General features: G+C 41.1%; 1 long non-coding RNA gene across 1 annotated transcript; it reads left to right on the forward strand.

The window, feature by feature from the left end:
- Window positions 1-24614: 24614 nt before the first annotated feature.
- On the forward strand, window positions 24615-58432 carry LOC131198959 (uncharacterized). Its single transcript, XR_009155220.1, has 4 exons — window positions 24615-24762; window positions 32482-32606; window positions 43241-43469; window positions 56816-58432. It is a non-coding gene; the product is annotated as an uncharacterized LOC131198959 (long non-coding RNA).
- The last annotated feature ends 13657 nt before the right edge of the window (window positions 58433-72089 follow it).

Below are 72089 nucleotides of genomic sequence, written 5' to 3' on the forward strand. Positions count from 1 at the left end.
GCTGTTTTCTAGACCACAACAATAGTGCTAGATTTTCTTCCTACACTCAGTCTGACTTCCTGACTCCAAACTTGCTGATTATTAAGCTAATGCTTAAAGTTTTGCCATTGACCAGAGCCAGCAAAGGATTGATAATGAGAGAGGAAAAGAGATACGTAATAATTTGGATCATATAGAATTGAGAGTCATAATGAAGTATACTGGGATTTGACTTTGTATATTGTAGGAATCCATCCAATAGTGGCTTATTCATCCAGGCAAAGCCAAATATGCTCAGCAATTTTCTAAATTATTATAAATTATTATTCCTAATTTGATCCCTTTGAGGTATAATGATTTTCCATAATGCTTCTAAACCATAGTGACAGTTAAACTAAACAGAAAATGACTTAATTTTCCAACCTGTAACCTTCCTTTAGAAGGAACACATTGGGCATAGACAATATTGATTAGAGGGGGAAATGGCTAAGAATAAGTTCATCAGAAGACAGATAATTTCTACAATGAAAACTAAGACTTTTACCTCCAAATATTGTTGTGCCATGGAAGAGCAAGGCCCACACAGAATTTCCAAAAAGAAAATATTCCAGAGAAGAAAAAGTGACGTGTCTATGTCAACATTCACCAACTCAGTATTGTATTAAATATTGAAGAAAAGCTGAAGTATTTTACAATCTGGTAGGTGTTTTTGTGATTGTTCTTTTATTTTGCCCTTTAGGATATGAATAATGATAGACTGTATTAAAGATTGATTGATAGAACTTTTTGTTCATTACTTGCATATAGTGAATACATGCATTAAATCTGCATGCTATTTTATATTGTGTTCTAAATGAGATTAGAAATTGGGGTTGAAGGAGTGGTTCTCACCCGGGGGACAATCTTTTTCTAAGCTAAACTCCTAAAATACTTCTGCATAATGAGTGGGAGCTAAAGGTACTGCCTTGAATTCAGCAAATTTCTGCACAGGTATTAAAGTGAATATGTTCCATAATCCTTTCACAATAAATAGGTCAGAAACGTATAATAAAAACTTGAATAATAAATAAATTGCTTCCCAGTTGTTATAATATTGGTACCACCAACTGGTGTCCCTTTATCCAATTAGCTATTTATGTGTGACATGAGGAGAATGGTAATTTTTCTGATTTCTCCTTTCTCCATAGTTAGCCTTCTTCAATCCTTCCCTTAACCCAGAGGTGTCAAACTCAAGGCCTGTGGGCCGGATCTGGCCCATGGACTGCGTAGATCTGGCCTGTGGGGACACCCTGGAAACAGCAAAGGACTGGCCCATGGTGCCTCTGCCAGCAAAAACAGAGCTTGGGGGGAGCTACATGTCGTCCCCCCAAGCTCCATTTTCGTTGGCAGAGGGCTGCAGGAGGCTGTCATGGTTGAAAATGGAGCCTGCGCGGGGGGGGGGGCACACACACACCTCCTGAGCTCTGTTTTCACTGGCAGAGGGCTAGCAAAACCAAGTACTAGCAAAAGTGGCATTTGATCCAAGGAAGGCAAGGAGGCATTGAGAAATGTTTCCCCTTTTGCATTTGAGCATCCAAGAAGGGACAGAAAAGGAGAAAGAGAAAGAGGAAAGAAAAAGAAAAAGAAGGGAAGATGGGAAGAGAGCAAGGAAGGAAAAAGAAGAGGGGAAGAAAGATGAAAGGAGAATGAAGAGGGAAGGATAACGGAAAGGAAGGAAGGAAGGAAGGAAGGAAGGAAGGAAGGAAGGAAGGAAGGAAGGAAGGAAGGAAGGAAGGAAGGAGATTATAACGAGAGGGAGGGAGTCTGAGGGAAGTCCTGCCTTAGCACGCTCACCCTTGCCACACCCACCCGGCCCCTGAGATCAAATACAACCCTGATGGGGCCCTCAATGAAATCGAGTTTGACACTCCTGCCTTTACCCAAACCCAGAGACTCGCCAGGTTTCTGGAACATATTTTTAGGGCGAACCAAAGCGTCAGAATGGGAGACAAATTTCCAAAAATCAATTCCTTCCATTGGAAAACATAGTTCACAGTTTATTGCAAACTAGACTCCAATCAAACCAAAATCCCAGGCTAATCACAACAACTGGTTTTGTTATAGACTTATTAGGCATAAGGCCTATATGTTCAGACCCCTTTACCATGTTTTGAACTCTCAGGACTTGGCATTAGATGACTGTAAAGTGTAACAGTAACAGAGTAGGAAGGGACCTTGGAGGTCATCTAGTCCAACCCCCTGCTCTTGCAGGAGACCTATACTAGAGATTTGAACTGCTGAACTGCTGACCTTTCTGATCGACAAGCTCAGTGTCTTAGCCACTGAGCCACCTAGCCCGGTTGAGCTTGAGAGCAGGGATATCTATAAATGCTTCTTCCCTTGTTCACCCTCATACTGGAATTATTATTCTTTTTTAAATTATTCTTTTCTATTATAAAATTTTCTTGAGTTAAATATAAAATTTCTATATTCACAGTTAACAGTGTACTTTCTGGGTACAATTCCTTTTAAGTACAGATGATAGATTTTATACACACAGTATTTATGACTGTTATTCTCAAATCCTATTCACCATCATCTTCACTTATCCTTATTAAATTTTTTTTGCATTACTTAAACCCTCTGTTCAGTTTTATCTATAATCAATTGATAATGTCAAACATTATAGACATCAGATAGAGATCACATTTATAATCATCCTCCTCCAAGTAATTATAAGGTTTACTTGTCATAATTATTTGATGTTCAAGTAAAATATTCAAGTAATATTTTCGCCATTTCTAATTTCTATCTTTATACTAATTCTTAATAGAACAACTCCTGTATTAAACAGTATTCTATGTATATCCCTCACCTCTTGCCTGTTTTCATATCTCTACTCTTATTGGCTTCTTGGCACTTCCCATAGTCCTCCCTTGGGATCATGCATCTTCCTGTCTCATTCGCGTCTTCATCACCCTGCTGATAGTCTTCACTTTTAATTATTTATTTTATTTGTTTTGCTGGTGAACTATAGTTTGGGAGGGCACAAAATCAAGTTAAAAATAAGTATATTGAACATGGATCACACCTGTCAGTGATGTTTTAAAGGTCTTTTCAAAGCAGTTGAAACAGTGGTGAAGTCCAAATTTTTTACTACCGGTTCTGTGGGTGTGCCTTGGTGGGTGTGGCAGGAGAAGGATATTACAAAAATTCCATTCTCACCCCACTTCAGGGGAAGGATACTGCAAAATCTCCACTCCCACCCCACTGGAGCCAGTCAGAAGTAGTATTTGCCAGTTTTCCAAAATACTCAAAATTTCCACTACTGGTTCTCCGAACTGCTCAAAATTTCTGCTACCGGTTCTCCAGAACTTGTCTGAACATGCTGGATTTCACCCCTGAGTTGAAAGAGAGTAGGATCTTATGTCAGCAGAGAGTTGCTGCAATGAATCTACTCAAGGTCAAGTTGGTTGGACGAATCCTCAGTAGATGAAGCTAAACCTTCTCATGTGACTTCAATCAGCAAGACTGATCCCAATCAACCTCCTGTTTTCTCCTCTCCAGTCTAGAAAAAGGAATCTAGTGCAGCCTTTCCTTGTTGAAAGAAGAAGAAAAAAATTCAGGGATAATAAGCAGGCAAGGAGGTTGTGACTTTCAGCTATCTTATGCAGATCAATTAAATTGCCTCTTTAAAAGGTTAATTGAGCCTGATCACATAGTCCTTAATCAGGATATAACTATTGTTAATTTCTTCTAATTAGTGAGAAGTGAAAGTTAAACAGGAACAATGTTTAATGACTAAGACTTATCTCTATTTCTTTTTTTTTTATCCTATTAAGGTTTCTTAATCCATATAATTAATAGATCAATCCAATTGATCTATCCAATTAAAGTAATTCTGTCTGTCCTCTTGCTTATTCACTAGTGGGAGAAGAAGATAGCATTTTGTTCAAAAAGGAACATTAAAGGGTAAGAAAATTATTATATAGTAAAGGCATCATACTATTTCCCTTCAGAGTAAGTAACATTATGCTAAACATAAAATGGAGTAAAAAATTGTAAATAAGTCATGAACTAAAGAAAAGAAAGGAAATAGAACTATATCTAGTTTACCTTATATCTTTCCATACATTTTTGCAAACCACCATTGGTCTATTGCATCTACACATTGCTTTGAGATACTACCTTTTGTTCTTGAACTTTCTCATCATTTTTTTGATGATCTTAGTTCCATACATTGTAATAGTATAAACATATGCAATATTTTTAATTGTAATAAATAGAGAAATTACATCCAGTATAGTAATAGCAATAGCACTTAGACTTATATACTGCTTTACAGTGCTTTACAGCCCTCTCTAAGCGGTTTACAGAGTCAGCATATTGCCCCCAACAATCTGGGTCTTCATTTTACCCATCTCGGAAGGATGGAAGGCTGAGTCAGCCTTGAGCCTGGTAAGATTTGAACTGCCAAATTGCAGGCTGCCGGCAGGCAGCAGAAGTAACTGCAGTACTGCACTCTAACCACTGCGGCACCATGGCTCATTTCTCTTTCAGCATGGTCTGGCACTGGAGACCCTTCTTTTGTTGAGCTCATGGCAGTTATCACCAGGTTTAGTTGCCATGAAAATGATTCATCACTTACCCTTCTTTACTGCAGAAATTTCTAGATTTATATTTATCTCATACTCTATTTCTATATTAAAATATATGTAACACTATTTTCAACCCACCAAATAAGCTGCAAAGATGGCTAATATTAATTAAAAGAATAAAACATTTAACATGGGAGGTTTTACAAGAACCTCCTGTTCATTTTCCTGTCAAATGTGATTTAACTAGCACTGATTCACAAAGGACAAAATTGGCAGAGTCACCTGAACAAAGGTAAGCTTAATACTTTGGTCTTAAACTGTTCAGAAGGGATCACAGAGACTAGTGGCAGTTTGAACCATGCATGGAAACTCAGTGTACATCAATAAAGACCCAATAATATAAGAGTCATACTTCCAAAGAATAAGCCCAGACAGAATAGGCTGCAATGCTTCAACTGAACTGCAATTATAAATTTGATAAGGCAGCTACTAGTTGTCAGGCACACACGGAAGTAAATGAAGAACATCTGTTATGAGCACCAGCTTAATAGAGACAGGAAGCTAATTTCCCTGAGTCTATACTTCCCTTTCCTGGATAGGTAAAAAAGTAAAGGATGGCACTATCATTGTTTGTTCAGAAAATGGAAGAGAACCTCCTCCTCCGCTTCAACTGCTCTAAAGACTGTCTGAGTTATGACTTCAGTGTTGATGTGATCTCCCAAGGGTGGCAAATTTCCTCATTAGTGAAATGTAGTTCTGTAACAAGTCCAGAGTTGCCAATCTGGGCTTTATCTAGGCAGCAAATGGCCTAGGTTTTCCAGTGCAATTAGACCTTGCATGCAAAATTAAGTTGGCCAGATGTCTTTGTTTTAGCCAGGCAGACCTTCAGATTTGTAGGAAAACCAACACAGGCCTGGATCTGCCAGGTTAGTTCTGGACAGATGGCCTCCCATTTGAAACCCAGTCCTTCCCCACCTTAACACAAGCAAGATGCAGATCAGTCAAAAAAAAAAGGGAAAAAAAGGAAGGTGGCTGCTGATCAGTTTAAAAGACAAAACATCTTCCAAGCTGTGCTTGTAGCCAGAGAATAATGAAAGAAAAACCTTTCCCCCTGAAGGCCCCTTTTCAGTAATAATGGAAATCCTTGGGGGAATCTAATGAGGAAACCTCTTAGAAAGAGATACACTACTCCCATCTCCAGCTGCTGCAGCAGCACAAAACAAGGGAGATGAAGATCTGATTTTTTTTGGACTGAGAAAAATCACAAAATGCAAAAAGCTGCAAATATAAAGAGAACAACTGTTGGCATAAGAAAGCAAACATAATACCAATATTAAAAGGTGCTTTGGATGCTATCCCAAAATAACTGGAGCAGCTCTTGAACACCATTGGCATTGATAAAACCACCATCAGTCAATTGCAAAAGGCAGCTATATTCTGAATAGCTTACATCCAACATTCCATGTTTCAGAAATGCTATAACCCCTTTGATGATTGTGTTGGCAACAACTGATTGTAGGATATATAAAACAGAAATATAAAGAATTTTCATTGGTCAAAAAGACTGCCATCTCTCTCTCTGGCTCTCTCTCTCTCCATTTCTACCAGATCTGATTGTGCTATGCAAGAGGTGGCATTTTTGCTTGTCCTCTTTAGTTATTAGATCATGATTCCTCCTTAAGCAAGAGTCCTTAAGCAAGGACTCAAGGCAGGCTCACCTTAAAACATAAATTAAAATTCATATTAAAATGTAATAATAATATCAGCTATAAATACCATTTGCTTGCAGGCAAGAATTGAAGTGACCAAAAAGTAGACAAAAGTCATTGAAAATGAAGAAGGTAAAATGCTCTTGGACTTTAGAATTCAAACAGATAAGTACCTGCCACATAACACCCCAGACTTAACAATTGTTAATAAGCAGGACAAATAAAAATGCATGGATAGTGACTATCTGGAATCAGGAGAAGAAAAGAGAAAAACACAGGAGAAAAATCATGAAATGCAAAATGCTGCAAATATAAACAGAACAACTCTTTATATTTGCAGCATTTTGATGGCATAAGAAAGCAAACATAATACCAATATTAAAAGCAGTGGTGGGATTCAGCCAGTTCCCACCACTTTGGGAGAACCGGTTGTTAACTTTCTGAGCAGTTTGGTGAACTAGGTGTTGGAAGAAATCATTAGGGCAGAGAACCGGTTGTTAAATTATTTGAATCCCACCATTGATTAAAAGGTACCTTTGATGCTATCCCAAAACAACTGGAGCAGCACTTGAACACCATTGGCATTGATAAAACCACCATCAGTCAATTGCAAAAGGCAGCTATACTTTGAATAGCTTACACCTGCAACAAAATCTTTATCACCATCAAGCAATGTCTGCCTATCCCATGTCCTTGGGAACGATTTGATAGATGGCTAAAAAATGCCAAATCCAGTTCAAACATCTGGCTGACTGTGCAATGAACCATAATAATAACAACTAACAAATGGGATGGCCCTCTTCAGATTTTTTTAAGTGCCAAGAGAGAGCTAGAGGCATTTTCCCCTTTCATGATATTGAACAGAGCTTTGGCAGTCTGCATTCTGAAACCCTGTAAAATCTGCTTGACTAATAGAAGAAAACAAATGTTGCAGAATGTTGTATTCAAAATGATGATTCTCTCTCTTGCATTCTACGGTCTTCAGACATCAGCATCTGTCTCCAGTTTTAGCTCTTGGATTTTACATTCAACAGATCAACCAGACCTCTCTGCCCACATATAGATTAATTAAGCAGTTAGCCTTGTACTCTCAGACTCCTTTTCTCTGTTTCCCATTTTTTTCGTTCCTTTAATTTACAAATATGTGAATGTTCATCAAAGCAAGCCAAAATCTTCTCTAACTCCACTGGACAAATTCGTTAGGATATAGCAAATTTCATCATGGAGCATTTGTCTGGCATAGAGCAATTAAAGAAGATGCCAGAAGAAATGGTATGACCTCACTCTCATTCACCAGCCCAAAAGTGATGAAATGCAAAAAAGATTCTAAGAGTCTTTAGAGTCTTTATGCACTCAAAGTCCTTGCCCTATTTGAATAAGTCTGACAATTTTATTTCACTCTTCTTTGTTTTTATAATATTTGCAAAAATTTTCAATTTTCTTTAGGGAGGCATTGGTAGACCTTCATGACCCATTAAAAAAACACAAAATTGTCATATTTATTTTTATTCTTTAGTAATATGTTCAGTATTTCTCCCAAGAACAATCCCTTTATTATGTATTGTAGATTAAAGGTCCTCTCTGTTTTATTTTGTAGAACCAAAAAGTTTCCAGAGTAGCTTGCAGGACTGCTCCTACCCCGAGGCTTATAATTTGAAAGGGGAGGAGAAGAAGAAAAGTTGATGTATATAAAATATGATTTATATATAAAACTAGATTAGTTTTAATTACAGCTACAATTAGACCAAAACTTGCACCATTATCTTGAATTGATTATATAAATGTTTTAAATAAGTTAGTAAGTAGGTTCATGAACCACTTCTTCAAATCACATTTATTACAACTTGCTAGGATGAACTCAGCTCAGGGAGCATGATGGAAAAGGCTTCACCAGAAACAATGGTTCTACTTCTCTCCTTCTTCTCCTTCTAATTTGCTCTGCAACTCATACTAAAATGGTACACATGCAAATCATGATCCTAACCTTTCAAATGGTCTCACATGTGCAGATTTAAATGCTGATGCCAATGCGAACAGTGCTAGTGTCCCTGTTTACTAGTTGCATTGCAGAAGTAGATTTCTGCTTAAGGATCTCCATCTACTTTAAGATGATACATTTCTTATATAGCGTAACCATGGACTTTCCAGCAACTGGAGTTGTTTTTTCCTCATTCTGGCAATGATAAGGTGATGCAAGGAATCTACCCTTAACCACAGAAATTCATTATTAGCGTTGGGCTAGCCTAATCAGTCTCTCTCAATCCAATCTGGATTGCTGTTATAGGGGGGAAATGAAGGGAAGCCCCCCTAGCACTTGAAGGAGGAATAGGATATGACATGAACAAATAAGATAAGCACTCCCAAGTCACCCAATGCAGCTAATTGAAACTTGCAAAGATCCTGCTTTAAATGGATAATGGAGAAAGTCTTGCAATTACATTATATTCTTGATTATGCTTGTAATGGTTTATAGAGTCTTCTGCAGTTAAAGCTTCTCGAATAGAGAAGAGTTTATATTTCTGAGCCAATTGCATTAGGTTGTATTTTAAGGGGAAAAAACTGAGCATCCAACAGTTGAGCAGAGAGCAAAAAAAAAAAAAATCTAATAACTAAAGCCACCATTGCAGAGATGTAAAACTTGTAATAGTCTGAAAAGTCTTGGTAGTAATGGAGAGCTGCTGCCCTCCTTTTGTTCAGAAAGAGCAGAGAGTTACATGTCCCAAAAAGGCCAGATGAGCAGCACAAAGTTATTAGTCACCCAGGTATTTACAGTGTTTTTCCTACTTCCTTTCTCCCATGGCCTTTGTGGTCAGCAGAACAGAATTCCTGGGAACTCCCACCTAAACACAAGTTTCCTGTTTATGCTCTCGGTATGCTTTTATGTTTTTGCCATCGAAAACTTAGTGGACTTACATTGCCATATAGAACAGTTGAAAACAGAGATTGCAGGTGAGCAAGGAACACTAAATAAACCCAACAATGTTATGCATTTTTCCCCTGGAAAAAAAAAGGAAAAAGGGATATAGGAACAGAAGTCAGATCAATCCAGAAAGCAATAAGCCTTTACTGACAATAAGAATAATTCAAAATGCCATATTTAGGCAAAATGTTTATAAAGCCAACTCAGAGGTCAGACAATACTGTAAGCATGCCAGGTTTTAACTTCATTAGGCAGGATGATAAAGAAATACTAATTTAAAAATATGTTGTTAAAAAAAGCCAGGGAATTTGCATCCTGTTACAGGCTTAAGATGGAGTTTGGGAATAAGCTGCAGAATTACAGTTGGACATTATGATGCTGCCAAGATTTTTTGAAGAGAGAGAGAGAGAGAGAGAGAGACTGGCTGGCTGGCTGGCTGACTGACTTTGGTCTAGCAGTGAAGGCATCAGGCTAGAAACCATGAGTTATGCTACCATCCTAGGCATGAAAGCCAACTGGGTGACTGGGTCAGCCATTCTCTCTCAGTCCACAACATCAGACTTGGGCAACCAGCTAGTCATTCCTTTCCTGTTGCAACCAGTGGATAATACTGGGGAGGAAATGAACCCTGCACTTATAGGAAAATGCTAGGCAGAACAAAAATGGAACAGTCTCTATTATTAAATTAAACACTAATATTTCTAGGGTGAATGAACATAAAATTAGAGGAAAAATTAGGCAGTCCCTGTGTTAACAATGATTAAAGCATAGTCCCATGTCATACTTTTTTTTTTTTTACATTTATATCCCGCCCTTCTCCGAAGACTCAGGGCGGCTTACATTGTGTAACTTTGTGATTAACTTCATGCTAAGACATAATTAATTTGTCAGTCAGCAGGCCCATCTCTTTTATAGAGCCCAATCAGCTTGATTAATTGGCTGAGTCACATTTCTTTCTTTCAAGTAAATGGCTTGGCTTCTTTTGCTCTTCCTTTTGTAAATTGGCCATATGTTTCTGGATCCTGGGACCTTGCCTAGTTTAGTCTCTAGGTCAGCTAACCCAGCCTGTACCTGGGCCTCCTCAGATTGCTTTCCTCCAGCTGAGGCTCAGTCTGGTCAAGCATTTCAACTTCTGAATATCACCCCTTCCAAGGGAATCACACTGCCCTCCTCAATTCCATTTAAGGAAATGTTAAAACTTACCTCTTTCATGCAATGTTTATGAACTAGAATTAATTATGTGTGTATAGTGTATACACAAAAATACATACGCAGACAAACATTTTTACATATATTCAAGATTATAGCACATGTTTTGGGTCCATTATGTTTGCTTGGATGTTATGTTGATTTCAGTGATTCTAAATCAGGTTTAGCATGGATGTTTTGGTTATATCTCTTATAAATTGTCAGTACTTAATTGCAGTGGCATAGAAATTTAAAATTAAAATTTTTACCAGAGGCTGTGGAATTGTTTATAGGCTTCCTTTGACTTTATTCAATATTGGTTGAATTGAAATCTAACACATCTAGTGATTATTAGGTCGGGAAACATCAATTTACATGATAAAAGCAATTCAGCAGGTAAAGCTTTTCCCGAATCTGTGTAGACCATGACAGTAAAAATTGCTGAATTTTTGCTGACGTCAACTTAAAAGGCTTAAGCGCTTCTCTAAGGAAAAAATAGTGGTGGACTTCACTGAAACTTTTACCACATTTTCTTTCAAGTATGACAAGTAAACCACAACTGGTTATTGTGGACAAAACAGGAAATCACAGACAACTGGATGATGCTATATTTCTAGATAATTTTGTTTTCCAAGACTTTGTACTTATTTTTATAAACTATGTTCATGTGTGTATTTTATTTTTGAAAATGTACATTAGGGATAACTTTGATCCAGATATTTTGATGTATAATTTTCACACTTTGTTGCCATGGCCATATTAAATAGTCCAATGGGAGTTGTCCAAATATCTGGAGGAAACCCATTTCTGGAGTAAGAATGTCAGTCTGTTTTGAATTTCTACTTTCACATAGTTATTAAAAACCACAGGAATCCTGGGAAGGGACAAAGAGGGGGAAAAAAGGAGGGGATCCATTAAACTTGAGGTTCATATTTGCAGCCAGAATACCATCCATAATGAGCCACGGTGGGGCAGTGGTTAGAGTGCAGTACTGCAGGCTACTTCTGCTGCCTGCCGGCTGTCTGGAATTTGGCAGTTCAAATCTCACCAGGCTCAAGGTTGACTCAGCCTTCCAACCTTCTGAGATGGGTAAAATGAGGACCCAAATTGTTGGGGGCAACATACTTACTCTGTAAACCACTTAGAGAGCACTGTAAAGCACTGTAAGGTGGTATATAAGTCTAAGCGCTATTGCTATATTTTTTTCTGAAAATGAAGGATCAATATTGCCTTTGATTTCCTGGCTTTACTTCATTTCCTAGGTTTATTTTAAGTTAAGCTCTTAACATTATTTAAATATATTTCTGTGCATTTAATTATTTCATAAATTGTGTCACTTTCACTTGGCAGTTTTGATATCAAATTTAGTTCAGCAGTTGTTAATCAAAAAAGGAATAATTGTGCTTTTCACGAGCTCTGAATATTAGAAGATGTGACAGTGACCAGAGAATGGCATTCATTCATATACTCAGATTTTTATCCATCTGACTCTATATATATACCAAGTAGATACCTAAGGAAAATATGAAGAAAGGACACTGCCTTAGCAATGTGTTGAATTCCTGTAGATACATGTAGTACTTCCTAGCACTTCAGCCTTCTTATAATCCTAATCATGGCTAGTTGTTTTAAAGGCAACCTGGGTGCTCCCCCAGCCAAGATAACCAAGGACAGCTAAAATAATCTGTGTGGTTCTGAAATGCATAGAAATACCATTTCAAGAGAAAGCCTTGTAAAAACGAGGTGTGAATTTAAGAGCTTTCTTAGTTAGTCATTGAATTTTGTTCAAATCTGTAGTGAGTTTGGAAGTTCTCTTAAGGCAAAATATTTTAGCATGATTGACAGAGCCAAAAGCTTTTCAATACCTATCAAGATAATATCAAAGTACACTAATAGCAAAGATCAAATGCTAGTTTCTTCTTTGAGCTGTGGAGGAGAAATCAAAATATGTTCAATAAAAACTGTGGCATGTTAAAAGCTAACACAATAATTAGGTTATAAGGGCTTATGATTATCAACTATGTTTTGTTAGAGGTACAGTAAATTACATCCCCTAACTGAACAATTGTGGGGGGAAATGATAGTATCAAAGGGAAATGAAATACAGAAGACACAGACAATGATGAATACATTATTAAAGTTACAATTCACTTCAATAAAGCCACTGCTGAATAATAGCGCAGAACTTGAACTGAATGTATAAAGCATTGCCCTATAACAGAAACATACAAATTATGAGACATCCTTTATTGCACATAACTCCAGTTTTTACCAGGTACACATCACAACATTAAGGCTACTCTAAGCTGCAAAACTATCCATGAATACCCTGTTTCCCCCAAAATAAGACATCCCCTGATAATAAGCCCAATCGGGCTTTTGAGCACATGGCAATAAGGCCAAGCACATGTTTTAGGGTTCAAAAAAATATAAGACAGGGTCTTATTTTCAGGGAAACATGGTATTATATGACAACAGAGAAATAGATTTTGTATCTCTTTATGTTGCCCAGATATTTCCAGTCAAGTTAAGTAGTCTTACACAAAACTTATGTTGATCAAACAAGAGGAAGTATTCCCATCTTGTGAGTGGCTGAAAAATAATTTTGCTAAAAATTTCAGTTGGGTGATAATTTGCCAACTCAGCAATTTCCATGGGACTTTTCTGCCTCAGTGGTGACAAGACAACAAAGAAACCAGCTTGACTTTCCCAATATTGAGAAGTAAGCAGGAAAACTTTGTCATGTAATCTATAATATGCAAATCTCTTCCTCTATGTGACTTTTCGGTATCATGAATCTATGAGTCCAATTCATGTCTAAATCATAAGTTTGGACAGCTATGAGAAGAAACAAAAAAGAAGCTAGGATTAATTGGTAGTGATTAACATTCACAGAGTTCAGGGTGTCAAACTGGCAGCCCATGGGCTGGATGAGTCACGTGCAGGCCATGCCCCCCCAAGCTCCATGAATGGGGGAAATGTTGCAAAAGTCACATGATGGCAACGTGACATGGCAAGTTTGACACCCGTGACATAGTGTCAGCGCTGCAAGATAATCCAGACCAAAAAGCACATCCAGGAATACTTGTTCTATTTTTGTAAGATTACATTAATTGTTGTTGTTGTTAGTTGCAAAGTTGTGTCTGACCCATTGGGACCCCATGGACAACGCTCCTCCAGGCCTTCCTGTCCTCTATCATCCTCTGGCCATTTAAGCTCACGCCAACTGCTTCAGTGACTCCATCCAGCCACCTCATTCTCTGTCGTCCCCTTCTTCTTTTGTCCTCAATCTTTCCCAGCATTAGGCTCTTCTCCAATAAGTCCTTCCTTCTCATTAGGTGGCCAAAGTATTTCAATTTCATCTTCAGGATCTGGCCTTTTAAAGAGAAGTCACGGTTGATTTCCCCTATGACTGACTTGTTTGTTCGCCTTGCAGTCCAAGGGACTCGCAGGAGTCTTCTCCAGCACCAGAGTTCAAAGGCCTCAATTCTTTGACGCTCAGCCTTCCTTATGGTCCAACTTTCACAGCCATACATTGCAACTGGGAAAACCATAGCCTTGACTATACGCACTTTTGTTGGCAGGGTGATGTCTCTGCTTTTTAGTAAGCTATCTAGATTTGCCATAAAGTAAAGATGAAGAGGGAAGACAATTACATAATTCTATTAATGTAATCCTGGGCTCCAAGATTACATTAATAGAATCGTGCAATTGTCTTCCCTTTTCATTTTTATAGTCCAAGAAACTAGGGACGGTCCCTTCTGAAATGTTTGTCATGCTCCCAATCAATCTGCACACTCAGCTGCCTCTTATCTGAGTCTGCCTCTTATCTTAGTCTGTGGGTCTTCCTCCTGCCTCCCAAAGTCATTCCCCTATATCCATGATGGTGAACCTATGGCATGCATGCCATAGCTGGCACACAGAGCCCTCTCTGTGGGCAGGCGAGCCATCACCCAGCTCAGCTCCACTGTGACTTCACTCACATGCACCTGCCACAGAGGGGGTGCACGCATGCACAAGGGTGCCCCCACACCTGCTAGGCCGAAACAGGGGGAGGGGGGGTCGTAGTGCATGTAGAGAGGCGGGGGAGCATAGAGGGGTCATGTGCACGTGTGTATGCACAGGGAGGAGGGGGGTCATGCACGCATACACAGGGCCCCCCCCATGCATTGCATTATGGGTTCCGGCCTATGCACGCTTGTGGCACACAATGAGAAAAAGGTTAGCTGTCACTGCCATATACCATGACACATAGATGTTTTATTTTAGTTGCTTTAATGCAGTTACAGTATTTGTCTCCCCTCCAGAGAGGTTAATGCCCTTTGTCTATAACAAAGGCATTCCTTGGAGAGAAAACCAGTGGATAATAAAAGTACTACTACAGAGTAAATAGAGATAGGCATTCCCATTTGACTTTTTAATCACATGCAAATAAAAGGGTTTATATGATGAAATATATATGACTAAGTTTCAAGAAATTTTATCATTGGCTGGTCACTGCATTCCCCAATCACAGTTAAGTACATATCACAGTTTTTAAAAAGTAATCTAGAACTCTATTGCCTAGTATTAATTTATCTCATGGCTAAGAACATTGTAAAATATTTATTCAAAAATAGGTGTGTTTATAAAGAATGTTAATTAAGAACTTTACTTTTACACCTTTTGTCTGTCCTGTTCAGTGAAGCTGGAGTGCTACTAATTAATGGGTGAATTGTTTTTCTTCAACTTCAACTCCTTTTCCACATGTACACATGTGGATTTTTGTAAGACAATATTACTGTTTTTACTTTAATAAATGTAATGTAATTATGTAATGTAATTACAATTAATGTACAAAAAAAAGTTCTTACTTCCTATGTAACTTTGTAGGTAAAGAGTCAATATTTGGAGTATAGGGGCAAAAATCTAGATTCTGGTAGCACCTTTTCTAACTAACCACTTTTATCATTTTAAAAAAATATTATTTTCATTAGCTTATGGCCATTTCAATAAAATCTGTTAATCAGCACAGATGCTACCAGACTCCTGATTTCTTGCCTCAATTTCTACCAAAATGAAATTTAATGGCTAAGTTAACAAGGTTATTCAGTTATTCCACTACCATCGCTCAACAGGAATAATATAATGAGATAGACTCACGAATATCTGATTTGTTGAAGTGTATATTACAGATACAATATTCCTAAAAAGTTTTTTTTTTTTAATTTTCCAAAATGGATGTTCATTAGCTTGAAAAATCAGATTGGCTTCTTCTTCAGAGATTAAACATTCTTGAGAGTATTACAGGTATTGCTATTTCTGTGCAAAATCTAGCTATTGAATGGAATAAACTGAAATAGAGACTTTCTCTGTTGTGGCCCCCACCCTATGGAATATTCTTCCCCAGGAAGTGAGATGGTCACCTGTAGTACGGCTGGTTAGTCCCTTGAAACCCTTCCTTGACTTCTTAACTAATTTTAGTCCTTTTCCTCTGATTCTTTTTTAACTTTTATAAATGCTGTTTTATATTTTATAAACATTCATTGTTCACTGCCCAAAGTCTCTCTTTGAGGGATATGGGTGTATAGAAATGTGAAAATTAAATAAATAAATAAACAAACAATAATCAAATCAATCATTAAAGCACAAAGACTCGGAACCGCATGTTTCATGATATAGAATAAGGGTGTCAAACTGCCGGCCTGCGGGCTGGAGGTGTCACATACAGGCCACGCCTACCCCGGCTCCAGGAAGGGAAAAACATCATGAAATATCATGTGACAACAACGTGACGCCGCGAGTTGACACCCATGATATAGAAGGTCTGTTTCCTAGTCTAGATCCCTCAATTTCTGGGGGTATGGGATGGGGAGGAATTAATGTTTAAAAATTACCAGGAACTCATTCCCCCCACAAGATTCCTCCCCATCCCATACCCCCAGAAATTGAGGGATCTAGACTGCCTGGAATTTGGCAGTTTGAATCTCACCAGGCTCAAGTTTGACTCAGCCTTTCATCCTTCCGAGGTGGGTAAAATGAGAACCCAGATTGTTCGGGGCAATATGCTGACTCTGTAAACCGCTTAGAGAGGGCTGTAAAGCACTGTAAAGTGGTATATAGCAATAACAATAACACTTAGATGTATATACCGCTTCATAGGGCTTCACAGCCCTCTCTAAGCAGTTTACAGAGTCAATATATTGCCCCCAACAATCTGGGTCCTCATTTTACCCACCTCGGAAGGATGGAAGGCTGAGTCAACCTTGAGCCGGTGAGATTTGATCTGCTGAACGCAACTAGCAGTCAGCTGAAGTAGTCTGCAGTACTGCACTCTAACCACTGTGCCACCTCGGCTCTTATATAAGTCTAAGTGCTATTGCTAAGTGCTATCCTATCAGTAGGTCATGCTCTGCATATTTGCTTTTCGTCTGACAAGATGGTCTGCCACCACACCAAACCTCCAAAGGCCCTTTCAATTTAACCCAGTCTCAGCGAAGGTATCTTGTTCCGCGTTACCAGTCCACCATCTGGTGCTAAGCTCTCCTGGACTCTGTCTCATGGGCCGTAGATCGCTTCCAGCCTGGCAGCTGGGCCCCGAAATGCCACCAGTCAGCTATGCAGGCAAAAATGCCGCTGTTGCTTCCCTCACTACTATATCCACTGCAGCCAGAGTTGATGCTGTCTCAGCTGGGCACCCTGTCACTGCCCGGGTCACCGGCATACCATCACATCCTCCGTGGTCTCCAATTCCCCCTCTCCCCAGGTATGGCAAGGTAGTCAGGTCTCAACACCCAGCTCTAGAAAAGGTCTTCAAATGCAGCTTTACTAGATTGGTCCAGATCTCAATTGTGTTGGAGATCTGCAAATGACATGGGGAATCACAGACTGGATTTCAAATTGTGGAGGACAACATGCAAATGGGGCAGTTGGTGGTATGACAGAGATCATTACTACAGTCTACAATAAAGTCCAACAAAGGCCTTCCTTCAAAAAAGAAAAATATCCTCTTAGACATTGACAATAGCAGTCTCCATTTTGGTTGTTTGTGTGTGTGTGTGATATTTAATGTTAACTAACCCAGCACCTTTAAATTGAAAATCTGTTATCCTAGATTTGCAAAACAGATGTCACAAAATGTCCCCATATGTGCAAGAGATGCTTCCCAGTACTCCCTTTCCTGGAAGTTAAAAGAGTACTCCAAGGTGCAATAATGTTTGAACTAAATAAGAGGTGTCTCCCACATCCTGTTTTTATTTCTGTTTGGTCTTGGTGAAAATACTTTAGGCTCTGTGTTCTGCTGACTTTATTATTTGAACGTATTCTGCTTTTATGGATGAGGAACTATGGCTTCTGCCATTTGTGGCTGGTGGACTCTTAGAAAGAACAAATTGCATTCTTCTATAGAAATGGTCTAAGAACACATTTTCAGAACTCTTCCTGTGCCAGCGCTATTAAGACTAAGGAAGTTGGCATCATTAAAAGTTATTTTAAATAAGTTCTTTTTTTTTTTTACTAAGTGTAGTGATTGATAGAACAGGTGACTAAGTATAGCAGCCATCAGAAACTGACTTGCAGGACTGTCCATGGAGATTCTTAATTATCCAGGTCATGGTTGTCCCAAAGGTGTTTTTCAAAACGCAACTGGACTTTCTTGTTTCTTCAGTTCTGACTGAATAGTGTGGATTGGAATGGGTTCCATTCTCCAACATTTCGTCAGAACTGAAGAAGCTTATTGAATGAGGTGAAATGTTTTCAAAGAAAAAAACCAAGAAAGATCAGTTGCCTGTCATGGTCAGATCATTTTCTCCTTCGACTCGACTTCAGAACCGCCAACCCCCACCGCAGGGAGATGGAACCGACTCGTTGGTTCCATCCCAGGCACCTGATGGACCCAGAGAGGTTTCTGACGGAGCTTGGGCCACTTCCTGAGGACCTAGCTCACAGCTCGGCAGAAGAACTAGTCGCCGCCTGCGAAAGGTCGGCGACGGGGGCTCTGGACCGAGTCGTGCCTTTGCGGCCTCTGACCCAGCGCTGATCTCGACCAGCGCCTTGGTACTCCAAGGAGCTGAGAGAGATGAAGTGCCAGAAAAGACGCCTAGAGAGTGTTTGGAGGGCCAGCCATTCTGAATCTGATCGAACACTAGTTAGGTCTCACATTCAGACCTATCTAGTGGTGATAAGAGTGGCAAAATGTGAGTATTTTTCCACTCTTATTGCATCGGCAGATAATTGCCCAGCTGCTCTGTTTAGGGTGACCCGCTCCCTACTTCATCAGGGAGCGCGGGAGGACACCTTGCAGGGACGTGCTGAGGACTTTGGTCAATATCTGCACGATAAAATCGCTCAGATTTAGGATGGGCTGGACTCTGATGGGGTAGGTGCAGGTGGGATGACGGAGGCTATTCTTGATGATGTTATCTGGGATGGGTTTGATTCTGTGGCTCCCGAGGACATGGACAGGATACTAGGGAGGCTGAATGCGACCACATGTTTATTGGACCCGTGTCCCTCCTGGTTGGTACTGGCCACATAGGAGGTTACACGAGGCTGGCTACAGGGAATTGTTAACGCTTCTTTGAGGGAGGGTGTCTTCCCGTCCGCCTTGAAAGAGGCAGTGGTAAGGCCCCTTCTCAAGAAGTCTTCCCTGGATCCAGCTATTTTATCGAATTACCGTCCCATCTCCAACCTTCGCTTTGTGGCGAAGGTTGTTGAGAGTGTGGTGGCGTGACAGTTTCCCCGGTACCTGGATGAAACTGTCTATCTAAACCCGTTTCAGTCCAGCTTCCGACCTGGGTACAGCACGGAGATGGCTTTGGTCGCATTGGTAGATGATCTCTGGAGGGCTCGGGATAGGGGTTGTTCCTCTGTCCTGGTCCAGTTAGACTTCTCAGCGGCTTTTGATACCATCAACCATGGTATCCTGCTGCGCCGGCTCAGGGGACTCGGAATGGGGGGCACCATTTATCGATGGTTCTCCTCCTATCTCTCTGACCAGTCGCAGACGGTGTTGACAGGAGGGCAGAGGTCGGCTCCGAGGCGCCTCTTGTGTGGGATGCCGCAAGGGTCGGTTCTCTCGCCTCTTCTGTTCAACATCTATATGAAGCCACTGGGTGAGATCATCTGTGGTTTTGGGGTGAGCTGTCATCTATACGCTGATGATACTCAGCTGTATATTTCCACCCCTAACCACCCCAACGAGGCCGTTGAAGTGATGTCCCAGTGTCTGGAGGCCGTACGAGTCTGGATGGGGAGAAACAGACTCAGGCTCTATCCCTCCAAGACCGAGTGGCTGTGGATGCCGGCAGCCCAGTACAGTCAGCTGATTCCATCGCTGACTGTCGGGGGCGAGTCATTGGCCCCCACGGAGAGGGCTCACAATCTGGGTGTCCTCCTGGATGTACGGCTGTCTTTAGAAGAACATATGACGGCTGTCACCAGGGGGGCTTTTTATCAGGTCCGCCTGATATGCCAGTTGTGTCCCTTTCTGGACCGGGTTTCCCTTTGCACGGTCATTCATGCCCTTGTTACATCCCTCCTGGACTACTGCAATGCTCTCTACATGGGGCTCCCCTTGAAGGGTACCCGGAGGCTCCAACTGGTCCAGAATGAGGCTGCGCAGGTGATAGAGGGAGCTATTCGTGGTTTCCATATAACACCCCTCCTGCGCAGGCTGCACTGGTTGCCGGTGGTCTTCCGGGTGCAATTCAAGGTGTTGGTAACCACCTTTAAGGTGCTCCACGGCACAGGACCGGGCTATTTACGGGACCGCCTGCTGCCACAGATAGCCTCACATCAACCTGTGCGCTCCCACAGAGAGGGTCTCCTCAGGGTGCCGTTAGCCAAACAATGCCAGCTGGTGACCCCCAGGGGGAGAGCCTTCTCTGTGGGGGCACCCACCCTCTGGAATGAGCTTCCTCTGGGGTTACAATTACTCCCCGATCCCCGGACCTTCCGACGCGAGCTCAAGACTTTTTTATTCCATCGAGCAGGGTTGGCCTAAGATACTATTGTTTTAAGTGGGGTTTTATCATTGTTTTTTGAATAATTTTTAATTGGTACTAGCCAAATTGAATTAGATTTTTATATTGTCTTTTACTTCTGTTTATATATTGTTTTTATGTTGGCTATAAACCGCCCTGAGTCCTTCGGGAGAAGGGCGGTATAGAAATTTTATAAATTTCTACTAATACTAATACTAATACTTGAAAAGCACCTTTGGGACTTGTAGGACAAATTCTCTAACCAGTTTTGATAACCTCCCACCTACCCCTCCACCCCCGACTTAGCCATTCTAAATTTATGTGAAGTGAGTGTGTACATGATGTACAATAACAATAAAGGCAATTATTATCTCTTTTATTCATTAAACATGAAACTCAGTCAACTGAACATTTAAAAATGTGTAGCAAATACCTTTTACTGATGCTAATGGTTGATATGGGGTGCTGCCACCATCCTAGGTATCAACCAAGTATCTTCTTAACTATTATTATTATTATTATTATTATTATTATTATTATTATTATTATTATTATTATTATTATTATTATTATTATTATTATTATTATACACAAAATGACAGTATACGCAGCAAACGAGATAACTATGCTGGATTTTGTATCATTAATCACTAGTCAAACACTTCCCAAGCGTTTAGGACTGCCTTCTGCAGCTGACCAATGGTGATCTTGTCAGTGCCAATTGCTTTTAAGTGCTTGCCTAGGTCTTTAGGCACAGCCCCCAGTGTGCTGAGTACCACTGGAACCACCTGCACTGCTTTATGCCAGAATCTCTGCAGTTCGATTCTCAAGTCCTGATATCTGGTGACTTTTTCAACTTCTTTCTCATCGATTCTGCTGTCACCAGGTATAGCAATGTTGACTATCCACACTTTTTTCTTTTCTACAATCGTGATATCCGGGGTATTGTGTTCCAAAACTTTATCAGTCTGTATTTGGAAATCCCACAGCAGTTTTGCATGCTCATTTTCAATCACTTTTTCAGGCTTATGATCCCACCAGTTCTTTGCTACAGGCAGATGGTAGTTGTGACAAAAGTTCCAGTGGATCATCTGAACAATTGTGTTGTGACGTTGTTTGTAGTCGATCTGAGCTATTGTCTTACAACAGCTCAGTATGTAATCAATGGTTTCATCTGCTTCTTTGCAGAATCTGCATTTGGGATCATCAGCAGATTTTTCTATTCTGGCTTTGTTCTAATGGCTTGTTCTTGGGCCACAAGAATTAGGCCTTCTGTTTCTTTCTTTAATGTTCTGTTGGTTGTTGTTGTTGTTGTTATTGTTGTTGCTGTTGTTGTTATTATTATTATTATTTACTGTTTTCTGTACCAGGTTTCTATCTGAGAATGACTTTTCTATTCTAATGTCCACAAGTTTGAACAGTCCTCATATTGTTGACTTTCAAGAGCTATTTTGGAGAGACTTCAAATATGAATTGAAGCCATTGGTTATAGATTTGTTTATTACGGATTGGTTTACTTGTTTTATTTTTATTACACATTTATTTTTATACTGTGGGACATTTTATTATACTTTTCTGGATGTGATGTATACCACTGACAGGGTTCCAGTTGCATTTGAGATAAATCCAATAAATAAATAAATTAGACAAAATGTCTCTAACAGTTGTTATTTGTCTAAGTAGTTTTTAAATATTCCCACAATTGTAGCATATGCTATTAATGCAGAAAGTCCTTAGCTGTCATTTAAACCTGAAGGTGTTCAAATTATGGTCTGAGAAACTATGAATTTCCCTAAATTTTTTGATTATGTCTCCAAAATCAGACCAGCTGATTTTTTTTTCCTCCTGTAGATTAAATTGGGATAAGTACACTAATCATGCACAATATTTTAAAAGAAAAACTGCTATTTTGCTTGATCTGTTTTAAAATATTGCAAGTAGTGGTATAGTGGTTGGACCAACAGCAATGTAGTTAGAGTACTTTTTTGGCAAATACACATATCTCTAATTGGCATTTGGCACCATAACATCTTGCAATCTTCTGCTTCCCATTGCTTGTTCTTCAAGGTATCTTATAATTCATAGATACATAAATCTTGCTGACCCAGAGAATTGCCTCGCAGACATTGTACAGCAAAAGTTACTGTCAAAATTGCATGCAATTTTGGGTTATTATCTCTACCATCATGTATCCTGAGAATCCAGTATTATAAGAAAGAGAGTCTAAGATGTTATTTCTAAGACATTATATACTGCCAAACTCCCGGCCCATAGGCTGGATGTGTCATGCGCTGGCCATCCCCCTGCCCAGTTTAGTGAAGGGGGAAAAGCTCCCAATACGTCACATGATGTCACCATGATGACGTGAGTTTGACACCCCTGCTGTATGCCTAGCTTTTTTATTCCATTTCATGACATTTCTCCTTTAAGTTTATTTATTCAAAAAGGTTGTATCCAATGGTCTTCCCTCCAAATGATATGGCATTAAATGGGGTTTTGCAATGATGAGGGTGGTTCTTTTGGGGTACCTGAATGACAAAACATATGTAGGCATATGCAACCAAGTAAGGTCAACATTTCTCTTTGATTTCTCTTCTAAAATCTATTGGGGGGAGGGAAACAGAGCAATACAACACAATTAGCGCATTTCCTGTTTGACTTTTCAGTCAGAGATTCTTGAGAAGGTTGCTTTAAAACTATGGATACGTTAAAATGAAAGGAAACAAATCTCAGTTAAGGCTGAAAAGAGCATCACCTAGCAACACACCAAGGATATAATGAGATGCTATTAAAAACTAAGAAAAATAAATCAAGTTCTTGGTAATATCTGCCATTTGGGGATGATCTCTTAATGTTGTTAAGAAACAAATAAACCTGCTAAAAACAGCAACTGATGGTGTGAAATGAAATACTTGGCCAAAAAAAAACAACAATTCTAATAATAAAAGCACATTCCCTGTATGGATCAGCCAACACACATAGATTTTCCTCATGTATGTAATTTAAGACTGTCCTGATTTCTGATACGTGTGCCATATTATGTATATGCATCTTTAAAATACTTGTTTTACCAAATAAATTCAAATAGTCTGGGTGGAATGAAAGAGAAATTCTGAAGGGTAAAATTAAAACATAGATAAAATAAATGGAATCAGAGCAGTGGGGAAATCTAAACTGATTTGCTACAGGTTCGCTGGCTGTGCATGCACACTGTTGCCAAGTGCGCGCTGTGCGCGCACATGCACAGTTCATACCAAACACACGCTGTGCACACATGTGCAGTATGCACCAAAAGGAGGCTTGGGAAGGTAAGTAGAACAGCAGGAGGGGAATCAGCTGTGGCGCATGATCTTGGGAACCTTTTAAAAAAAAATTAAAAGCATTTTTTACTACCAGTTTGGGCAAATAGGTAGTAAAAAATGCTTTTAAAAGTAAAAAAAAAAGGTTCCAATGATCACAGCTGTGCCACATGATCATTGGAACCTTTTTTTTAACTTTTTAAAAGCATTTTTTTACTACCTATTTGCCCAAACTGCTAGTAAAAAAATGCTTTAAAAAGTAAAAAAAAAGTTCCAACAATCACAAGGCACAGCTGTGATCTTGGGAACTTTTTTTTACCTTTTTAACTTTTTTTACTACTGGTTCAGGTGAATACATAGTAAAAAAATGCTTTAAAAAAGTAAAAAAAAGGCTCAGACAATCACAGCTGTGCCGCACAATCATCCAAGTCCTTTTTCCCCCCCACTATTTTAAAGCATTTTTTACTACCTTTTCACCTAAACCGGTAGTAAAAGAATGCTTTAAAAGTTAAAAAAAAAGTTCCAATAATCAGCTGAGCAATGCACGATTGTCGGAACTTTTTTTTTTTTTTACTTTTTAAAACATTTTTAAGTACCAGTTCCAGAGAACCAGTAGTAAAAAAAATGCTTAAAAAGTTAAAAAAAAAGTTCCGACAATTGCTCATCATTCAGCTGATCATTGGAACTTTTTTTAAACATTTTTTTACTACCAGTTTGGCGAACCAGTAGCATTTTTTACTACCGGTTCTGGAAAACCAGACCAAACCGGTAGCATTTCACCCCAAATCAGAGTTGACTTAAAATTGTGTTGTCATAAAGCTGCAAAAGATCCAAAATGATGAATAAGGAAAATATTCCCAGGAAGTAACTTAATACAATGGAATTCTAAAATATGGGCAGCAGACCAGGTCAAATGAAATGCTTGCCTAATTCCAGCATCCCGTTTCTCTTGATGACTAACCAGATGCCGATGAGAAATAGGGTATGAGTGCAATGGTTCGCTTCCATTATATTTTCAGGAATGATAACATAATAGCATCATTAAAGATAGCATAATAACTAATAGCTGTTAGTAGCTTTATCCACTTGAGATGTGTTTAATGGTCCTATGGAGCCATCAAAGTTAAGGTAAGGACTTCAGCATTTCTGTAACAGCTTTGTTCCCTATGTCATCCCTCTGAAAAACTCTCAAGATTCGTTTTTCTTGCCATGTACATATATACATCTGAACTAGACTGTGTTGTTTTCTTTGTGTCATATAGTATATGTGGCTATATGCATAATTTTATATTTATTTATTTATTTATTTTGTTTATAGTTTTGTCAGGCTTATGTAGTGTATATTGGAGGTGGTGACCCTTTGAGAGCTGTATGCAACGAAAGTTCATTTTAATGTATGCCGATTAGTATGCATTCAAATTGACAATAAAGTTATTCTAAGTGTAAATCATTTAACAGATCAGAGAAATATATCAATATCATGTAGCTAATAATTGTTACTGTTGTGAGCCGCCTAGAGCTAGCCATATAATTTTTTTTTCAATAAATAAATATCTCTTGCATTTACATTTTTTATATGTATTGGAAGTTATCTATCCTATTTATGAATATTCTGTAAGAAGGGACCCAACTATCATCAGGTTCGAGAACCGTAGCAGAGAAACTTTGGCTGGAGCTGAATCATAAGGGAAGCCAAACAGATATTCAAATAAAGTAATAAACAGTGTGATCCACAGATACCAGCCCTAAGAAGAATTTATAATTACAATAAATCTTTTATTTAAAGGGTTTAAATGTATTTATAAATTTATTCATATAAGAAATATTTTTAAAATGTTCAAGGACAAAAATAAATACAGACTAAAATAATAAGAGTTCAGGATACAGAGGCAATGGGTGCACCATTGGAAGACCTGAAGGATCAGAATGGAGAGAGAACATCCTGGAGAAATTCTATGAAATTGATGAAAGCCATAGTTATCACTTAACCAAACAATTAAAATAATCTGTTTAAAGTCATAGTAGTTTTGTACCGGGGTGAAATCTACTTACGTTCCTTACCAGTCTGGAAGTGTGCACATGCACATGTCACATGCACGCAGAGACCTTCTGTGCATGCACAAAACCTTCTGTCCATGCACAGAAGGTAAAAAACTAGGAAGTAATGATACCCAGGCAGGTATCATAGCGAATACCTGCCCAGGTATCATTATGAAGCGAAGCTCTGCCCACACTACCAGATCGCTGAACTACTGGCCATGATCGCTACCAGATCACGCGATCCGGTCCGATCCGGGAGCATTTCACCCCTGGTTTGGACTTAAAGTCAGGTGGATATTATTAGTAGTATACTATTAGTAATAGAAGGGGATGGAATGGGTCAGCGATTAAAGGCATTGAACTTGTTAGCTGGAAAGCCGGTTCAAAACCAAGTGCTATGTGACGGGGTGAGCGCCCGTTCCTGTCCCAGCTTTTCCCAACCTAGCAGTTTGAAAGTATGCAAATGTGAGTAGACAAATAGGTACCAGTTCGGGGGAAAATAACAATATTCTGTGTACCTTGATCATGTTGGTCACATGACTACAAAAGTGACTTTGGACAACACCAGTTCCCTCGGCTAAGAAACAAAGATGAACACTGCCCCTGAGAGTTGGACATGACTGGATAGGGGAAACTTTTATCTTTGTTTTTATTATTAATAGAATGCTATTTCTTGCAAATTGATAGATTTTGAAACATTGTCCCCAGATTTTCACTGCCAGTTTTTTTTCTCTTCCTAAAAGGGCAGGAAGTAAAAATAATTTACAGTAAAATGAGATTAATTTTTATACTGCAGTCATTTCAAGAAATGATAAAGTTAATATTTTTCCATAGGCTAAATTATAGTTGTGCTTCCTTTCTACTTTAATGGAAAATATAACCCTCTACACAATAACCATAAACAATAGTACCCAGAGATGTGTTAATAATAGTTTAATTCAGCTCACACAAATATTAAGCCCCAATAATACCTCCAGCAAAAAAGCTTTCTATGCAAACAGTATAAAAACCTTGAAAACAATCTGGTAGACCTGCTAATTCCTTTATTTGGAAACTGTTGCTATAGTACAACCACTGAGATGAAACATCTCATTTCACGAACAATAAGAGACAATGGTAAATTATAGACTGCTCCAATAGGCTGTAGAAAATGCAATATATGATCAGTCCTGAAAAAAGCAGAATTTCCTTAAAAGGAGCAATTCATTTACTTACAAGAATTGGAAATATTTCGGCCTAATCTTTGCTGATGTTTTTGGAATATAGAAAGAACTGGAGTTCACTCTCTTGTCCTCTATATAGTTCATTCACTGTGTTGGTAAAAAAGTAGAAAGAGAAAGTGCATATTTGCAAAGGTGTATAAATTCTATCAATGTAAAAAGTTAACTCATGCTGGTCTACCATCTTGTAGATTACCAAGAAGCAGAAGAAGCTCAGCTGCTCAAAAAAACAACAACCCCGAATTCTATTAGAGGAAAATATTTGTGACTCAGGGTTGAACTGTGGGTCCTTGGAGTTTTCTGAGCATGGTTGGGTTTTTTGCGATGTTTCACTAATCAAATAGGTAACATTATCAGTATTCTGTGAGAGTAAACTCCAGTCCCTTATACATTTGCACACATGTGTTGTGTGCATTTATTTATTTATTTATTTATTTATTTATTTATTTATTTATTTATTTATTATTCATACTTTTATACCACCCTATCTCCCTAGGGACTCAGGGCGGTTTACAGCCATATAAAAAACATAAATATATACAGAGTAAAACATTAATTTAAAAAACTTATTATATAGGCCGAATATTTAAAATAGAGATATAAATAATAAAACCCCATTTAAAACCAGATTTAAAATGTAAACATTTAAAAATTTAAAATTCTAGTCCAGTCCTGCGCAGATAAATAGATGTGTCTTAAGCTCGTGGTGGAAGGCTCGAAGGTCAGGAAGTTGGCGAAGTCCTGGGGGAAGCTCGTTCCAGAGGGTGGGAGCCCCCACAGAAAAGGCCCTTCCCCTGGGTGTCGCCAGTCGGCACTGCCTGGCCGACGGCACCCTGAGGAGTCCCTCTCTGTGAGAGTGCACGGGTCGGTGAGAGGCATTCGGTGGCAGCAGACGGTCCCGTAAGTAGCCCGGCCCTATGCCATGGAGCGCTTTGAAGATCATTACCAAAACCTTGAAGCACACCCAGAAGGCCACAGGCAGCCAGTGCAGTCTGCGCAGGAGAGGTGTTACATGGGAGCCACAAGGGGCTCCCTCTATCACCCGCACAGCCGCATTCTGAACTACCTGGAGTCTCTGGGTGCTCCTCAAGGGGAGCCCCATGTAGAGAGCATTGCAGTAATCCAGACGAGATGTCACGAGAGCATGAGTGACCATGCATAGGGCATCCCGGTCTAGAAAGGGGCGCAACTGGCGAACCAGGCAAACCTGGTAAAAAGCTCTCCTGGAGACGGCCGTCAAATGGTCTTTGAAAGACAGCCGTCCATCCAGGAGGACGCCCAAGTTGCGCACCCTCTCCATTGGGGCCAATGACTCGCCCCCAACAGTCAGCCGTGGCTGCAGCTGACTGTACCGGGATGCCGGCATCCACAGCCACTCCGTCTTGGAGGGATTGAGCTTGAGCCTGTTTCTCCCCATCCAGACCCGTACGGCTTCCAGACACCGGGACAACACCTCGATAGCTTCGTTGGGGTGGTCCGGTGTGGAAAAGTACAGCTGAGTGTCATCAGCGTACAGCTGGTACTTCACACCGAAACCACTGATGATCTCACCCAGTGGCTTCATATAGATGTTGAAGAAGAGGGGCGAGAGAATCGACCCCTGAGGCACCCCACAAGTGAGGCGTCTCGGGGCCGACCTCTGTTCCCCCGTCAACACCGTCTGCGACCGATCGGAGAGATAGGAGGAGAACCACCGATAAACGATGCCTCCCACTCCCAATCCCTCCAACCGGTGCAGCAGGATACCATGGTCAATGGTATCAAAAGCCGCTGAGAGGTCTAATAGGACCAAGGCAGAGGAACAACCCCTATCCCTGGCCCTCCAGAGATCATCCACCAACGCGACCAAAGCCGTCTCAGTGCTGTAACCGGGCCGAAAACCGGACTGGAACGGGTCTAGATAGACGGTTTCCTCCAGGTACTGGGGTAGCTGACATGCCACCACACTCTCTACAACCTTCGCCGCGAAGCGAAGGTTGGAGACCGGACGATAATTACCTAAAACAGCTGGGTCCAGGGAAGGCTTCTTGAGGAGAGGCCTCACCACCGCCTCTTTCAAGGCGGCCGGAAAGACCCCCTCCAACAAAGAAGCATTTGTAATCCCCTGGAGCCAGCCTCGTGTCACCTCCTGTGCGGCCAGCACCAACCAGGAGGGACACAGGTCCAGTAAACATGTGGTGGCGTTCAACCTACCCAGCAACCTGTCCATGTCCTCGGGAGCCACAGGGTCAAACTCATCCCAAATAGTCTCAACAAGACAGCTCTCTGACATCCCGCCTGGATCTACCCAATTTTGGTCCAGGCCGTCCCAAAGCTGAACGATTTTGTCGTATAGATAACCACTAAACTCCTCAGCACGTCCCTGCAACAGGTCATCTCGCTCCCCCTGTTGAAGGAGAGAGCGAGTTACCCGAAACAGGGTGGCCGGGCGGTTATCTGCCGATGCAATGAGGGAGGAGACGTAGCAACGTCTCGCTTCCCTCATTGCCACTAGGTAGGTTCTAGTATAGGACCTAACTAGTGTCCAATCAGCCTCCGAATGACTGGACCTCCAGGAACTCTCTAGGCGTCTTCTCTGGCGTTTCATCCCCCTCAGCTCCTCGGAGAACCAGGGAGCTGGTTGAGACCTACGCCGGGTCAGAGGCCGCAAAGGCACGACACGGTTCAAGGCCCCCGCCGCGGCCCGATCCCAAGCCGCAACAAGTTCCTCGGCTGTGCCGTGAGCCAGACCCTCAGGAAATGGCCCAAGCTCCGTCTGGAACCTCTCTGGGTCCATCAGGCACCTGGGACGGAACCAACGTATTGGTTCCGTCTCCCTGCGGTGTTGAGTGGCGGTCAGAAAGTCCAGGCGAAGGAGAGAGTGATCTAACCATGACAAAGGTTCGATGACTAAATCCCTCAAATCCAGATCCTTCAACCACTGACCAGAGATGAAAATCAAATCCAGTGTGCCACCCCCACCGTGAGTAGGGCCATCAACTACTTGAGTCAGGTCCAAGGCCGTCATGGAAGCCGTGAACTCCCGAGCAACTGAAGATGACATGCCGGTCGATGGCAAGTAAAGTCTCCCATGACAATAAGTCTGGGGGTCTCCACCGCCACTCCAGCAAGCACCTCCAGGAGTTCGGGCAGGGCTGCTGTCACGCCGCAAGGAGCCAGGTACATGACAAACAAGCCCATCTGACATCTATTACCCCACCTCACAAAGAGGGATTCACACCCGGCAATCTGAGGTACAGTGGTCTCCCTCGGCTCCAGACTCTCTCTAATCACAACCGCCACCCCTCCACCCCTACCCTGGGCCCTCGGCTGATGGAATGCTTGGAAACCCGGTGGGCACATTTGAATAAGGGGGACACCCCCTTCTGCGCCCAGCCAGGTCTCCGTAACGCCCATAAGGTCCGCGGCACCCCCCTGGATAAGATCATGAATTAGGGGGGCCTTATTGACCACGGACCGTGCGTTGCATAGCATCAGCCGAAGGCCCGGTCTCTGAGGGTCTTGACAATCCGGGAAACGGGAGAAGTCTGAGGGCTCGGGGCGCACGATCGCCTGCAAACATCGAGCGCACGCCCCATAGAACGATATGAGCCCCCACTTCCGCCATATCTGCCCCTCCCACTTACCGTACAAATAAGACCACCCTCAACAAACGGAATGCAACTCCCCCCCATGACCTTCAAACCTATTAACTTACCGCCGCGAGCACACGCAGGAACTGGACCCCCTCCCGACGGGTTTCCCCCAACACCTGCCCTTGCCCTCCCACCCCTTAAAAATGCCCTATCTAAAAAACCTCAAAGGCTCTTTCTCTTCGCATGCCACCTCTGTGGGTCCCAAGACCCGTCATTGAGGCCGGCCCTTGGTAATGAAATGGGCCATTCCTGAGAGGCGGTGGCACCTTGCAGGCGCAAGACTTCCGGCACTGAATATCGCATAAATGAATACAATAAAAATAAAGTCGCCGAGAGGTGAAACTGTCTCAGGATGGCAGAATATTACACACAATTCATCCAATGAATAACCATTATCTGGTGATACTTCAAATGGTGGCTGGCTTAGAGATGGAAGATGGTATAAACTAGGCAGAATAGCATCCATGATAACAAAGGTATTGATATTCCGCCCAAAGCTCAGTCCTAAAATCCATAAAATGAAGAGAAAAAAAAGGTGGGACTTCTATCCCCGCCAGCGGTGTCCACAGATATTTCCAATAGTTCTTTCCAGGTAGGTCTCTACCATCATAGAGACACAGGGCAGAAAACAAGCTACAGAAACACAGCTCCACAACAAGTCCTTTCAGCAGTTCCAAGAAGGCTCCATGTCCATTTGCATGACTCAGGTGATCCTGAGGACATAAAGAAACAGCCAAGGAGTTTCAACAACACTCTAAAAGAATGCAGGTAACCAGCTGTCTGCAAGGAATAGAAATCCTTCCATTCCACACCATCCAGTCTGAGCTGAAGAAGCTTCTTGGGTGAGAAGTGAAATGTGTTCAGGGAAACCAAGAAAGTCTAGTTGCCTCTTGAAAAGCACCTTTGGGAAAATTATGAGAATCTCCATAGACACCAAATGCATAGGTAGAGAATAAATGGTACCTGGTTCAATAGTAATAGTAGTAAGAGGGAACTTAGAGTCCTAATGGACAAATATGAACAGCAACGTGCTGTAACTGCCAAAAAACACAGTCCTAGGCTGTATTAACAGAGGGATAGAATCAAGATCACATGTAATGTTACTACCACTTTATAATGCCTCAGTAAGACCACACATTGAATACTGCATCCAGTTTTGGTCACTACAATATAGACAAGATGTTGAGACTCTAGAAAAAGTGCTGACAATACTAACAAAGATGATTAAGGGAGTTTATAAACATATAAAGAATGGTTGCTGGAATTGGGTATGCCTAGTGTAATGAAAAGAAGGACTGGGGTGACAGAGAGCTCTGTTTCAATACCTAATGGGCTGCCATAAAGAAGAGGAGGGTCAACCTATTATGCAAAATACCTGAAGCCAGGACAAGAAGGAATGGAAACTAATCAAGGACAGAACCAACCTAGACCTAAGGAGAAATTTTCTGACATTTGGAACAATTAATCAGTGGAACGACTTGTTTCCAGAAGTTGTGAATGCTCCAACACTGGATATTTTAAGAAATTGGACAACCAAATGTTATAGGATTTTCTGCTTGAGCAGGGGTTGGACCAGAGGACCTTCATGGTCCCTTCAAATTCTGTTATTCTGACACACACAAAACTGCAGTTTTGACGGTCATGTGATTTTAGTATCCAATAAATAGGTTCTTCAAACTTTTTATCTTATGGAGCAAATTGCTTATATATTTTGCCTGAGATTTCTCTTTTTCAGAAAGTTGTGATTATTATTACTTATTACAAACTGATACCATCAGCAAAACCAAATCAGAATTCAGTGATGTCTATGATTGACTCGTATTTTTTAATTAACACCTGGAAGAGAGACTGCTTAGCCAAGCTAGATCTTCCTGTTTACTCTTGCAAACTGTGAAATAACAAACTTTCTGCTCTAACTCCAAGTAGGCAATTATTTCCTTGTTTTGTCTCAGCAGGTGCCCAATATCTGCTGGACATTTAATCCTCAACAATATGTAACCTCTTGCTGATGGCTAAACTAATCAAGTTGGAGTGGGGGGAGATGTGACATGGCTTGCTCAACAAAAACAACCTCTTTGTAAGTTGAATTTTCAGAGGACAGTTCCAGAGGACTGTCCTCACCTCTTGGGTTCAGCATGACAGACTGGGAAAATACCTCTGGTGTTGTAAGTAGAGGAAGTGATTTTAATAAATATGATCCAGTTTATTTCAGTCCTGGTTCTTCCTTTATTTTTTATGTATTTACAGGACCTATATGGCCACCCATCTCACACAACTTATGAGTCCAGGTGATTCACAACAATTCATAAAAAATAGTCAAAGACAAAAGTATCTCTTCCCCAGGCACCAGACTAAGCATCCTCCATCCTAGCCCACTGCTAGGTCTTCACCGCCCTTTGGTAGGGTAAAGGAGTACTGATCTCAGGTAGAAAGTTTTTCCAAAATACTGAGAAGGCTCACCTCCAAAGTCCCATCAGTTGGCAGCATTCACAGGAGGGTGGGGGAGGAGAGAGACCAATCTGGTAAAGTGGTTAAGATCAGTGGTGGGATTCAACCAGTTTGCACCACTTCGGGAGAACCGGTTGTTAGCTTTCTGAGCAGTTTGGCAAACTGATTGTTGGAAGAAATCATTAGGGCAGAGAACCGGTTGTTAAATTACTTGAATCCCGCCACTGGTTAAGATACTGGCCTAGAAACCAGCAGACTATGAGTTCTAGTCCCAGCTTAAAGATGAAACCTGTATGACTTTTGGCCATTCCCTCTCTCTCAGCCCAATTCACCTCATAGAACTATTGTTGTTGAGAAAATAGGACAAGTGAGGAATATTACGTATTTATAAAAATAATAAAGGAGGGAATTGTGTGTGTGTGTGTATTCTCTAAATTAGCTGGCAGCGCAAACATTTCTGAAAACCAAGTGTAAAGCTTTGTTTTCAGATGGAAAATACACCAGAATCTTCTACCTTTCAGCAAAATACAAAATTATCAAAATAATACCAGGGGCCTCTGGTGGCTCAAAAGACTAAGACAGTCTGTTATTAACACAGCTGCTTGCAATTACTGCAAGTTCAAGTCCCACCAGGCCCAAGGTTGATTCAGCCTTCCATCCTTTATAAGGTAGGTAAAATGAGGACCCAGATTGTTGGGGGCAATAAGTTGACTTTGTATATAATATACAAATGGATGAAGACTATTGCTTAACATAGTGTAAGCCGCCCTGAGTCTTCGGAGAAGGGCGGGATATAAATGCAAATAAAAAATAATAATCTAATGAAAAATCAAAGATACTAAAAACATTTGGAATGATGATTGTAACCTTTTATGCAAGTTTTTCATATTAATAAGGACAAAGAGTAGTAGTTCCTCCCTTCATTAAAAAAAGCTCTCTTTCAACAGAATATACTGTTTAAAACAAATATAGGTGAGGAATTTTTGATTTAGAATATCAAATAAGGGTAGTGATAGGCTAAATTGCAAATCTCTGGTCGGTTCTGTGTTTAAACTAATCTATATCTAAAATGCCAGACAGATTAAAGTTATACCGAATGACATTTATTTATATTATTACATATGATATCAAACTAGTGGATCATGAATTGTTTGTGTGGGTTTCAAAGTAAAATATTAGTTTACTCTATTACCAGTCATTTTTTAAATTGATATATTGAGTACTGAACATCAGGCCTTGGCATTAAATTAGATCTGCATTCAAAATATAAAAGAATTAGTTTGTATGTATATTCCATCCAATGAGGCATTCATTTGAAAGACTGAATTTAAGATATGAACAGGAAAAAAAACCCTCATCTGTCAGTATTACCATATTTTGAGATAATCTAATTCTTCCATTATAAAATTAACTGCGTAGGAAGAAAAACCTAGGCTTCCTTTTCTATGGATGCAGTAATAATGCTCTGAATTCCAAAGAGGTTTTTGCAGAGAGTAAGAGAGAAATAATGCCAGCATCTTTTAATGCTGGATAGTCAGAATTTTCCATAAATTCATCAGAGGGCCTCCCTGAAAAAAATGGTAAGGAAGGAGAGTCAAAAAGCAGCATCACTATTACTAAAAATGTTGCTAGAACATCTGAAATGTATTTATGAGGAATGATTATGGGTTGGCCTTGTATGTGTCATGTTTTGTTCTATGAACTGTTCTCGTATTGGCTTTAATCCTATATTAGTCATCCAGCAATTTGTGAGTTGGCCTGCCACATAAATTGGTTAATAAATAAATAATACTTCTGGAGGGAGTAACTATAAAGACACATTAAAACATATTATAGACTCAACATCCACCCAACAGCTCTAAGACCCCTTTCAAAGCCTATATAAAATGAATCCTTTATAAATCCATCTCATGCCTGGAGTTGTCTGGAGTCATTGACAATGAGTTGGGCAAGCATATACATTTTATGAATGAATGAATGAATGAATGAATGAATGAATGAATTCTTCAGCCATGGAGATCTGGTCATTCCAGAAAGTGAGTGAGTATGTTCATGCAGCAGAGTAGAATAGGTAGAAGGTCCTGCTATGCCATCCCATCTCAGGGTTCCCATCATCTGTTGATGACACATACACACACCAAACACCAACAGCCTCTTTATTCCCTCTTTGGAAAACAATATTGAAAAGAGCCAGCAACTGTCCCATGGGAGTGTTGACAGAAAACTGTCTTTAAATTAAAGAACTCTAAAATAATATTTTAAACAAAGAAGGTTCTTAGGAGAATAAGGATTTTTCTGTACTTTAAAATATAATAAGGCCACTAACATTATTAAAGAATAGTTGGCAAACATCTGAGATTCTTGCTGTAACCTTAAGTTTATCAAACAAGATTGTTGCAATTGGTGTTACAGTGGTTTATTTCTTAAAAATACAGCTAAATATGCTTGTTCCTATAACAAGACATAAATCCATTTAAAAATTTCTTTAGCTCCAGAAACAGCTCCCCCCCCCTCTTAGTATGAGATAGTTAAAGTTTGCAGCAAATATGATCCTGAAACTCAAGGTATCTTGGCTAGCTATTTTTAAAAAGGCAGTTCTGCATGAAACTAATTCTGATAGAACATTGTCCAGATTCCTAGGAAGGAGGGAATGCATTCCAGAGCAGCAAGAGACATGCAGTTTAAATATTTTGAGTGGGAGAAAGAGGATGAAGACAGCTCATCCCTACTAGTTCCCAGAGTTTTATGGTGCAAGTAGTTTGGCAAGATTTCTGTCTATAGGAGATGAAAAATTAAGAAAACTGCCTAGAAGAATCTCAATGTGTCTTTCTTGGATTTTGGAGCTTGACAAAAATGGTTGAAATTCTACTCCTTTTTAAAGTGTGTCATAAGGGCAAGGCATGTAAAAAGAGTTATGGCTTGAAAAGGTACCATTCTTACTTTTCTTGACATCTCCCTTTGAGCACCTATGACAGAAATCTGCCATGGCTCAGGTTGCTCAGTTCACCGTGTGATGGAGACATATTGGCATAAGTTGTTGTTTGACTGTATTCACACAATTTGCTTAAATAAGTCTTACTAACAATCTTAATGTTGTGTCTTCCCCCCACCCCCGAACCTGGCCTCCTGGCTGAGAGTGATTCAGAGCATGAGGGGGAAGAGCCGACAGGGCTTCCCTCTGCGGGGCCTCCTTCTCTGGCTCCGCTCCGAGTCCCAGAGGCAGGCCAGGTCGAGGAGATGAAGAGGCCTCTGTCTCCTGCATCTTCTAACTCTCAGGCCACGCATCAAGACCCAGCTGCTGACAATCAATCATGGCTGGACCCTTGGTATCGCAGACAGGAGAGACGGCAACATCAAAAGAAAGGGTGGGGCAGGCCTAGAGAGTGCTGAGTCACGGAGCCACACCCCACAGGCTATAAAAGCAGGAGGGGCTGCCCTATAGTTCTTGTGACGAACAAACAATTGACTGTTAAAAATGTTGGCTGTACTTTGGCTCCTGGATTCTGTTTCGTTTCCTTCTGAATTTTGGGATTGTTCCAGCTCGGACTGCAGTCGCTCTGCTAGATAAGAGGACTTGGCAAGAATAAATTGCTGGCACATCTAGTCAGTTTGCATTTCTAATTTATTGTGGTTGGGGGGACAGAACACTTAACTTTGCTTAGGTTTTTTGTGGTTTACTCTGTGGTACAAACCTACTTCACTTGATTTTGATTCCATGTAAGGTTTATAGTTCAAGTTTATCAGTTAATCTTAGAAAGCGGGAATAATTTTGTATACCAAGGTAAGCACTTTGTATGAATGCATCTTAACTTTATTCTACCTAAGCCAGCAAAAACTGAATTGAGCAAAGCCATGTTTCCGAGTAAAATACATACAAAGAATCCTAGGGTAGAATTTAGAAGAAGAAGAAGAAGAAAAGGAATAGTTCCATTGCATTAGGCCAAGATCCATTCTAGTCAAGAATGAGTTCTCACAATGGCTAATTAGATGACGTCTGGAATATTATTTACCTAAGACAAAACTCTGTCATTTTATAGCATTTCTTGGTTTTGCTAGATCTTCCTGTTGGGTCATTCTATTTCATCCCACAGCGTGCCCGCCATCTGAATCATTTTACGTCTTCCTGCTAATCTGCATGTACCCACAACCAGAAAAAACACCAAATCTTAAAGACCAGTAACCTTTGAACAATTGTCCTGCACAAATTTATCCATATCCATTTGCAGCACTCCAAGTTAATATGCATCACTATATGTTGTGAAATGAATTCCATAAGCACATTATTTTAAAAAAATCAGCTTTACAGGACAGCAAATCTCCGTGCTTAATATTTTGAGTAAGTCCATTTTTTAAAGTGCCAGGATCTTAATGTATTTTATACTGTTCTTTTCTCAACATCATTCTTCTCTAGTTTTAAATTCTTATTTACCTTTCCTTTCTCCCACATAATTAACATAGCTGAAAATGTTGTATAGAAATGAAATTTTTAATTGTTTGTACCATTTTCAACTAATGTAATTAAATAGGCATTATGAATTCCCAATGAAGATTGTATAGCAATGTGAAGCATTGAAATGAGGTAATTGCCACAGCAATTTTCTTATTAAAATGAAATCCTGGGGAAAATATTTACTGATGATGACATCACTTCAGAATATCTGTTAAAAATGAATGTGATGAGGAAATTTTATATTCTTTTCATTTTTTTTAAAGCCATCTTTGCTTTTTGTTTAAGAGAAAAGCAGTTCTAAACAGAAAAATAAAAGATAGAATTCAAATATGTAAATCTTATTCCTGGAGTTTTTATAACAAAAACAATCTAAATTTGGATGTTTCTATTTACCATTAGATATACAGTTATTAAATGTATTTGCATGTTTGATCTGTGTCCATGGTTCAAGCAGTGTTATGTTCAGTGTTCTAAGTAGGAATATTTTCAAGTATTTGTTAACACCCAGAAAACGTAATTCTGATTGTCAGCAACTCTTACCTAGTCAGCAAACACATAAAAGAAATTCAACTGCTACCTTTTCAAAATATGGTCCATAACAAGTATTGAATTACAAGTAAGGGTACTGGATATCTTTTGATATAGGACTATTGTTTGGCAAAAATTCTTCTTGGATGATCAAGTTTAAGGATACTTTAACTTTTTCATTAGACCATTTCATTAAGCGATTGAAACTAACTTTAACATTTAAATTAGGTGCACATGAGCTGCTAAACATGTTTTGTTTCATGCATGAAATAAATACATTGTAGCTTGGAAATTTGGCCAGACTGTTCTAGATTGATTCTGGATTGGTCACAATACAGTCAAATCAAAATGCAGGACATTTTAATCAAGACAAAAATCAAGAATGGCAAGTAGGTCAAAGCTGATACACCTCATCTCACTTCACCTCACCTCTTCATGATCTGTGGACCAGCCTGTTCATTAATGTTTCTAGCATCTTATTGCCACTGTACTTGGATTAGTATATCTGACCAACCTACCTGCTCCTCATCAGTGTTTTCCTTTCCTTTCCCTTCCCTTTCCCTTTCCCTTTTCCTTTCCCTTTCCCTTCCCTTTCCTTCCTTTTCTTCCCTTTCTCTTTCTTCCCTTTTCTTTTCCTTCCCTTCCGTTCCCTTCCCTCCCTTTTCTTTCTTTTCTCTTCCTTTCCTTTTCTTTCCCTTCCCTTCCCTTCTCTTCCTTTTTTCCCCTTTTCTTTCCTTTCCTTTTCCTCCCCCTTCCTGGCAACCCACTCTGCTGTTACCATCCATAGCCTTGTTTTTTTCTCCACTCTTTCCAGTTCCTGGATCAAACATGGAACTGAAACATTGTAATGTTATTTATTTGCAAAAGTCTTTCTTTGTATTTTGCCTCAACAAAGTTGATATCCTAGGACCCTTCAAGATATCATTCCATTTACTGATGAAAGGTGATGCACATTTTATAATTTTAATGTTTTCATATTTCTAATGGCTTTTATTATTTTCTAAAGCCATCCAGAATTGCCCCAAATAGCAAGATAGATGGCATATAAATTTAATAAATTTAATAAATGAAATACATAGACCTCTTGGCTACATTAAATACCTTGCCTTCCAGGTTATTGAAAGGGAGGTATGACATCCCAGATCGGGAATGAACATGCTCCTGGCAGCTGAGAGATACTGAGATGGTTATGCTTTGTTTCATTTCACTACCCTATCTGCACAGCCCAGCCTCCAGATCTAAGAGCCTTCCATCTATTAAACTGCTTGGAAATTCAGGTCAAAAGAGAATACTATTCCTTTTGGCACACAAACACACAGACCCATCCAGAAAGGTAACTGTGTTCTGTGCTAGTGCTTTCACCAATATGAGAATTGACAGTTTTGAATCATCACCTTTGCCAATTAAATATGAACATCTTCTGTTCCTTAGAAAAGCTTTATCTGTTAAATGTCTATGGAGATTGTCAGTCATCCAGGTCATGGTTGTCCCAAAGGTGGTTTTTCAAGAAGCAAGTGGACTTTCTGGTTTTTCTTCAAAGACGTTTGGCTTCTCACCCAAGAAGCTTCTTCAGCTCTGACTGGATGGTGGGGAATGGAAGAATTTCTATTCCTTGCAGACAGCTGATCATTTGCATTCTTTTAGCGAGTCATTAAGGCCACCTAGATGTTTATCTCTGTCCTCAGGGTCACCTGAGTAGTGCAAATGGATGGGGAGCCTTCTTGGAACTGTTGAAAGGACTGTGTTGTAGACTGAAGACAGATAATATCATATCCCTCCCCCTCTTTTGAGGGCTGTTCAATTTTGACATAGATGGCCTTTTTGGCCCCTCTTTCAAACCAGAGGTCCTCTCTGTCCAAATTTGTGGACTTTGCTGTCTTCAAAAGAGTGGCCTTTGTCTTTCAAATTCAGGTGGACTGCTGAAACTTGCCCTGATGGGTTTGTTCTCCTATGCTGTGCCATATGTTTATGAAGTGGTTCGTATCTGTTAGCATTTAGTTGTGAATTTTTGGACTTTTACATTATGATACAAGATATCCGGGGAGGGGTTGTAAAAGAAAATAAGATGGGGATCATGACCATAGGCAAACTAGGTCCTCTCCCTTTTTAATGTGTGGTACATAATCAAGATGAACATTTAAAAGGGGGGGAGGGGCTTCAATCATGTGATCACAGATGCTCCTGCTGGCTTACAACCATACTAAATCTTACATATAGGTAGTCCTTGACTTATGACTGGTTGCTTAATGACTGTTCGAATTTACGCAGAGGTCCCCAGGGCAACCTATGACCCATTTCTAAAGCTACAATAGCTGTCCTCCCATGGTCACATTAACATATTTTGGGCACTCAGCAAACAGCCCGTATTTACAACTGTTTGCAGTCTCCTGCAATTTACGGTGCTTTTGTCAAAAACTTACCTTCTGGTTTTCAGCAAAAACACCCCATAACAAACAGTGGGTTCATTTTACAACAGTAACATTTGCTTAATGACTGCTACGATAAAGGGTTCACAAATCTGGATCAGTCATGTGGGTTCTCTACTTTACAACCATCACAACTTAAAACTGTAATTGGCAGGCTCAAGGATTACCTATAGTAGGATATATCATACTGTAATGTATGATAATCTACCATCCTGCCCTGTCCCCTGCCCTGCCCTGCCCTGTCCTACTCTATCTTTAGAGCTTCAGTACGCGACTCCAATATACCCTAAACCAGTGGTTCTCAATCTTTTCTTTACCATGGACTTTAAATACTTTTCTGTGGCCACATACCCCAAAGACCTAACTCAAGATTTAAATAATAATATTTCTTCAAGCCTTTGGACCTCCTGTGATGACCATGGGGTGAGAACCACTGTCCTTTACTCTACTATATCCTGTATTATCCTTAGAGCTTAACTACTCTACTCTACTCTGAGCTTAAGAAATGACCAGTTTAAATTTGATTTGGGAGCAGAGGCTGAATTTTGTCATGGGGATTTCAGGAGATAAAGAGGAGAATGAAAGCAAAAATATTTAAATTGTTACAGATTTTACTTGTTATAAGATGTCTAAAGGAGAAAGAGATATAATCTTATTACAGGATCTAAGGCATTAATTTTCAGTTCTTTGCCAAATGGACTTATAGAAACCTTGATTGTATGGAGAAGAATGCACAGCTGTGAATATAAGAAACTGCCTTATTCAGTATCATACAGTTGGTTCATTTAGTACTGTCTACTGTTTTAGTTCTGTTTAGTTCTCCAGAAATACAAAAAGGAAAGTTTAGCCATTTATCCAAGCAGGGGAGCCCATAAGGGTGGGTGGAAAAAAGTCAAGATGGTGGCTGCAACTGTATGATTGAATGCCCCTGTTCCCAAGCAATGCTAAGTACTGAATCTATTACTTATCACAGCACAAACTAAACTAAAACTGTTTTGTTTTAATAAAAGTCAGGAGCACGTAGGTCACATTCTCCTTAATTCTGAATAGGCTTTGTGGATCACAAGTTATATTGGCTTGCTATGAATAAAAATTAAACATCTCAGACAGCTATTTATCTTGATCACATCTGTTGCACATTGTACAACTTTGTTCATCCCAAAGCTGTTCTAGAGTTATAAATGTTCCACTTCTGGGGAATAGTGTTATTTCCCCAAATGTCGTCTGAAGGTTTGGAAATTATAGAGGTAGCTTGAAGTTGTAAAGTAAAAAAGGAGAGGAGAGACTTTGGGGGCAGAAATAATAACATCTATAAAATGTTAATGGTACTATTTTGCTGATGCCAAATGGCTTAGTGATTAGATGACCGAAGATGAGATTACAAAACTCAAACGCTGAAACTATCAAGCCCCTTGATAAGTTTATGGGCCAGGGAAATATCTGTAGATCAGAAAAATAAATGGAAGGCATACTGGAAGTCTTTGTGTTCTCTGAGTTTGATTGTTTGCTTGCAGACTTTTCATTATCCAACTGGGTAATATCATCAGTGAGAAGGAGTGTGGGGTTGGTTGCTTATTTTTATATAGTAGCTTGTCCTGTCAGTTTAGAAGGGCTGTGTAGTTGTTTTTAACTAGTAAAAGTCACCACTGCTATGCATTACCATTCAAAACTTTTTAAACTGAAATCATATTGTTTTGTCAGAGATACAACAGCTAAAACATCAGCTATTATCCATGAAAATCTTCAAGGGGAAATTTGCTGGAAAAAATTAGCACAGAGCTGGATTAAGATTCTATGGAGAATGAGTTCTTGATCCTCCTTGTAATTTCATCAGGTGAAATCTTATACTTGTGGAAGGCTGTCAAAAGAAAGCTGTCAAAATCATACATAAAATATGAAAATTGACCCTCGTAAGATAGGACATTTGCATGGGCTTCACTCCTTGAAATAATAATTTTAAAAGCATGCCCATTATTCAGAGAACATACAGTGTACTGCTATCCCCTAATTAGATATTTCCATAAAGTTATAATAAGCTTTTAAAATAAGATCCCCCTCTCCTCCTTGCCAGATCCTTGGCTCTTGCTGCAAACTGGATGGCTTTCTGCTGACTTGGCCACAAATAGGCCAAGCAATTTCACAAGTGGAGAGATGCTTGAGATTTTTTGTTCAAAATATGAAGTGAAAGCATTACTTTAGGAATAAAAGAAATCTACTTCTGGTCACAATAGTAATGGGTGAAATTCCTGCTGTTATTACCTAGCTTAACAAAGCCTCAATGCAGAAGTGTCCTACTTGCGTACAAGTCTCATACCCCCTTATTATTGGCATTTATAAAAACTGGAAGTTCACATCGTCAAAAGGGCACCTAGAGGTCAGATTACTTGCCTGCCTCTTAAGAATAATAGAAGTGACACAGAATATTATTTTGAAAGCTGGGATACTTGCAGAGGGCTGGAAGAGCTAAATGTTATATGTTCAGCCCCAGTGGCAAAGATTACACTTTGAATTCACAAGATCAAACATTCAGTCCTTGGCATCCACAGTCCTTGAATGTTAAAATCTTCAGAATAATTACAAATCAGGCAGAAGAAGCCAGACCAGGAAAACCTGGTCATGTCCTCTGTATGAGATGATATCAAGTGGCATTTTTGTTTCTTTGACATTATCCTTTATTAGAACAGCTAGACATTCTGGCTGTTACATATAAGCTGGGTTAACAAAATCACAAATGAGGTGATAAACCGCCTGGGAAAGCCAAGGGAAATCATCAAAGCCGTTAAAAAGCGAAAGTTAGAATATTTTGGACATGTGATGCAACACCCAGAAAAATACAGCATCCTTAATTTAATCCTCCAGGAAAAGATTGAAGGCAAACTATGTCCAGGCAGAAGAAGAACATCACGGCTTCAAAACCTAAGGGACTGGTTTGGACAAAACTCAGCAGCACTTTTTCCTGCGGCTGGTAACAAAAATAGGATTGCCAACATGATCACCAATATCTGATGATGGATATGGCACAGGAAGAAGAAGAAGAAGAAGAAGCCACTCTATCCTGTTTAAAAGTGAAAGGACTAGAGGAAAAGAGGTAATGTGATTCTTTATCTTATTTTTAGAGGTCTGATTCTTTTTTTTTTAATGTTTTATTTGTTTTGTTTATATAACATTCAATTTTCATCAAACAGTGGTCTGGGTACAATTATTTTCAAACAATCATGATATATGTATTTGTTGTGGTATTCATCACTGTAATATTGATAATATAATAATATGATAATATAATAACGATAATGCTAAACATCATCTTCTTTAACAACTCTCCACTTTAGTATTTCCTCCTTTTATATCTCCTCCTTTCTAAGTTCTGTTTCTATTGTCTAGCCATTGATAAAATATGTCCCATATCAAAAAATATTCAGTTTCTACTTTATCCTTAATAGTAAGCATTAGTCTATCCATTTCTGCTCATCCTAATATTTTCTTAATTACATTCACCTCAGACGGTATGATTCTGATTCACAGTTTATAACTGGCCTGTACATTAAGAAGGCAGACAAAGACATTATGCTCCCAATAAAGGTGAAATATTTCATGATTAAAATATGCTACATGTTTTACTAAACATATTTATGCAAATTTTATGTAATTGTGAACTCTTTTTTGGGGGGAGCGAGGGTCGGGATGGGAGCAATGTATATTGAAGTTTATAAGACTGAATTCTCTGATGGAATTCCCAAATAAATGAACATTATACCTGTCATGAGTCTGTAGAGAGAACTTAGGGTGGCTTTAGAATTGCTGTATTATTCTACAATACACAGGCAGCTCTCCTGAAGGAAAATTGCCTGAGATGTATATAGAGCTTGGACCAAACTTAGAAATGCTTTAAGTCTTATATCTTATATTATGAGCCATGGTGGTGCAGTGGTTAGAGTGCAGTACTGCAGGCTACTTCCGCTGACTGCCGACTGCCTGCAATCAGGCAGTTCAAATCTCGCCAGGCTCAAGGTTGACTCAGCCTATCATCCTTCCAAGGTGGGTAAAATGAGGACCCAAACTGTTGAAGGAAATATGCTGACTTTGTAAACTGCTTAGAGAGGGTTATAAAGCACTGTAAGATGGTATATAAGTCTAAGTGCTATTGCTATTGTTATATCAGTTTCACATGTTATGGAAATCTGTGCAGAAAACGGGCTCAGAGCCATGAAAACAGGGAATAAGGCTACAAGTTTGGGAAATATTGAATTTTTCCAGGAGCAAAATTCATCAATGCAAAGGAATAAATTTTAGCTCTCTCTAATATTTGATTATGTGAGGAGAGGTCAGATCCATGTTGCTGAGACTTTTCCTCACCTATTTGTCACCTAATTGGAAAAGAAGTCGAGAGTCAGAGGGAAAATACGCCAACAGTGGGCTTTAGCAACATTGCCGTGGTATTGTTATCATTCATACATTGCAGTAGGGTAGAACAGCACGGTAAAGGAGATGTCCCCATGTTGCTAAAGATGCTTCATTTAGCTCGGCTGGTGGGGGGCGGGGGGAGGAGGATTTGACATTCAGTCTTTCACTCCTACCAGATACAAACAAATGGTTTTTGGCAGTGATTTGCTCTCCAAACTTGTTTCAATTTAGTCTCTGAACATTTAATTACCAGACTGGGTAACACCATCAGCAAAATTTTTAAATGTCTTGTGTGTCGGTGTGATCAGTTAGTCGCTTGGTTGGTTGTTCATTTGGAGCTACATTTAAATTCTGAGCAGCTGATTGGTTCTCTTGTTGATTGGTTGTTCGAATGGTCTAGTTTCTTATATATTAATATATTGAATCTAGATCAATATGCTTGTTGATTCTTTGGTAGAATACCAGGCTTCAATAAATTCACCTCTGTGGCGGGTATCAGCATGTTGAATGATTTTTGTTCCTTTCCAATCGAACTGGTGTTGTTTATTATCAATGTGGGTTGAGATCAGAGGAACAAATGGTGTCCTGATTCTTTTCAAGGAAACTTATTGTGGATTTCCAATCTGGATGACAAGTTAATAATAATAATAATGATAATAATATTTTAATTTGTATACCGCCCTTCTCCGGAAGGACTCAGGGCAGTGCACAGCCAGAATAAAATACAAAAAGAACAGCACATAAAATATTAAGAACAACTCCTTAAAAAACTTATTCAATTGGCCAAAATTTAAAATACAATAACACCCTATAAAATTTACAAAATTTAAAACCCATAAAAGCAAATTAAAAATTTAACATCAAGCCAGTCCAGCTAGATGGAATAAATAGGTTTTAAGTTCGCGGCGAAAGGTCCGAAGGTGGGATAGTTGACGAAGTCCAGGGGGAAGTTCGTTCCATAGGGTAGGAGCCCCCACAGAAAAGGCCCTCCCCCTGGGGGCCACCAGTCTTCATTGCTTGGCTGATGGCACCCTAAGGAGTCCCTCTCTGTGAGAACACACCGGTCGCTGGGAGATAGAAGATGGCAGTAGACGGTCCCGTAAATATCCTGGTCCTAAGCCATGGAGCACTTTGAAGGTAGTCACCAATACCTTGAAGCGCACCCGGAAGACAACAGGGAGCCAGTGCAGTCTGCGCAGGATGGGTGTTACATGGGAGCTCCGAACTGCTCCCTCTATCACCCGCGCAGCTGCATTCTGGACTAACTGGAGTCTCCGGGTGCTCTTCAAGGGGAGCCCCATGTAGAGAGCATTGCAATAATCCAAGTGAGAGGTCACAAGAGCATGAGTGACCGTGCATAGGGCATCCCGGTCCAGGAAGGGGCGCAACTGGCGAATCAGGTGAGCCTGATAAAAAGCTCTCCTGGAGACAGTCGTCAAATGGTCTTCGAAAGATAACCGCCCATCCAGGAGAACGCCCAAGTTGCGCACCCTTTCCATCGGGGCCAATGACTCGCCCCCAACAGTCAGCCGCAGCTGCAGCTGACTGTACTGGGGTGCCGGCATCCACAGCCACTCCGTCTTGGAGGGATTAAGATTGAGCCTGTTCCTCCCCATCCAGACCTGTACGGCTTTCAGACACTGGGACAGTACTTCGATAGCTTCGTTGGGGTGGCCTGGGGTGGAAAAGTACAGCTGCGTATCATCAGTGTACAGTTGGTATCTCACCCTAAAACCACTGATGATTTCACCCAGCGGTTTCATATAGATGTTGAACAGGAGAGGCGAGATAATCAATCCCTGCGGCACCCCACACATGAGGCACCTCAGGGTCGATCTCTGCCCCCCTGTCAACGCCGTCTGCATCCGGTCAGAGAGGTAGGAGGAGAACCACCGATAAACGGTGCCTCCCACTCCCAAACCCTCCAACCGGCGCAGCAGGATACCATGGTCGATGGTATCGAAAGCCGCTGAGAGGTCTAATAGGACCAGGACAGAGGAGTAACCCTTATCCCTGGCCCTCCAGAGATCATCCACCAACGCGACTAAAGCCATCTCCGTACTGTATCCGGACCAGAAGCCGGACTGGAATGGGTCTAGATAGACGGTTTCATCCAGGTACTGGGGTAATTGACGTGCCACCGCACTCTCTACAACCTTCGCCAGAAACGAGGGTTGGAGACTGGACGGTAATTTCCTAAAACAGCTGGGTCCAGGGAAGGCTTCTTGAGGAGAGGTCTCACTACCGCCTCTTTCAAGGCAGCGGGAAAGACCTCCTCCCATAAAGAAGCATTTGTAATCCCCCGGAGCCAGCCTCGTGTCACCTCCTGCGTGGCCAGCACCAACCAGGAGGGGCACGGGTCCAGTAAACATGTGGTGGCATTCAACCTTCCCAGTAACCTGTCCATGTCCTCAGGAGTCACAGAGTTAAAAACTTATTCAATTGGCCAAAATTTAAAATACAATAACACCCTATAAAATTTACAAAATTTAAAACCCATAAAAGCAAATTAAAAATTTAACATCAAGCCAGTCCAGCTAGATGGAATAAATAGGTTTTAAGTTCGCGGCGAAAGGTCCGAAGGTGGGATAGTTGACGAAGTCCAGGGGGAAGTTCGTTCCATAGAGTAGGAGCCCCCACAGAAAAGGCCCTCCCCCTGGGGGCCACCAGTCTTCATTGCTTCGCTGATGGCACCCTAAGGAGTCCCTCTCTGTGAGAACACACCGGTCGCTGGGAGATAGAAGATGGCAGTAGACGGTCCCGTAAAAATCCTGGTCCTAAGCCATGGAGCACTTTGAAGGTAGTCACCAATACCTTGAAGTGCACCCGGAAGACAACAGGGAGCCAGTGCAGTCTGCGCAGGATGGGTGTTACATGGGAGCTCCGAACCGCTCCCTCTATCACCCGCGCAGCTGCATTCTGGACTAACTGGAGTCTCTGGGTGCTCTTCAAGGGAAGCCCCATGGAGAGAGCATTGCAATAGTCCAAGCGAGAGGTCACAAGAGCATGAGTGACCGTGCATAGGGCATCCCGGTCCAGGAAGGGGCGCAACTGGCGAATCAGGTGAACCTAATAAAAAGCTCTCCTGGAGACAGTCGTCAAATGGTCTTTGAAAGACAACCGCCCATCCAGGAGAACGCCCAAGTTGCGCACCCTTTTCATCGGGGCCAATGACTCGCCCCCAACAGTCAGCCGCGGCTGCAGCTGACTGTACCAGGGTGCTGGCATCCACAGCCACTCCGTCTTGGAGGGATTAAGTTTGAGCCTGTTCCTCCCCATCCAGACCTGTATGGCTTCCAGACACCGGGACAGTACTTCGATAGCTTCATTGGGGTGGCCTGGGGTGGAAAAGTACAGCTGCGTATCATCAGTGTACAGTTGGTATCTCACCCCAAAACCACTGATGATCTCGCCCAGTGGCTTCATATAGATATTGAACAGGAGAGGCGAGAGAATCGATCCCTGCGGCACCCCACACATGAGGCACCTCGGGTCGATCTCTGCCCCCCTGTCAATGCCGTCTGCATCCGGTCAGAGAGGTAGGAGGAGAACCACCGATAAACGGTGCCTCCCACTCCCAAACCCTCCAACCGGCGCAGCAGGATACCATGGTCGATGGTATCGAAAGCCGCTGAGAGGTCTAATAGGACCAGGACAGAGGAGTAACCCTTATCCCTGGCCCTCCAGAGATCATCCACCAACGCGACTAAAGCCGTCTCCGTACTGTATCCGGGCCAGAAGCCGGACTGGAATGGGTCTAGATAGACGGTTTCATCCAGGTACTGGGGTAATTGACGTGCCACCGCACTCTCTACAACCTTCGCCGTAAAACGAAGGTTGGAGACTGGACGGTAATTTCCTAAAACAGCTGGGTCCAGGGAAGGCTTCTTGAGGAGAGGTCTCACTACCGCCTCTTTCAAGGCAGCGGGAAAGACCCCCTCCCACAAAGAAGCATTTGTAATCCCCCGGAGCCAGCCTCGTGTCACCTCCTGCGTGGCCAGCACCAACCAGGAGGGGCACGGGTCCAGTAAACATGTGGTGGCATTCAACCTTCCCAGTAACCTGTCCATGTCCTCAGGAGTCACAGAGTCAAAACTATCCCAAACGGTCTCAACAAGACGAGTCTCGAAACTCTCGCCTGGATCTACCCAATTTTGATCCAATCCATCCCGAAGCTGAACGATTTTATCGTATAGATAACCGTTAAACTCCTCGGCATGCCCTTGTAATGGGTCCTCCCACCCCTCCTGTTGAAGGAGAGAGCGGGTAACCCGAAACAGGGCAGCCGGGCAGTTATCTGCCGACGCAATGAGGGAGGAAACGTAAGAACACTTCACTTCCCTCAATGCCACTAGGTAGGTCCTACTATAGGACCTAACTAGTGTCCGGTCAGCCTCTGAACGGCTGGATCTCCAGGCACTCTCTAGGCGTCTTCTCCAGCGTTTCATCTCCCTCAGCTCCTCAGAGAACCAAGGAGCTGGTTGAGACCTGCGCCGGGTCAGAGGCTGCAAAGGCACGACATGGTCCAAAGCTCCAGCCGCGGCCTGGTTCTTGGGAAAGTTCTACCCTTTATGATTAATTCTGAATAAACAAGAGTAACAAAAACAAGATAACAGACAGATTTTTTTTTTAAATAGCAGATAGAAACAAGATACCATAGACAAGGCAAATTTCACACCAAATGGGCAATGAGCCTTTTTTATGTGAAGTCCTATTTGCATAAAAGACAAACTTTGTATTTGATTAATTTTACATAGAAGTGGCACTAATGACATCATTTCATAAATATTGCCAGAAAAGAAAACATGTGCTTAATTCTCTTAAATAGACAACTGAGTAATGTCAGAACTATGCCAAAGTTTTCTGAATGAAAATGGCCATGATTCAAAATAAGAAATCAGTCTCTATGAGGGATGATTTTTGGTGAGTTCAGTTTTGAGCAGAAGGCCTGCAATTAAATAAAAAATAACATTGAAAACATAGAAACAAAAAGAAGGGAAGACTAAGGACCAATAAAGAAAATATTTATTGTATTTATTTAACATTATAGTTCAATTATATTGCCATGATCAATATTGATGATATGGACCAGACAGATTCCTAAAAGATTGGGTTAATGGTTATCACTTAGAAAGAACAGCTGTGTGATTAAATATTAATTGTTAGGAAGCACAATGTAAACTGGCTGGTACCTTCACGTCCAGATATGAGATTCACAGATTCACCTGATTAGCTACCATATGACGCATAATACTGGACTGGATAAGCTTTTGATTTGATCTAAATCAACTCTTTATCAACTCTTTATCACGGTTGTACTGTACTATGTACTGTGTACTGTGTACTGTACACTGTGTACTACGTACTACATAGTATATACGCAGGAGTATATACGTACTACATAGTATTTACGCGGGAGAAAACCCGAATAACCAAAGACCTACATACAAATACCCGCGAAAACCTCAGAAAACATATATACTATATACTATATACTATATACTATATACTATATACCAGTGATGGCTAACCTTTTTTCCATTGCGTGCCACAAGGGGGGGAGAAAGTCTGCGCATCTGCCCACACCTATAATAATATGTGCCCCACCCTGCACATGTGCGCGCAACCCCACCCCCACCCCCGCTCCAACACATGATGGCCTGGTAGACCCATTTTAGTTTCTCACCTGGCTCCAGATCCTCTCTATACATTTGGAGAAGGTGAAAACAGCCTTCCCCACCCCCTTAGAGGCCCTCCGGAAGCCCAAAACAGCCCGTTGGACAGGAAGTGACTTTTTTGCTGTCCCCAGCCTCTAGAGCCTCTCTAGGAGTTTCTGGAGGCTGGGGACAGCAAAAAACATCACTTCATGTCAAATCAGAAGTTGGGAAACGGGCCATTTTGGGCCTCTAGAGGGCCTGGGGAAGGCTGGGGAAGGCTGTTTTCACCCTCCTTAGATGCATAGAGAGGATCTGGAGCCAGGTGAGAAAGAAAAAGGGGCCTTCCCCACCCACCACAGGCCCTCCAAGAGGCAGGAAACAGCCTGTTTTCCTACTTCTGATGGGCCTTGAAGGCCCGAATATCATCTGGCTGGCATGCGCATGCGCGCCAGAGCTGAGCTGGCATGCCCACTGATATGGCTAGGCATGCCATCACGACTATATACTTTATACTTTATATCATATACTATACTATACTATACTATACTATACTATACTATACTATACTATACTATACTATACACTGGACAGTGCCAGACTGGAACCTATAGAAAAGTGTTTTGATTTATAATGGTTGAGATTGTTAATCAAGTATGAATCTTTATCAAGGGGCACCAGCCTTTGCATACAATGAAATCCATAGAAGGTTAGGTGACACATGCTCTAAATTCCAGAAAACTTAATAAAATGCTAGTAGGTTAAAACAAAAGTGAACAATTTATGTTCTTCCACATGTTGCTGAATTTCATCTCCTAGTATCCTTCCTTGGCATTGGGCATGATCATTTAGATTGCTCAGCGCAGACTTCCCACTTCTGATGTAAAAAGTGAAATTTGTTTTTTGAATACCATTCAGACAAATTCAAGCTATTATTTAATTTCCCCCCCCTCAAAAATGGATGTCATTCTGTGAGTTAGAAACACAGAATGCTGCCTCATGCCAAATTAATCCACCACTCTCAGATCTACCTGAAGACATCAGAAGTTGGCTTGAGAGCTTTTTATTCCTTGCAGCTCTGCTGCAAAGCTACAGACAGACTTCTACAAGGAATGTATTGACTCCATTGTTGTAGTTATTTATTATCACCCACTGTTCTTATTTATAAACAGAGAAAGAAGAAATGGTTACTTGTCAATAGTTAACACAATGAACATGGTGAATGCAAGCTGTAGGAAATTTTGCTCATTATATAGAACAACAGCCCTCAACCTTTCCAGCTCAGTTGACCAGAAGTGGGCAGCAGAGGGAGAAGATGGCTTTGCATACCCAAAACCCCATAATCTCATAAATGGAGCTTCATGTGCTCACTCGCTGTTTGCGCGATCAGGTTCCCAACAGGCCACGCCAGTACCGATCCATGAACCAGGGGTTGAGCGCCCCTGATATAGAAGACTGAGAAAGGCCAAATGCTATTTTAAAAAATCAGTTTTTTAATTAATTATTTTAACTGGTTACTTGCATGTTTTACAGATAGTGATCTACTCAAAAGTTTTAAAACTTCTTGAAGATTAGAAAAGTTGAAAGTTTCTTCTTAACCTTCCTTTCATCCTTTTCCCTTTCCCTATCTTTATTTTCATTTGTATTTTCTATTATAAAATTTAATAAAGATTTAATCAATTGTAAAAAAAAAAAGTTTTGAAACCAAATGTGTTGGTTGCCTTTCAACCAACCTTTTTCCATATTTCCAAAGTTTTCAATAGAAACTTTCAAAAAGAAACAGAAACTACAACCATCAAATAATAATAATATCTGAGAACTGATATCAAAGGCTGCTATTTCTCATATACTGTATTCGTATGGGCAGCAGTATTACTAAAATGATTCAGTGGGGTGACTGCTGAATCATAATGAGAAAGTAGAAATAGAAGAATGGTCACAGTTTTCTTCTCCTAGAGATATTATGTAGTTGATATTCAGCTCTGTAATTTATTTTTTCATCTAGAAATGGAACCAGGAAGAATTGTTTCATAGTTCTATGTTTAGAATGCAAGTGTCACCTCATTTCCTCTCTATTAATCAGTTTCACATTCTAAGCTTTGAGAATCTTTGAGAACCGATGAGCTTAATTTAAAAATCTATCTTTTATTACCTAATTTATCTTACTCTGTCATAGTATTTCTCAGCCCTGGCAGCTTGGCAGCTTTCATATAGGTTGCAGGGCCTGCTGGGGAATTCTGGGAATTGGAGACCATACATCTGAAAATTGTCAAGGTCTGGAAACACTATTCTAGCCATTTCCTTTTCTTGCTCTGTCAAGGCAATAGGATTGTTGTTTGAATGTATGTATGTATGTAATGTATGTATGTAAAGGCAATAGGATTGTTGTTTGAATGTATGTATGTATGTATGTATGTATGTATGTATGTATGTATGTTCTCGTAGGTTTTCATACTACGTAGGTATGTAGTCTTGGCATACTCGGGTCTTTTCCTGTGTAAGGTTGAGAGTATCTTGGTGACGTTTCGACGAGGTCTCACTCGTCATCTTCAGGCTGGTGCTTACAGCTTCATGCTTGTGCGACCAAAGCATGGTCGGGGCTGCCATCTCTTTATAAATACTGGTGGGGAGTGTTGGCTTTGTTGTGTAAGTGGGTTGGTTGGCTGTGTGATTGCTGTGTGATTGCATCTTGCAACCTGCAAACACCCATTCCACCTACCAATCAAGATGCAACCACACAGCCAAACAACCCGCTACAGCAACAAAGCCAAGACTCCATACCTCCCCACCAGTATTTATAGAGAGACGGCAGCTCTGACCACGCTTTGCTCGCACAAGAATGAAGCCGTAAGCACCAGCCTGAAGATGATGAGTGAGACCTCATTGAAACGTCACCAAGATACTCTCAACCTTACACGGGAAAAGACCCGAATATACCAAGACCCATATATATATGTATGTATGTATGTATGTATGTATACACATACATATGTGTATGTGTGTGTGTGTATACATACGACTGTGTGTTCTGAGCTGCTTAGAGGAGGAATAAAACAGAAATATAATGGATAATATGAAATGAGGTTCTTTTACGTACAAGAAAGCCATGGCACAATTTGGAAGTTTGGAAGAAATATATGACTAAGCTACCATGAACATGATGAGTAACATTTATAAGCCGGAAAATTAAAGTACTCTCCATGAAATTGTGACTCTTCCTTTAGCTCTCCCAGCTTTACTACTAAGGATTTCAGTTAAATTAACATCCATGACACTCTCTAAATACTACAAGTCCTAAATAAATTTCACAGAGAGGGACAAAGGTGCATAAATACCATGTTGTAGAGGCAGGTGCATGATTGGGGGTGGGAGTCCTTAGCAAGATGTCACCTTGATCATCCTAACATGGAGACCTATTGCTGCTTTCTTACCTCTTCCTTCCTGTACAGAGAACAAGCAAACTTTTCTGCAACTTGCAACCAATGTTACTTCTGTCTAAGTTCTCCAAGTCAGTGGATGAAGAACTTACGGCAGTGATGGCTAACCTTTTCCAGACTGAGTGCCCAAAGCGTGTAAGCACGTGTGCATGAATGCGTGCATGCATGCCGAAACCCCCAAAATGCAATGTGCACATGGCCCTGCGCATGCACCCCACCCACCGTATATGTATGCATGCCCCACGCATGTCCCCCTGTGCATGCATGTATGGTCTCCTGCATGTGCCCACCCCTGCGCATGCACATCTCCCCTTGGATGCACCCCTCATACATGCACTCCACCCCCTGTGCATGCGCAGCAGAGGTCCGAAGACCAGCTGGCTGGTGGGAGGTGCATGCACATGCGCAGCATAGATGAGATGAGGTGTCGGCTTGCGTGCCATAGGTTCGCCATCATGGACCTAGGGTATCCCAGAGTAGCAGACACACTGGCTCCCATTTGGGTGGGCAGCTAATAGATGATACCTCACATATGTGACTTCCAAAATGTGATTTGGAAGTATAGCAGGAGCAGAATTTCTGTGTGGTGCTGGGAAAAGGCCCTGAGAAGTCCTGAACTTCCCAAGGAGTCTGAGATGGGATGGCGGGAGGACATAGGACAGTCTATTTGCAGATTGGGACAACAGATATCACTGACCGCTATGGAGGCTGCATGGTAATCAGAGGTGGGTAGATAATTGATTAGCCTACATTGTTAAAAATAATAGGGATTTTCCATATTTTGCATAAACCACCTTTTTCAATCCCTTTCTCTGCTTTGGCCATGGTGATGATCTAATGGACTGTCTGGATGGAATTTACCCACTAGAATATTTAATCAGTGGAATATCTTGCATCTAGAAGTTGTGAATTCTCCAACACTAGAAGTTTTTAAGAAGAGATTGGACAATCATTTGTCTGAAATGGTATAGGGTTTCCTGCCTGAGCAGGGGGTTGGACTAGATCAGGGGTCTGCAAATTTGGCTCTTTTAAGACTTGTGGACTTCAACGAGGAACTTTGGAAGTTGAAGTCCACAAGTCTTAAAAGAGCCAAGTTTGCAGACCCCTGGACTAGATGATCTCCAAAGTCCCTTCCAACTCTGTTATTTTGTTCTGTTCTGTTCTGTTCTGTTCTGTTCTATTCTAATGTTTTCTGCTGTTTTCTTTTTTTTTTTTTTTACCATGGCTCCTGAACAGTAGTGGGTTTCAATTTTGGCCTCTACCGGTTTGCTCGTGGATGCACATGCGCTCATGCACACGTGCGATGCTACTGCACATGCATAGAGACATCCAGGCGGGTGGGCAGAGCTTCCTGCCCTGCTACCAGTTAGCCCGATCCAGGGCGAACCGGTACCAACTCACCATCACTCCTGAACTAGAAAAAGAAAGAGATGTTTTCCTACTATTTGGGATAAAATTGGAATGGCAAAACTCCGGTCAATTTTAATTGATTAAATCAAAATATAGGTCTTTCCTTTCAGGAAGAGGAAGGGAGGGAGAGAGAGGAGGGAAAGAGGGAGGGAGGAAGGGAGGGAATATTTTAATGGTTTAAACTCCCTTTTTATGACCCTGTAATCTCTTAATCTAGAACAGAGTCAGGGCAACTAGATGGAATGGAGTATGCCCTTGGTCAGATGCCCTTGGAATTTGCAGATTTTTTTTCTTTTTGCCTTCAGATAGAAACATCTGCCATTATCTAGCATTGAACTCTCAACCTTACAAGTAGGAGGCAAGATTACTAGATCACCACACTGTTCAATGGGTTTCAACAACAAGCTTTTAACAACTGAAAGACAAGTACATTAAAACAAGTTAACTTTTTTTTTAATAAACTCAACCTTTTGCTATTTTATTGGTGAACCTGAAAAAAGAAGAGAAAGAAATGGTTCTGAAGGGCAATGATCAGTAATTTTTAGGAAGGAGGGACACTGCCACAGCATCTAATAATCATCTGGTGTAGAAATGTTTGCCAACAATGAAATGAAACATACTAGCTGAACCCCAACACCAGTGTTTCAACTGCCACAACACAGAAAATGTAACTTCTGATGTGTAGCGAAAAAGATGGGTAGAATTTGTCTTGGCAGTGTATTAGGGACAAGCAGAAAACAATTTCATAGATTTTTCACCTTGAATTTCATTGGGACAACTGGTCACACAGTCCATAATCTAGAAGTAGAGGTGATTTATACTCGTCTGTAATCCCAACAAAACAAGGACACACATTTTACATGCCCTTCCCCCACTATCCTATGAGATGGATTTGGCTATGAAATGTTAACCAGCTTCACACATATTATTTGAACCACCCAGGCAGTAAGATTTCAGGGGCTTTCTAATGAGGAATTTCTTACAACCATCCAGTATAGGATGATAGCAATTGCACTTAAGACTTATATACCGCTTTACAGTGCTTTATAGCCCTCTCTAAGCAGTTTACAGAGTCAGCCTCTTGCCCCCAACAATCTGGGTCCTCATTTTATCCACCTCGGAAGGATGGAAGTCCGAGTCAGCCTTGAGCCTGGTGAGATTTGAACTGTTGAACTGCTGGCAGCCAGTGATCAGCAGAAGTAGCCTGCAGTACTGCATTTAACCACTGTACCACTGCGGCTCTCTATCAGTCAATGATGTAGATTGTATAATTAAACCAGGGGTCCCCAACCTTTTGGACCTCAGGGCCCACCAAGTTCATAATTTTTAATCCTGTGGACCACTAATACGAATCAAGAACGTGGCTTGCTGAAACGCCTGGACTCCCAGTGACTGGATGGGGTCCTTCAGACACTGTCCCTCCTCTCTCTTTCTCTCTTTCTCCCCCCTCCCCTCTCTCTCCCACTCTTTCTCTCTCTTTCTCTCTTCCCCCCCTTTCTCTCTCTCCCACTCTTACTCTCTCATTCTTTCAGCCGGAGCCCGGCCGAAGTTTCCCGTGCTGCTTCAGTGAGTGCTCCTCGAGAGATGAGAGTTGCAGGGGGCCAATCTGGCATCGGCAATAGTGAGCAAAATCCAGCTGCTCCCCGGACCAGTTGCCATTTACAGCTCCAAGTCCCAAGAGGCAGGAGATGAGGGCTGCTTTGTGCCACCGGCTGGGCAAATATACTGAGGCGGAATGCTGATGCTGCACAAGTGCAAGTAGTGCTTTGCTCCCATAGCTTCCAGTTATCGCAATCGCTGCTTCGGCCCACTTGCGCCGCAGCTCCTCCACAAGGGTGCACTGGCAAAAATATGAAGATTTCTCCACGGACCACCAAAATTTTCCTGCAGACCACCAATGGTCTGTGGATCACCGGTTGGTGACCACTGAATTAAACTATCCCTTCTAAAAGTTCCAAAAAGTCACAGCCTTGCCATGGATCTTTTACTTTGCAAATCCTGTCTGCCTGTCTTAATGATTCAGAAATTATTTGCAATTATTCCTAATTATTTCAGAAATCCAGGCAGCCATAGTTTATTTTCTCCCATTTGAAGGCAGGAAACCCTGCCTTAACCCTGATCCATTGCTGCATAAGAAATTTGCCAGCTTGTGTGGCCAAATAAGGTTCAGGAGTCCATGGAGATTGCTCAGCTTCAGTTTTCTCAGGACTGACGTGTCTTTTGTAATAATACATTATTTCTGAATAAACTTCGTGATTTGTAAACAAGCCTATTTAATTCATAAACCAGCCCTTGTGAGATTCTCTTTTTCTCTTTTGTTTTTATTCTTTTGAAGATGTCTTTTCACTAGCTGATTTAAAACATTAAAACATTCTCTGACTCAAGAACAGCTGCAAAAGTTCTTCCATTTCCCACTTCTAACTCATGTTGGCTCACAACCAAAGCCAAATTCCTAGCAAGGCCAAAAACAGAGAAGAAGCTACAAGAACAAGATGGTGTTCTTAATAAGCCTATCTCTAATAAGTCAGGTGAAAGATGGCCCAATTTTTAATGAAAACACAATAGCAATGCATTTCCAGAGATGGCTGACATTTCTCTGATCTCTCTTAATTTTTCTGGGAAAGTCATTATCAAGAAAAAGAAGAAAATGTCAACAATCCTTGCCAATGACTGTTCATAATGCTGTTCTGACCAAATAGTTTAAAAATATATGCTGTCTGGTGTGGGCTTTTCCATGTCCCCAGATAAAATTAAGCTCTGTGAAATATTTTTGTCCTTGCACTGCCTCTGCAAGGCGGCTTGTTTCAAAAACAAACATTTGTTTTATTCAGAAGTATTGAATAACTGCAGACATGGGTGGTCAAAACAAAAGTGCTATATCAGAACAGTGAGAATTAACCTTGAAAACTTTGAGAGACTGGAATGTTATTCCAAACAAATTATTCTGAGAAATTTCTTTATCTTTATTTATGTATTTGAAATCTCCTTGTAGACAAATATCTTCCCAAGGCAGCTTCCAGCAGAAAAATAGAAACCAATTTTTTGTATTTAAATGTTTTTTAACAGGAACCATTATAAAAACAAACCTAAACAGTCACCCTAACCTATAAATGTAATCCTATCAATTACCATAAAATAAATTTAAACCAGTGAAGCTAAAATACCACAACTGTTCTAAGAAAAAGCAATATGAAGCAAGGAGGAATCGGGTAGAATCTATTCAACCAGATAGCTGTACAATTAGCACTGGGGCCCCTCAATGCTGTGTTCTCTCCCCACTTCTCTTCTCTGTATACCAATGACTGCATCTCTAACAATCCATCTGTTAAACTACTGAAGTTTGCAGATGACACAACAGTGACCGGTCTCATTCAAGACAATAATGAATCCGCATACAGACGGGTGGTTGAACAACTAGCCTCATGGTGCGACCGGAACAATCTGGAATTGAATACTCTCAAAATCATAGAAATGGTGGTAGACTTTAGGAGAAACCCTTCCCTACTTCCACCTCTCACAATACTAAACAACACAGTATCAACAGTAGAGACCTTCAAATTTCTAGGCTCTACCATATCGCAAGATCTAAAATGGACAGCTAACATCAAAAACGTCATCAAAAAAGCACAACGAAGAATATCCTTTCTGCACCAACTCAGAAAGCTCAAACTGCCCAAGGAGCTGCGGGTCCAGTTCTACAGAGGAATTATTGAGTCTGTCATCTGCACCTCTATAACTGTCTAGTTTGGTTCTGCAACCCAACAAGACAGACACAGACTTCAGAGGATAATTAGACCTGCAGAAAAAATAATTGCTACCAACCTGCCTTCCCTTGAGGACCTGTATATTGCACGAATCAAAAAGAGGGCTGTGAAAATATTTACAGATCCCTCACATCCTGGACATAAACTGTTTCAACTCCTACCCTCAAAACGACACTATAGAGCACTGCACACTAATACAACTAGATACAAGAACAGTTTTTCCCCAAACATCATCAGTCTGCTAAACAAATAATTCCCTCAACACTGCCAAACTATTTACTAAATCTACACTACTATTAATCTTCTCATCGTTCCCATCACCCATCTCCTTCCACTTATGAATGTAACTTTGTACAATTGTAAGTTACAATTACATAAATTGTAACTTACAATTTATACTGATATTGTTTCCTGATTGCTTATTTGTAGCCTATGACTATCATTAAGTGTTGTATCATTAAGTGTTAAATTTGCACCCCATGACATTAAGTATTGTAAGTGTTGTACCTTGATGAAGGTATCTTTTCTTTTATGTACACTGAGAGCATATGCACCAAGACAAATTCCTTGTGTGTCCAATCATACCTGGCCAATAAAAAATTCTATTCTATTCTATCTGGAAAAAATGTATTAAAAGGTGCAAGTTTGTCAGCTTTCAGCTCACAAAAGCTTATGATTTTAAATTAAATTAGTGAGTCTTAAAAATACTAGTAGACCAGAGGTGGTATTGAGCAGGTTCTGACCAGTTCTAGAGAACCAGTAGTGGAAATTTTGAGTAGTTCAGAGAACTGGTAAATACCACCTCTGACTGGCCCTGCCCCCATCTATTCTCTGCCTCCCGAGTTCCAGCTGATCGGGAGGAAATGGGGAGGGAATAGAGATTTTACAGTATCCACCAAGCCACACCCACCAAGCCAAGCCATGCCATGCCCACCAAGCCATACCCACAGAACTGGTAGTAAAAAAATTTGAATTCCACCACTGTAATAGACTCCTTCTGAATTTCAGCTACCATAAGTTAACAAACTTTTCTCCCGAACTACAAAGTATTAATTTCTTAATGAAAGATGTTAAATGGCAGGTCCCATATCAATCTTCAAGGAAAGATGAATGTTTCTATATACTGCAATATTTTGAACCTAGAGAAGAAGTGCTAGATTGCCTTCTCAAGATCGGTCACTGTGGCTGCTAGAAACCAGGAAACTTCTATCCCAGTCCATGGATATGTCATGAATGTCTGAGTTATGAATCATATGAATGGACAGCAACGTAGAGCCCCACATTGTATGACTGAGTTGATGGCTTATTCACGTACCTTGATGGAAGAACACTGGAAAGGAATACTGTTGGTGGAGAAGAAGGGAAGAAAGTAAGCAGAGATCCAGAAGGCAACAGTGGAATAGTAAATTTAAGAAATAAAAAGAATCCAATAAAATATCTGTGTCTTAGGAAGGAGCAGGGCCAGAGGATTGAGGAATTCAAAAGAAAGGGTGTGGCTCAATAGAGAGGAGAAGTCTTGGAGGAAACAGAAAGGGAATTTGAGATGGAAAACCTGGTATGAATTAGGGGCAAACTTTGAGGCTTTTATTTAAGAGTGGAAAATGGCTCAAACTTTCCCAGCAGGGAATCCGAGGTTGTGAAAGAAGATTCTTCAGTTCTGGGAATAATAGTAAGTAACCTGAAGAGGGAAGAATTATTCTGATCTGTAAAGGACATTTCCTAACTGAAGTACTGAATTGAATCCTAGGAGCCTATGCCATACCAAGTTATTCTGTCTCCTCAGTTCTTTGAAAATGCACGCTGTGGTGGAAAACTACTTTTTAAAATAAAATAATTAGGAGAATGGGATGGAGACACTATGGGAGAATTTGAGATATCATCAGGTGAGTATAATGTTTAGATTTTGTGCATGTACTTTAGTAGAGTGCCCCCCCTTCACTTCTGCAACTGCCAACCCTCCCTAAATGGAGAGAAGCATCTGAAGTAGAATTCAATTTTTGAAATAAGTCAGGTGGATCAATATGTTTTATTCAAGTTATCAACATAAAGGTAGTGAGAATATGCATTATTTCAGTATTTTCCATTTTCCCACAACTGATTACTGGGCTTCAATGAAACAAAAGAGGAAAATGAATGCCTGATACATGAGTTGAATTGGGAAGCAAGCACAGATTCTATCCCTGGGCCTCTTAGAATCTTGAAAAGTCCTCAAGATCCACAGGTGGGGCTAAGCAAACACAGCCATGAAAGCCTCGTTGATAATGAAGCTACAGTATTGGCTCAGGTATTGTAGATATTATTTGGATATTATATTAAGAGAAGGCAATGTTTTGATTTAATTTCCTGTCTGTGTTCTCCTAAGACTCTAGTAAATTCCACTTCTAGATACATTCGAGTGTGTGTGTGTGTGTGTGTGTGTGTGGCTGTACATTCAGTCTCTTGCTATATTGATTCATAATAACTTTCCAGTTGATATATATCATGAATAGCTTTTCTTTTTATCACAAAGAAGGCTTGAAGATCCTTCAGACATTTTACCCATTTCTAAATCCTGAGAATGGGTCTTAACCAGGGATGCTATTCAGCAGGTTCTGATAGGTTATGGAGAACAGATAGTGGAAATCTTGAGTAGTTCGGCAAATACCACCTCTGGCTGGCCCCAGAGTGGGGAGAGAATGGAGATTTTGCATTTTGCAGATATGCCTCATTTCAGTACTCAAGAAAGAAAAACCCTGACTCCATTTCCATAGAGAAAGGTACTTTTACTGAGTATGAACTGAATACAATCAAAGAAAAGCAAGGTCTGAGGCAATAGGCACAAAAATCACATATATGAAACATCCCCAAAGCCCTCCCCCCCCCAAGGGTCCAGTCAGGATTATCCAATCCACAATTCCCCCAGGAGTCATGTGGAGTGCAGCTTTAGATGGCCCCATCCTTCTGGTATTCCTGAGCAGTTGGCCTTGACTGGATATCAGCACGCCTCCCAGCTTCAGAGAAAACGCTGAGGGAAAATTTCTCCAATTCACTCCCTGTTACAAGACATCTCCACCAGCTCACTTTCCTCTTCCCCAACAACCAAGACAGATCCCCCTCCCCCCGTTACAATGGCAGCCATAGCAAGTAAGCAATATAGGAGCAGAGGCTGACATTCGGCCCTCCTGCAGAAGAGACGTTAGTCCTAAAAAAAATAGAATGAAAGGACAAAATAGAATTCACAAAAGCAGGTCAAATTTGCACATTTCCATAACTACAGTTTATCAGGATATTTGGAATAAAACAATTGCAACTATTTAGGAGCTCTAACATTGTGCTTATTCACCCATTCAGCTTGAGCTAATGGAAAGTGTTTCCAGGCCCCCAATGTGTTCTAAAACCCAATATTTCTTTAATCTCAAAATGCTGTTCTCCTTCTATGAGTATGGGGACCTGAGGAGGTTCTTGGTCTGGACAGAGAGAGGAAGTATGCTCGGTTTCAGAAGGCTAACATGAAACACAGGATGAATCCTCTGTAAGGTTTTTGGTAATTCCTAGTGCACCGTAACTGGGTTTACTATGCGTGCAATAGGGAAAGGACCCACATATTTAGGCCCACATTTTTTTGACTTTTGGGTAGTCTGTAGGTACTTGGTGGAAAGGAAAACCTTATCCTACTTGTAATCCCTAGCCTGGTTTCTTTTTTTATCAGCCTGCTTCTTATGGGTGAGCATCTTCTAGGGCCTACATAACAGCTACGTAGTTCCAGGTACTACGTAGCTGTTTGATCCAATTAGCTAATGAAGGTATTTGTGGTTTCTCCTGAGGCAGCTCTGGGATGGGTACAAAGTTTTGGCCGGAGCTACCTTGAATAGGGTAAAGCCAGTACTGGTGTGAATAGTTATTTTTTTTTGAAAAAGTTTTTTATTTTTTATAAACATAATAATAAAAGAAATCATTATGAACAGATTATCAGTCAGTTACATCCTTAAACATATTTCAATTTCACCCCCCCATTTTGATCTAATACAATATATTTTCTTCTCTTTTTTTAAATTAATTGTTATTTGCACATCTCTAATAAAAAAAAATCTATTCCATCCCATTCTGAAAAATATTTAAATGAAGTCTAGTCCCCATATTTAATTCCCCAAAACATCATTAATAAATCTTCTGTTAACTTCCTAAATTTCACAAATCTGAACATATATCTGTATTACTTAATCAGAGGTCAGACCATCTAACGGCTCTTTCTTAAAACTGCCTAGCAATCACATAGACAATTCCTATCTTAGTTAGGAATAGTCCTGAACTCACAAAGACTATTCCCTCTTATCATCTTCCTCTGCCTCTAAATAAAATAATATATATATATATATTTAAAAATCCATCTAATCAATTCTCAATTAAAAAAACCAAAAAAATTAAAATTAAAAAGGGTAATTGCTGTTTATTTCCCCCCATAATTCCTTCATTGTATTCAACTATTCCCTTGGAAGTTTTTATCACTAATCATTTTTGTTACCTTACATATTCTTAAAAGCAAAAGAAGTAACCTTTTTCCTCTACATAATAACACTCATTTCCCTCTCACCCCAATTTATTCTGCAATCTTTCCCTCCATTTCCCAAAACATTCTTAATAATTATTCTATAATTGTCACTTGTATTCTTAGATAAATGTTAAAATTCTCTACTTAAATCCTTAATATAAATCTGAGAACAGCCATTTAAAATACTTTCTAAAAAATGTCGTGTGATCACACCAACATAACCATCTTCGTGGGAATAGTCCACTATTCCATTCTTACATTCTTCCTCTGCTTCTAGAAATCATTCTTTAATACAATTACAAATCACAAATAACAAGTTAGACATTTTAAATCACATTTAAGTTTCTTCTTATTTTAAATATTTTCTTTTGTTCCATATTTATCACTTGAATTCTTGCTTAGATAACAAAATTTTCTCTTAATTCTATAATCCAAAGGCAGCCATCCAGGATCCTTTCTTAAAGCTGTTGTGTAATCACACCAACCTCCATCTTCGTGGGAATAGTCATAAAACAAAAGTTATTCAACTCTTACATTCTTCCTCTGCCTCTAGATGTCACTCTTTGATACAATTGCAAACCACAAATAACAAGTTGCCATTTTAGGTGACATAAATTTCTTCTTATTCTTAGATGTTTTAGATTGTGAAGGTCAATTTTCCAACTTCTTTTCTTGACTGCATCATAAAATAATATTATAGGTATCTTGCACTCGGAGAAACAATTTCTTTCTTCCATTTTTCCTCTGTCTTTAAGTATCTTCTTTTAAATCACAATCTCAGTTAACACAGTTTCCATTTTATTTCAATAGTAATAAACCACGCCTTCCCTTTGTCTCTGCTTGTTAGTCTTTATTCAAAATCTTGTCCCCTTTTAATAATTTCTTTAAATTTCTTCTAGTCCCAAATTAGAGGGTAGAAGGATTTGAGATATTCGATTAAAGTCAGTACAGTATTCCTTTTGACTCTTTTTTCTTTGTTTCTTTTTTATCCTAGATAATCCATCAAAACTTTCAGGGATCTCAAAACAATTGTTTAATTAAAAATATTTACTTTCTTTTCTTATTTAATTAGGGCTCTTAACTTCCATTCCAAGCCCTCACTTTCCAGAATTTGTGTATTCTTTAAATTGATTCCTTCCACTTTAACTTTCCAATACGTTTAGCCGCTAGTTTAGATTTTTTCCAAAGCTTGTGCCAATTTTAAAATAAGGTTTCTTCGTGAATTGGTGATAACTCACCCGACTTCAATAATCTGTTTCTTTTGTGCTTCATCCTCCTGCCCAATCTTGTGGCCGCCGCAGCTTTGTTGCAGCTTTGTTGCAGCTGATGGCTGCTGCATTCCTCCCTGTTGTGTCGGGGGAAAGTAATCCGGAGCTGCAGGGAGTTTGCAGTCTCCCCGTTCATTCTGGCAGCTCTCCCATTTTTTGCTGCCCCTTCAAGGCAGCTATGGTCCAAACAATATGGACGGACCCCCATATTGGGGGGGATTTCGGAGCATACCCCGGAGATACCAGGGTGTGTGACCGTCTCGCCCGCGATGTTGGTCACGCCTCCCCTGAATAGAGTTATTATAGGCGACCTCTGCAAAAGGCAGCAGGTCCACCCAATCATTTTGCTGATAATTTATGTAACATCTAAGGTATTGTTCCAATACCGAGTTAGTTCTTTCACAAGCCCCATTGGTCTGAAGATGGTGGGTGGAGCTTAACTCTGGGCAGAGCCTAACAACCCTAGGAATTCTTTCCAGAAGTGGGAGGTGAACTCATAATAACAGAATTGGAAGGGACCTTGGAGGTCCTCTAGTCCAACCCCCTGCCCAGACAGGAAACTCTACACCATTTCAGACAAATGGTTATCCAAATTTTCTTAAAAATTTCCAGTGTTGGAGCATTCACAACTTCTGCAGGCAAGTTGTTCCACTTATTAATTGTTCTAACTGTCAGGAAATTTCTCCTTAATTCTAAATTGCTTCTCTCCTTGATTAGTTTCCACTCATTGCTTCTTGTTCTACCCTCAGGTGCTTTAGAGAATAGTTTGACTTCCTCTTCTTTGTGGCAACCCCTCAGATATTGGAACACTGCTATCATGTCTCCCCTAGTCCTTCTTTTCATTAAATTAGACATACCCAGTTCCTGCAACTGTTCTTCATATGTTTTAGCCTCCAGTCCCCTAATCATGTTTGTTGCTCTTCTCTGCACTCTTTCTAGAGTCTCAACATTTTTTTTACATTGTGGCGACCAAAACTGAATGCAGTATTCCAAGTGTGGCCTTACCAAGTGGCACTAACACTTCACGTGATCTTGATTCTATCCCTCTGTTTATGCAACCCAGAATTGTGTTGGCTTTTCTGGCAACTGCTGCACAGTGCTGGCTCATATCTAAATGGTTGTCCACTAGAACTCCAAGATCCCTCTCACAGTTACTACTATTGAGCAAGGTACCACATATACGGTACCTGTGCATTTTGGGTTTTTTTGCCTAAATGTAGAATCTTACTTTTTTCACTGTTGAATTTCATTTTGCTAGATAGCACCCAATGTTCAAGTCTGTCAAGATCCTTCTGTATCTCGAACCTATCTTCTGGAGTGTTGGCTATTCCTGCCAGCTTGGTGTCATCTGCAAATTTGATGAGTTCTTCATCTATCCCCTTGTCCAAGTCATTGATGAAGATGTTGAACAGTACTGGGCCTAAAACAGAGCCTTGGGGTACTCCACTGCATACTTCCCTCCATGTGGATGTAGTTCCGTTGAGGAGTACACATTGAGTGTGGTTGGTCAGTCAGTGGTGGTGCTGTCTAGCCCACATTTTTCTACTTTATCTATTAGTAGGTTATGGTCTACTTTATCAAATGCTTTACTGAAGGCCAAGTAAATTGTATCTACAGCATTCCTCTGATCCACTAATTTTGTCACTTGTCAAAGAATGCAATAAGATTAGTCTGGCATGATCTATTTTTGACAAACCCGTGTTGGTTTTTGGTTATTACTTTGTTTGCCTCTAGGTGTTTGGTGATTCGTTGCTTGATTATCTTTTCCTGAATCTTCCCTGGTATTGAGGCCAGGCTGATAGGTCTGAAATAACTGTATTTCCTCCACTCTCAGGCAATTCAACAATAAAATCCATGGATATTTTCTTCCATGGGGCTCCGCTCCTGGCTACACTTTGAAGTAATCCAGGGGGCTTCCCCAGAGGCTTCTTTGCTGATGCACATACAGGGCAGCTCACCACATAGGCTTCTATGTCTTTGTTTAGAGCCGGCTCCCAGAATTGTCATTTAACTAGATGCAATGTTTTTATGAATCCAAAATGCCCAGCAACTTTAGCATCATGGCCGTGTTGTAATATTGCTCCCTTCAAGCTGGCAGGCACATAGAGCTTTGCTCCCATCCAGGTGAGACCCTCACAAACTGTACACTCATTGGAGTGGGCTAAAAACCACTCATTAGTTTTCACTCATTAGTTCTTTTAACTGCTCAGTTAAATCCCCAGATATGGTTAGGTCTGCTTTTGCTTGGGCCCAGGTGACTGCTGGGGCCACCAGCTGTTTCGAAGGGACAATTAGACAAATCACTTCCGCCCAAGCACTATTGTATTGAGGTAGTCTCGAGAGGGCATCTGCCATAAAGTTCTTCCCCCTAGGAAGGTAACGCAGAGAGAAATTAAAGGGTTAAAGTGCCCAGCGGATTTGCTTAGGTGACAACTTTTGGGGTGTTTTTAAGGCCTCTAAGTTTTTGTGATCAGTCCACACTACAAAAGGGTGCTTCGCCTCTTCCAGGAAATTCCTCTACGTTAACAGTGCCCAACAAACTGCAAAAGCCTCCTTCTCCCAGATGGCCCATCTTCTCTCGGTTTCTGACAATTTCAGGGAGATATAGGCACAAGGTTGCAACTTTCCCTTGCAATTGGCTTGAAGTAACACTGCCTCGGTGGCCACATCGCTGGCATCGGCCTGAACAACAAACGGGGCCTACATGTCAGGGTATTTAAGGACCAGCTCGGCAGCAAACAGACATTTCAGTATTTCAAAAGCTGCCTGATATTCCATAGTCCACTCGAGAATCCGGAACGGTTTTGGCTTCACCTCTCCTTTTGTTTTCAAGAGGTTAGTAATCGGTAAGGCAATCTTTGTGAACAAGGGGATGAACTATTGATAGAAGTTAGCAAAACCCAGGAAGCTTTGTAGTTGTTTGCGGGTACGTGGAGGCGCCCATTCTAATACTGCCTGGACTTTCTCTGGGTCCATTTCTACCCCCTCATGCGATATGCAGTACCCCAGATAGTTAATTTTAGCCTGGTGAAATTTGCCTTAGCATACAGCTCAGCGGCTTTACGGTTTTTTTGGACAGCTCTCACTAGTTTTATGTGGTCGTCCATGGTCTCAGTGTAAATAAGAATGTCATCTAGATAGACCAGGACCCCCTTGTAGAGGTGCTCATGCAGTACTTCATTGATCAGTTGCATTTAACACCGCGGGGACCCCTTGTAATCCAAAAGGGAGCATCCTAAACTGGAAACATCCCAATAGGCAATTGAAAACAGTTTTCCATTCATCACCTTCCTTAATCCAAACTCTATAATAAGCCTCCCACAAGTCCAGTTTAGTAAAAATCTTCCCTTTTGCCAGGTGGGCTAGCATGTCTTTCATGAGGGGCAGTGGGTAGACATTTTCCATGCAAATGGTGTTTAGATTCTTATAGTCAACCACCAGATGAAAAGACCCATCCTTCTTTTCTCCGAATAGAACTGGGCAGCTACTCACGGCCTAGCTGTGTTTTAGGTTCTTATCAATAAAGTTTTGTAGCTCCCCCAGCTCCTGGGGGGTTATGTGGTAGAACTTTTGTTTAGGGAGCTTTACCCTGGAAGGATTTCTATACTACAGTCCATAAGCCAATGGGGGGGGGCAGCACCTTCTCACTAAACACCTCCTGGAGGTCCTGGTATTCTTTTGGGATTTTTTCCTCCCCCAAAAGGTGTTCCATTGCAGCTGCCACCAACTCACTCGCCACTTTGACCACGCAATAGGGGATCCCTCCCTCTTCCCTTGCTAATTAGAGCAAATGCGCAACATGCCCCTACTCCAATTTATGCACGGGTTCCGTTTACAAAGACAGGGCAGTCCCAGCCGGAGGGGTCGTTCCATGCCAGGGGCCACAATAAAACTCAGAGTTTCTTGGTGATCATCTATGCTCATTTCAACTGGTTCAGTTACAAAATGGGCTGCCCCCCTTGATACTGACCCGTCTAGCTGACAGAATGTGATGGGTCTTTTCATTGTTTTTAGTTTTAGACCCATCTTTTCCATGATCTCAGGGCTAATGACACACCTTGTGCATCCTAAATCCAGAAGAGCTAGCATCTTCCTGTAGGCCGTGGTAAATGGGACCTTTAATTCCACTGGGATGGTCATGGGTCCTCCACTCTGACTTACCAGGAGTCCTTGTCAGAGTCAGTTTCAGTTCCGCTGTCATTGGTGGGGGTTGGAGTTCCCAGCTCACCCTGTCTCAGGGAAGTGAACTCAATGACTTCTACCCCTTTTAGGATGGTCTCACAGGGTTTGGCAGGTGGTTTGTTGGCTCTCTTCCCTCCACCATGGGTCGCCTTGGGTCCAGGCTTAGTGAAACAATAGCTGCTCAGTGCCCCTCCTTCCACATCTGAAGCACGCGATGGACTTCAGCTTAGAGCCCGCGGGTCCCCCAGTAGCCTTCGGGGGGGCTTGTGGGGTGAGGAGGTAGGTTTGTTACAGATGCAACCACCGCAGTAGCAATCTTGGGCCAAATTGATCACCACATCAGCAGTCAGCACATACCAACTTTGCAAATCCCGAGGGGCCCCACAGGAGCAGCAATTCTTGTAGACATCTTCACTGAGGCCATCCTTATAGCTTTCCAGCAGGGCTACTTTTGACCACCCTCTCATGTAGCGTACCAGCTCACAGAACTCCTGGGTGCACTCTGCCACTGATCTCCACCCCTGATGAATGGACTTTATTCTGATTCTCGCCCTTTGCTCAGCTAATGGGTCCTCAAAGCGCGTTCTGAGGGCTGCCATAAACTAGTCAAAATTACTCATCAAAGGGGAATCTTCATTAAGGAGTGCCACCATCTACTCAGCTGCCACCACCCCCCCGGGCTCTGGTAATGCATCTCACGCGTGCCACATCTGATGAGAAGTCCTCCCCCCAGTCTTGCATGTGGTTCCATACTTGGGTTAAGAAAAATCCCAGTCCTTTTGGATCCCCCCCTTACTTAACTGACAGCAAGGGGATTTGGGGGTTTTTCTGCCTTTGTGGCAATGCTTGCCCAGTAGGGGGGCCCTGGATCGCAATAGCCGCTTGAGCTCCAGAGGCCTGGGCTGTCTGTTCCTGGGCTTCAGCTCTCTCTTCCAAGCAAGCAGAAACCTCAATTTCACCCCAGGGCCATTCAGCGGTTCCCCCGGCAGGCAACCCTTGGGCAGGCAATCCATACCTTTCACAGGCTCTTCGACTCTCACAATCCTCTCTCAGTAGTTGTAAAGCCTGGGTGAGCAGGAGGTCTTCTTTCTGCTCTTCCTGCCAGGCAGCCTCTCTGCCTTGGCGCCTGATAATTGTTACTCCATGGGGGGGGTCCTCTCCAGCTCCAGCAGCCTCCCCACCCCCATTTGGGTCTCTCCGGGTTTTCCTCAAGTTGTAAATCAGCCATCCACTCCGAAGCTTCCCAGCTGGGGCGTGACTGGGGGATAGTGGAACCAACAGCCCCCATGTCACTGCCTTGGTCAGACATTATTTGCTCAGCCCCCACAGTAGTTTTCCAGGAAGGCTATTATTTGCAGACCTTGCTTTATGTCAGATATGCCTCTTTTCAGTACTCAAGAAAGAAAAACCCCGACTCCATTTCCATAGAGAAAGGTACTACTGGTTCTGTGAGCATGGCTTGGTGTGTGTGTGTGTGGGTTAATGTGACTGGGTGGGCGTGGCCAACTTTTTTTTAATTTTTAAAAGCAATTTTTCTACAACCTCTTTGGCTGAAGCTGAGTTGCCTGACCTCCAGAATCCTTTCAAAGCATTTTTTTACAGCTCTTCAGCCAAAGAGGTTGTAGAAAAAAGGCTTTGAAAGGGTTCTGACGATCCCAGCTGAATTGCCTGATCTCCAGAACCCTTTCAAAGCATTTTTACAGCCTCTTTGGCCAAAGAGGTTGTAGAAAAAATACTTTGAAAAGATTCTAACAATCTCAGCTGAGCTATGTGATCATCAGAGGCGCTTTTTTTTTTACTTTTAAAAGCATTTTTTTCGGCCAAAGAAAAAATGCTTTTAAAAGTAAAATGCTTTTAAAAGTAAAAAAACCTCTGATGAGCACGTGGATCAGTTGGGCATGTGGGGGGAAGAGGGGGAAGGGATTTTTGCTACCGATTCTCCGAACCACCCGCCACCATCGCTACCAGATCGGGCGATCTGGTCTGAACCGGGAGCATTTCACCCTTGGTGCACCTTCAGATGGCCCCATCCTTCTGGTATGCCCGGATGGTTGGCCTTGACTGAATATCAGCAAGCCTCCCAGCTGCAGAGAAAACGCTGAGGGAAAGTTTCTCCAATTCACTCCCTGTTACAAGACATCTCCATCAGCTCACTTTCCTCTCACCCAACAACCAAGACAGATCTCCCCTCCCCCCATTACAATGGCAGCCGTAGCAAGCAAGCAATATAGGAGTGGAGGCTGACATCCCCCAGGAGTGGGGTGGGAATGGAGATTTTGCAGTATCCTTTCCCCTGCCATGCCCACCAAGCTACGCCCACAGAACCGGTAGTAAAAAAAAATTGTATTCCACCACTGGTCTTAACATCTTCTCTAAGTGGAAAAAAGAAGCCATACTTTTTCTCTCATTCCCCCCCCCCCACACACACACACCTCACTACATGATTGATTACTTTTTAATTGGGGCACTCCGAACTTCTTTCAGTGAAGATATGGAGGGCAGTGATTCCTATTAGTAATACCGGAGCAGCATAAAGGGTGGCTTTATTTGAAAATCTCCAGTGATGGAGCACTACATCTCCAAGAAATAAGCTGTTCCTTTGCTTATTAGTTTTCCCATCAGGAAATTTTCCCCTTATTTCAAGTAACCAAGTATGAACAAATGGTAGTTACAGCTGGTCCTCCAAATACAGGTGTTGAAATGCCCCTATGATCGCATGATCAAAATTTGATTGCATGGCAGCCTTTTCACACTTATGCTTACAACATGTACCTGTCATCCCACTTGGAATCATTAAGTGAAAATTACCTGTAATATCCTCTTCTCTGAGTCAGACCTTCGATTACTGAAGTACTGTTAAGGATATGTCCATTTAGCCTGCTCTTCTTTTAGGCTAAACCTATCCAGATTTTTTAATAATCCTTCACAGGTCATCAAGTGTTTAGTCACCAAGTTCTTCAGAATCCCTCTTGCTCTTCTTTGCCCTCTATTTCCTCAGCATTCTTCCTGCATGATGACCAACACTAGTTTATCTCAGAGGTGGTCTTACCAGTGCAGTGTAAAG

This window comes from Ahaetulla prasina, chromosome 4 (assembly GCF_028640845.1).
Source record: "Ahaetulla prasina isolate Xishuangbanna chromosome 4, ASM2864084v1, whole genome shotgun sequence".
In the NCBI taxonomy this organism is placed as follows: Eukaryota; Metazoa; Chordata; class Lepidosauria; order Squamata; family Colubridae; genus Ahaetulla; species Ahaetulla prasina.